This window comes from Rhinopithecus roxellana, chromosome 13 (genome assembly GCF_007565055.1).
Source record: "Rhinopithecus roxellana isolate Shanxi Qingling chromosome 13, ASM756505v1, whole genome shotgun sequence".
Classification (NCBI taxonomy): Eukaryota; Metazoa; Chordata; class Mammalia; order Primates; family Cercopithecidae; genus Rhinopithecus; species Rhinopithecus roxellana.
The window spans coordinates 11556158-11626102 of NC_044561.1; the positions used below are offsets into that span (position 1 = coordinate 11556158).

The 69945-nt window shown below is 55.6% G+C and overlaps 1 protein-coding gene and 1 long non-coding RNA gene across 2 annotated transcripts; one reads left to right on the forward strand and one right to left on the reverse strand.

Annotated features, from left to right (window-relative positions):
* Window positions 1-16147: 16147 nt before the first annotated feature.
* LOC115892648 lies at window positions 16148-19745 on the reverse strand. Its single transcript, XR_004052508.1, has 2 exons — window positions 19510-19745; window positions 16148-16578 (listed from the first exon to the last, which is right to left on the reverse strand). It is a non-coding gene; the product is annotated as an uncharacterized LOC115892648 (long non-coding RNA).
* Window positions 19746-27257: 7512 nt separating this feature from the next.
* LOC104673929 (glutathione hydrolase 1 proenzyme) lies at window positions 27258-45288 on the forward strand. The gene is given in 16 exon segments (XM_030913907.1): window positions 27258-27404; window positions 31155-31310; window positions 32321-32476; window positions 35271-35401; window positions 35523-35609; window positions 37869-38014; window positions 38016-38062; window positions 38456-38613; window positions 40255-40404; window positions 40912-41007; window positions 41010-41047; window positions 43801-43988; window positions 44221-44348; window positions 44450-44562; window positions 44644-44757; window positions 45061-45288. Coding segments are annotated over 16 exon segments (1974 nt in total). The 5' UTR covers window positions 27258-27285; the 3' UTR covers window positions 45208-45288.
* Window positions 45289-69945: the final 24657 nt, after the last annotated feature.

A 69945-nucleotide genomic window follows, 5' to 3' on the forward strand; every position in this document is an offset into this window, starting at 1 on the left:
GCGATTCTCCTGCCTCAGCCTCCTGAGTAGCTGAGACCACAGGCAAATGCCACCACGCCCAGCTAATTTTTGTATTTTTAGTAGAGATGGAGTTTCACCATGTTGGCCAGGCTGGTCTCGAACTCCTGACCTCAAGTGATCCACCCACCTTGGCCTCTCAAAGTGCTGGGATTACAGGCGTGAGCCACCGTGACTGACCAAAAATGATTGAGGATTTTAAGGCAGCCCCCACAGAGCATTAAACAAGTCCCTAGAGCTGGCCCCGTCCCTGAAGGCTCCAGGCCCATCTGTCTTGGGAATGCACAGGTTCCAGGGGCCCAAACCCACCCTTCACCACCCTCTTCCCCTCCCAGCACCACAGGGGCCCTCCTGGCCCCTGGGACCTCCCAAGGAGTAGGCTCTCTGTCCAGGATGGAGATGGGGACCCTCCTCACTGCCCTGTGCCCCTCATGGGCTGGACATGCCCACCACCCAGGAAAGAAGGCATAAAGGTCTGGGCACCGCCCTTGTGGAACCAGAGGCTTGGTGGCCCTAGATGGTTCTGGCTGAACCCGCCTTCGGAGGGCTGAGATGAGCCGGCCGGCTGCAGTTACTCAGCTGACACCCCCTCCCTGCAGGGCCTGGGGTAAGGAGCTTCCCAGACTGCACACCTAGCCTCTACCGCACTTCTATCATCTCCAGACATGTGCAGCAAGGGAAGAAACAGGAAGCAGCAGCTCTCCGTCCTCCAGTTCCCAGGAACCGTCTCAGCTGACCCCCTAGCACCCTTCCCCGGAGCCTCGCCTACAGGAGGACAGACACCTCGGACCCTCCCCTGCACCCAGTGCTGTAGGGAGCAACCTCAGCCCTGGGCCTGGGATGAGTGCCCTCGCCAGCCTGGGATCAGGAGACAGGCTCTCCCTGGCTCAGCACCTCACTGTCCACTCACAGGACACTCACCTGCAGAGGTGCCCTGAGCGCCATTGTGGGTTAAGGGACTTTCTCCCCTCTGGAAACAGTCCCTGAGAAGCTGAAGGTCTTGGGGGCCTCTCACAAAATGTCTTTGGGAGGTGGGAAGACATCAAATGCGGGTGTGGCTTCCCTGGAACAGCTGTGTGTGGGGACTCAGGAGCCAAGTCCCCCAGCACACGCCTCCAACACCTTCAGTAGGGGCCACCTCTCTAGAGCCACAGGTGGCTGCCAACACCCTGTGGTTCCCAGCAGGCACCACCCAGGCAAGAGAGAGAACAGGCCGGGGAATAATGGGCTGGCCTGGCCCCAAGTGCTGGGCAGATCAGAGACCAGATGGCCTAAGCTCATGCCCTGGGGCCAGCTCTGACTCCCTGCAAGTGTGGCAAGAGTCCCTTTTGGACACCTTGAGAAGCTGCAGCTGGGAGAGGACCACCCACCTGTCTGGACATCCAGCCCAGGTGGCAGGGCCCAAGTGACCAGTCCCAGGCCACAGCCCTTACCACCCACCCTGGCTGCAGGGGCTCCCAAAAGCCACCATGGGCCTGGCTTGGCCTTGCCTGTCCACATCTGAGATTCAGTTTCCTCATCTGCTTAAGAAGGGGAGCAGATTGATTAGATTATGCAAACTCTGAGTGGCAGGATTAGGTGTGGCTGGGAGAGCCAAGGGTCCCTAGTGTGGTGGCATCTCTGGAGCCCGGGGATGGGCCCTGTCTCCCTTCTGGGCCCCCAGCTGGGCTTGGGTACCTCCTCTCCCCTCCCTTCTTCCTCCCTCCAGAGGGGACTCCTGCAGAGCTGCCTCGGCCCCAGGGCTCAGCCTGTGTCTGACCCAAAAGCTCCCGCCTTCCCTGGAGGACGAGTTGGGAGCACCTCCTTCCTGCAGGAAGATGAGGGCTAGAGATGGAGGTCAATGTCAGGGATACAGAGGCTGGAATCCTGCCTGGGGCTAAAACAGCCCTGCCTTACCCACCCTGTGCATCCCATCCTCTACTGCAGCCCCGCCTGAAACGCCCTGCATGCAGGGTGGGGCTGGGACCCAGGGTCTGAGCTTTGGCTTCTGGACATCCGGCTCATCACCTGCCAAATGTCCTGCAGCTGGAGGCTCCAGCCTCCTTGCCCTCCCATAGGGTTCCAGGGCCAAGGTCCGGCCCCCTGCTCTGTGTCCCAGGCCTGCTGGCCAGGAATGTGCTAATGGGGCAGGTTGGGCCCTGCTTGTCCATGCAAGCACTTGTGGACTTTGAAAGGGGACTAGGTGGGGAAGGGCAGGGCAGGGTGGGGCAGTGCACAGAGTGCAGGGCAAGTGGGGCCAGGCTGGCGGGGAGTGAATTTGTCTGGCCACCTTGCGTCGGAGCCACTGCACTGCTGGCTCTAGACAGACTGCACCATGAAGCCAGCCCTCCTGCCCTGGGCCCTGCTGTTGCTGGCGACAGCCCCCGGCCCGGGCCTGGACCCACAACAGGTATGCCTCCATGCCCTTCTGTGCCCGTCTGTCTGTCCATCTGGCTGCAGCCAGGCCTGGGCAGACGCCCCTCTGGGCTCAGCCTCTGTCCATCTGTCAGGCCATCTGTGGCTGTGCTAGGGGTGGTGGGAAGAAATTCTGAGGGTCCATGTTGTGGGACAGCCCATGGGGATGGGAGATCTGAGCCAGGCCCACCCTAAACCCGCTGGGAGCTAGGAGGGAGGCGGGGGAGACCAGCAGAGGCCTCAGCCTGCGTCCCCAGTCCTGACAGGGTGGGATCGCAGAGGGGGAGCCAGGATTGTGGGTCTTCATCAGGGTGGGGCTGAATCCGGGAAAGTCTAGGGGAAGCCCCGAACTCCAGAACCAGGACACTGGCCACAGGCCACCCCCCACCCCACTTCCCATTCGCCCTCCTGCCACTTATCTCACTTGCAAGCATCTCTCGGCCTCGTTCCCCGACCCCTGTGCGCCACCACATCCTTGGCCAGTACATATTTATTGTTGCTCTTAAGTGCCAGGCACTGCACTTAGTGGAGTGGGGCCAGCAGGGTGGCTCCGGCCCAGGCCTGGCCCTTGACTGGCCTCTTTTGACGGGGGATGGGGAAGGGCCAGGGACGTACGATTCCAGCCTGGGTGCAGGTACCCGCCCCAGTCCCTCCCTGCAACCCTTCCTTCATGCCAGCCCCTGGAGATATGGCCCTGCCGCAGGTCTCATGGCCCATAGGAGATGCTTTGGGCCCAGCACTCACAGCCCCTCACGGTGTGCACCCCTACTTCCCTTTCCCCACTGCTGGGACCCCTGCTTGAAATGTCCCTCCTCTCCCCAGAAAGGAGGGGAGCAGCCCTGGCCTTCTGCCCTGAGGGCGGGGTTCTCTTTGGGGTCTCAATTGTAGTCCCTGGGAGAGCGAGAAGGGTCAAGTTCAGACCCTGCATCATTCCCTACCAGGCCTCGAATGGGACTCTTGGCAGCCATGTCCCCCACCCCAGTCCAGGCAAGCAAGAGGGGTTCTGCAGGCTTCAGGCCCCCAGAAGGTGTGCTGTCCACAGACACCCTGGGGAGCCAAGAGAGGTCAAGGGCTCTGGCTACCGTGGCCCTCTGAGGACCCCCACCTGTGGGATAGAGGACTTGGTGGCTGAAGGACAGTCGTGCCCAGGGGGCTTCTCCTGACCCTGCAGGGCTGAGCAAATTCAGCCTTTTGCCTCTTCTCACTGCAAAGGATATTTTATAGGCTACAAATAAACAGCCGCATGAAGAGATGCATAGGGTGAGATCTGGAAGGGTCCCAAGCACAAGAGCTTCTATCCCCATGGAGTTTCCTCCCAGCACATGGATGAGTTCTTGTTCACCTTCCTGTCAGGCTGCACGTGATCAGCTGTCCCAAAGCTCCCCTAACCCTGTCCTCTTGGGCCTTTTATGGAGACTTCATTGGATTGACATGGTTAAAGGATGGACAACCATGTGGAGATGCCATTAGACAAAAAGGGTGTGATCTAATACTAATAGATGGGGTGGGGAGACCCTGCAAGGCCTGTCCAGATACTTTTTGGCCTCTCTGTGCAGCATTTGTTCCTCCAGGGTATAGGGCAGGAACTTTCTCTGGGGTGAGGTCTTATGACCCATACTCAGATTAGGGTCCGGCCTTGGGCAGGTGAAAGGAGGGCAGGAGAAGTTTCAAGAGAGAGATTCTGTCTCCCGAGTCCTGCTTCTGAGGCCTAAAGTGCCCCAACATTATAACAAAAGATTATCACAAGGACTGTAGGAGTTATGAGCCGGGAACCATGGATGAAAGCTCGAGTTTAAGTTCGCTGTGGTCCTGTCAGCTGGCAGGTGAGCTCTCTCCCCTACCTCTTCAGGACAACTCCAAGCTGTGTATGAGCAGAGGGATGAGGCTCCAGTTAGTAGCCATCAGAATATTTCATCTGGGCTGGGTGTGGTAGGCTCGCGCTTGTAATCACAGCACTTTGGGAGGCCAAGGCGGGTGGATCATGAGGTCAGGAGTTCAAGACCAGCCTGGCCAACACAGTGAAACCCCGTCTCTACTAAAAATATAAAAATTAGCTGGGCATGGTGGCGGGTCTCTGTAATCCCAGCTACTTGGGAGGCTGAGGCAGGAGAATCGCTTGAACCCAGGAGATGGAGGTTACGGTGAGCTAAGATTATGCCAGTGCACTCCAGCCCATGCGACAGAGCTAGACTCCATCTCAAAAAAAAAAAAAAGAAGAAGAATATTTTATCTGTCCTTCAAAGCCTGTCTTCTCCTAGAACCCTGGGTTACAGAGGAGAACAGCAGTCTTATCATGCTGTTGATATGGACGAGTGTTTTCTTCCTGCTACTATGAAATAATAATAATATATATATATATTTTTGAGATTGAGTCTCCATTGCCAAGCTGGAGTGCAGTGGCTTGATCTCACTGCGACCTCCAGCTCCCAGGTTCAAGTGATTCTCTTGCCTCAGCCTCCCAAGTAACTGGGATTACAGGCGCATACCACCATGTTCAGCTGATTTTTTTTTTTGTTTTCAGTAGAGACAGGCTTTTGCTACATTAGCCAGTCTGGTCTTGAACTTCTGACCTCAAGTGAGCTGCCTGCCTTGGCCTCCTAAAGTGCTGGGATTACAGACATGAGCCACCACACCCAGCCTGAAATAATTCTTTTCTCAGAAAAAAAAACACAAAAAATAATATAACCCTTCTCCCAGATCTAACACATGTTAACACTTAACTGTATTTGTTTCAGAATTGAAAAAATGAATTCATTGCATCTATAATGTTTTCTTAGCTCACCAGTGGCCAGCCCCAGGGATTTCTCTTCTGTAGCTCTCAGACCACCTTCTTTGCCCTCAGCATGCTACCTGCCAGCCTCTTGTAGAGAGCAGTGTGGGACTGGAAGGCAAGAGTATGGTACTACCTCCTGCTCTGATGCCAGTCCCCAGCCCCTGCCCCTCTATCTCCATCCTCTCTGTGAAATGCAGTGGCTGTTGGCCAGGTACAGTGGCTCAGCATGTAATCCTAGCACTTTGAGAGGCCCAGGTGGGTGGATCACCTGAGGTCAGGAGTTCAAGACCAGCCTGGCTAAAACATGGTGAAACCCCGTCTCTACTAAAAATACAGAAACTTAGCCAGGCGCTGTGGTTCAAGCCTATAGTCCCAGCTATTTGGGAGGCTGAGACACAAGAATCACCTGATCCTGGGAGGTGGAGATTGCAGTGAGCCGAGATCACGCCACTACACTTCAGCCTGGGCAGGAGAGTGGGACTCTGTCTCAAAAAATAAAAGGTAGTGGGGGTGTGGGGGGAGGCGGGCAGCAGAAATGTGATGGCCAGGGTGGTGCTGGACCAGGTAACCCTTCAGAACCCTTCTAACTGGTGTCCTAGGGCCCTGGCTACTCTTTGTGCTATGAGCATTCACTGACCACACTGACCTGGCCTCCTAGTTTCTTTTCTTCCCTTTCAGTAGCTGCAAGAGGAAGAGGACGTGGAATGGGACGTAGAAACATCTTTCAAAAGCGAAGATAATTTTCTCCATTGAACAGAGCTTTGCCCTTTTTTCTTTCAGGTTATCTGAGTTCACTGGGGTGGGTGCTTGTGTATATGTCTTAGGTATCTTTTGACATCTTTCTCTTTAGATCAGGGGAAATGTTGAAGCTAAATAAATCTGGGGGGTTTTTTGTTCTGTTTTGTTTTGTTTTGTTTTTTTCCTTTGAGAAAATAAGGACTTTGTATTCATTTGGAGCTTGCTTTGGCTAAATTTTGACACCCTGGGGGGTGTCCTGGGAGAATGCCAGTACTTTGAAATAGCACAGCTATTGATGAGAGTTTAAGCTGCCCATTCCTGGCCAGTTGCAGGTTAAGCCCCAGAAGAGTTCACCTTGGAGAAGCTCCGAGAACACACAGATTGTGTCTCTTTCATCTTCAGACACGGGCACTTAGTGTGGCACTTTGTTCAGTTAACATTTGTGGAATTGTCAGTCAGCTTAGCTTTAACAATGCAGGTGACCCTGTCCCTTGATAAAGTCCAATGCTCTGACCCCTGTAGTCTGGATATCCTAGTGGTTCAGCATTTGGGAAAAGTAATCAAATATTAAAAAGTAATTCAGGGTGGGGCATGGTGGGTCACACAAGTAATCCCGGCACTTTGGGAGGCCAAGGTGGGCAGATCACAAAGTCAGGAGTTTGAGACCAGCCTGGCCAATATGGTGAAACCCCGTGTCTATAAAAAATACAAAAATTAGCCGGGCATGGTGGCATGCATCTGTAGTCCCAGCTACTCAGGAGGCTGAGGCAGAAGAATCGCTTGAACCCAGGAGGTGGTCATTGCAGTGAGCAGAGATTGCACCACTGCACTCCAGCCTGGGCGACAGAGTGAGACTGCATCTCAAACAAACAAAAAAAAGGTAATTCAGGGGATCCTAGTGGCCAACTTCCTTGGCTCCTATACTAGCTACACAAGCAGTTTTGTGGTGATTTGGGGAAACAGATTCTTGGGAGCATCTCGGCATTGATTGGCACATCCATAGTTTTTAGTGTAGAAAGGGTGACCAGCAGCTGGGCACAGTGGCTTGCTTGCTTCCAGCACTCTGGGAGGCTGAGGTAGAGGATTGTTTGAGAGGAGTTCAAAACTAGCCTGCAAGACATAGTGAGACCGTCTCTACAAAAAAGTTTAAAAATTAACTCAGCATGGTGGTGCACACCTGTAGTCCTCGCTACTTGGGAGGCTGAGGTGGGAGGATCACTTGAACCTGGGAGTGTGAGGCTGCAGTGAGCTATGACCTTGCCACTGTACTCCAGCCTGGGCAAAAGAGCAAGACTTTGTCTTTAAAGAAAGATAAGAAGTAGTATGGTGGCAGGCACCTAGAGTCCCAGCTACTCGGGAGGCTAAGGCAGGAGAATGGTGTGAACCCAGGAGGCGGAGCTTGCAGTGAGCCAAGATCGCACCACTGCACTCCAGCCTGGGCTACAGAGCGGGACTCTGTTTCAATTAAAAAAAAAAAAAAAAAAAAAAAAGAAGTAGTAAAGAGTATAAGATACACAGGGTGAATAATTGTGACAGAAACACAGAAATTGGAAAAGCAGCCTAAAAAGATCAAATAACCAAAAAGAGGTCTTGCCAGGGATTCAGTACGGTATGAGCTACAGTATAAGCATCAAGAGGAAAAGTGATCAATTACTGGCTCTTAGAATATTGCTCATTGAACAGATTGTTCAAGTAATGGAAGAGGAGGAAAAAAAAATCCAGCACGTTAGTTAACCTGGCGTCAGTTAATGAGTTTCTAATAAGCTTTGTCTTATGATACTACTTGGAGGTTACAGAACTGGTATTCTTCTGAGGAATAAGCATCAGTTAGTTGGTCAGATACAATAGGCATTTAAAATAGGGCTTCAGGCCAAACATGGTGCCCCACGCCTATAATACCATCACTTTGGGAGGTCGACGAGGGAAGATCACTTGAACCTAGCAGTTTGAGACTAGCTTGGGCAACAAAGCAAGACCCCATCTCTATAAAACATTGAAAAGTAGCCTAGTACAGCTGACGCCTGCAGTCCCAGCTACCCTGGAGTTTGAGGCAGGAGAACCACGTGAGACCAGGAGGTTAAGGCTGCAGTGAGCTATAATTGCACCACTGCACTCCAGCCTGGATGACAGCAAGACCCTGTCTCTTAAAAAAAACAAAACAAATGAAAGCAGTGGTTTTCAACAGCCCCTAAGGATCTTGCTAGAAATGAAGACTGCAAGCCCCACGCCTGGAGTGGGGCCCAGGAATCTGCATTTTAAACAATTCCCTTGTCCCCCAGATAAGTGATTCTTATCTTAAGTATTCTATCTTAAGTAGACCTGAAGCCATATTTTGAACCTGTACTAGAATATGTTATTTTATTGTAACAACTAATTTATCATACTTTTACAGTAAACAGTACTTTGAATAATAACACATTACACTTAATAGTAGTGAACTGCATCCTCGATCTCAAAAGTGACTTTTGATGTAGTTCACCCTGGACCTGTACAGGAGCACCAGCCTTGCAGATTCTCCACACAGTGGAAACTGGCTATAACCCTAACTAGATCCTGAAAAGTGAAGGAGGATCAACTTAAAATATGTAGCTTTGTAAACAGTTTTATATCCTGTATCTTAGGGGGAAAAATCAGCTAACACATATTGAAAACAAGTTGTTCTGTAAGGTTTATTATGAAAAACAGTAGCCCTCCTACCCTGCCTTCACCCCACTTTCCTTGCCTCAAGATAGTCCTTCCAACTCCTGGCTGATTTGTTTGTATTTACCTCCATGTCTCAATATGAATGTGTTTTCATGCTATTCCTTGCTGGTTTTTTGTTTGTTTGCTTGTTTTAAGACAGTCTCACTCTCCCCCAGGTGGGAGTGCAATGGCACTATCATGGCTTACTGAAACCTCGACCTCCCCGGGCTCAGGTGATTCTCCCACCTCAGCCTCCTGAGTAGCTAGAAATACTGGTGTGCACCACCATGCCTACCTAATTTCATATTTTTTTGTAGAGACAGGGTTTTGCCATGTTGCCCAGGCTGGTCTTGAACTCCTGGACTCAAGCGATCTGCCAGCCTCGGCCTGCTGGGATTATAGGTGTGAGCCACTGCACCAGGCCACCATTATCTTTTGATCCTCTCTTCCTCCTACCCACCATGAATATATTTCCTGTCACCCATCTCCCTGATATTGTAATCTGGTTAGATCATATTCAGTGTTAAATTATTAAGATGTGATTAAACTTTTGAAAAAATATGGCAGTGTCATAATAATCACAGCTGAGTCATATCATAGACTAGATTAGTATGGAACTTTTCCCTAAAAGTAATCCTCCTGCATTTTTATTTGCTTAGTTTTCTACTTGTCACTAATTCAACCCCAGTCATATCTAAAGATCATGACACATCATGTATCAGTTATTATTCTTGACCCACCCCAATCTGGACTGGTTTCCCCCTGTGCTTAGGTGTGTCGCTGTCACCCTGGGCACTCCCCACACTGCTCCTCTGTTGGATCTGTTTTCTGTGTAACCTTTTCTTTTATCACCTTATTTTGGGGGAGTACCTGCATGTCTAAAAATGTGCTCACACTTGGGCCAGGTGCGGTGGCTGAAGCCTGTAATCCTAGCACTTTGGGAGGCCGAGGCGGGTGGATCACGAGGTCAGGAGATCAAGACCATCCTGGCTAACACGGTGAAACCCCGTCTCTACTAAAAAATACAAAAAACTAGCCGGGCGAGGTGGCGGACGCCTGTAGTCCCAGCTACTCAGGAGGCTGAGGCAGGAGAATGGCGTAAACCCGGGAGGCGGAGCTTGCAGTGAGCTGAGATCTGGCCACTGCACTCCAGCCTGGGCGACAGAGCGAGACTCCGTCTCAAAAGAAAAAAAAAAAAATGTGCTCACACTTGATTTGATTGGGTATGAAATTCTATGTTGGAATCAGTATCCTTCAGAATTTTGAAGTGTAGTTACTGTGTCATCTAGCATTGCTATAGAGAAGTCTGAAGTGACGTTGAGTCCAGATTCTTTCTATATGACTGTTATTTTTCCCCTTCTGTCACCAGTGTTCCAAAATTTCACAATGATGTATTAATACCTGGCTTGGTGACCATCTGTTTCGATGCCAGGCCCTTTCCAAGTGGACTCTTGTCCTTAATTTCTGGGAAACCTTCTGAATTCTTTGTCAGTGATTTTCTTCCTTAGGTTGTCTGTGGTTTTTCTTTTCTTTTCTTTTTGACACAGAGTTTCACTCTTGTTGCCCAGGCTGGAGTGCAATGGTGCAATCTCGGCTCACTGCAACCTTTGCCTCCTGGCTTCAAGTGATTCTCCTGCCTCAGCCTCCCAAGTAACTGGGATTACAGGCATCCACCCCCACACCCAGCTAATTTTCTGTAATCCCAGCACTTTGGGAGGCAAGGCAGGTGGATCATCTGAGATCAGGAGTTTGAGACCAGCCTGACCAACATGGAGAAACCCCATCTCTACTGAAAATACAAAATTAGCCAGGCATGATGCACATGCCTGTAATCCCAGCTACTCAGGAAGACTGAGGCAGAAGAATCGCTTGAACCCAGGAGGCGGAGGTTGTGGTGAGCCGAGATCACCCCATTGCACTCCAGCCTGGGCAACAAGAGCGAAACTCTGTCTCAAAAAAAAAAAAAAAAAAAAAAAAAAAAAAAAAAATTCACAAAACTCAATAATAAAATAAAACATCCGGAAGAAATGTGAACAGACTTGAGAAGATACAGATGGCAAACACACACATGAAAAGATGTTCAACATCATTAGTCATTCGGGAAATGCCAAGTTAAAGCCACAGAGATACAGCTACACACCCAGAAAAATGGCGAACATTTAAAAAACTCACCATGCTATGTGCTGTTGAAGATGTAAAGCAACAAGAACTCCCAAACACTGCTGATGGGGATGTAAAACTGCACCACCAGTTTGGAAAACAGTTTGACAGTCTTAAAGCATTAAAAATACATCTACCTTATGATCCCTGCATTCCACTCCTAGGTATTTACCCAAGAGAAAAGGAAATATATGTCCATGCAAAAACTTATGCATGAATTTTCATAGCAGCTTTATTTGTAATAGCCAAAAACTGGAAACAACTCAAACGTCCATCAGCAGATGAATGGATAATTGTGGCACACCGTCCAGTGGAATACTCGGCAATAAATGGAACTGCTGGTACACATGAGTGAGTCTCAAAATAATTATGCTAAATGAAAAGCCTTATAGAAAAGAGTACTTCCGGCTGGGCATGGTGGCTCACACCTGTAATCCCAGCACTTTGGGAGGCTGAGGTGGGCAGATAACTTGAGGTCAGGAGTTCAAGACCAACCTGGCCAACATGGTGAAACCCCGTCTCTACTAAAGACACAAAAATTAGCTGGGCTTGGTGGCATGCTCCTGTAGCCCCAGATACCCGGGAGGCTGAGGCAGGAAAATTGCTTGAATCTGGGAGGTGGAGGTTGCAGTGAGCTGAGATTGCACTCCCGTGTGGGTAACAAAGTGAGATTTCACTTAAAAAAAAACAAAACTATATCCTATATGATTCCATATATCCCAAAAAACTATGGAAACAGAAAGCAGATCAACAGTTGCTTTTGGATGGCGGTGGGCAGGGAGAGGCAGGAGGGAGGGATTACCAAGAGGCATGAGGAAACTTTGGGGGTGACAGGTACATTTACTATCTTGATTGTGATAGTGGCTTCATGGATGTATACATGCACAAAATGTATCATATTGCACACTTAAATCTTGTAAGGCTTGGAATGTCTACTTTATCGTGTTTCAATTATACTTCAATGAAGGGTTATTTTAAAAAATAAAACACTATTTTTAAAAAACAGGCCATGCGAGGTGGCTCATGCCTGTAATCCCAGCACTTTGGCAAGCCGAGGCAGATGGAGCACAAGATCAGGAGTTCAAGACCAGCCTGGCCAATATGGTATAACCCCATCTCCACTAAAAATATAAAAATTAGCCAGACGTGGTGGCAGGTGCCTGTAAGCCCAGCTACTTGGGAGGCTGAGGCAGGAGAATCACTTGAACCTGGGAGGCAGAGGTTGTGGTGAGCCAAGATTGTGCCACTGCACTCCAGTCTGGGCAACAGAGCAAGACTCCGTCTCAACAACAACAACAAACCAAAAAAACCACATGCAGTGCACAGTTGGAAAAGAAAATACTAGTTTTCATGGGTGATTGGCAACTAGCTGTAAGTGGAAGAAGTGCATTTTCCTTTCCTTCCAGGTCCCAGAGAAAAACCTCCATGCTGGGTTGATAGCAGCAGCTAGGATCAGTTGCCCAAGACTGGATTCTCGAGATGAAGACCGTCTGCAGCGGCTGACCTTTCCTGCAGGCTCATGTCCTAAAGCACCTTATTTGGGCTCAAATATCCTCCCTTGTAGGACAGAAAAGAAGTTCCCGGGTCTTGGTCACATTGGGCCTGTGGAGTACAGTATCTTTTCTACATATTTGCTTTTGATGTTCTCAGCATCCCTGCAAGGCAGGCTGAGGTGTGAGGAGTCTCAGTCCCAGGGAGCTGAAGGCAGACTGCAAGAGCTGGCTATGGATGCTGTACTCCTGGGCCTGGGCCGGCTGGGTTTTGTTCAGCCTGGGAAGTACTTCCAAACTCACTCCTCGCTAGTCTCTTGCAATCCTGTGGGAGGGCAAAGGCCAGATCATCATGGCTCCTTCCACCAACTAGCTGCAGATCAGGAAAGTGAGGTCCAGGGAGGTCCTGACTGGCTTTGCTCCAGGGACAATGAGGCTAGAGGTCTGTTCCCCACAGGAGGACCATGATGGTTCTCCTGCTTCAAATGGCCTCTTTGGAAGGGGTTTGCTCATGTAGGTGAATCCTGGGGCTGAGCAGCCTCAGTGACAGTCCCTGAGATGGCTGCAGGTGAGGGAGCAGCATGCAGGCATTAACGTCACAGACTGACACCAGGCCACCTGGACTTATACCCTGGCTCCTCCAGTTCCTGGCTCTTTGAACTTGGACAAGTAGTCCCCGTTCTTTTTTTTCTTTTTAGAGACAGAGTCTCACTCCATCACCCAGGCTGTGGTGCAATGGTGCAATCTCAGCTCACTGCAACCTCTGCCCCCCAGGTTCAAGCAATTCTCCTGCCTCAGCCTCCCAAGTAGCTGGGATTACAGGTATTCACCACCATGCCTGTTTTTTTTTTTTTTTTTTTTTTTGTATTTCTTTTTTGTATTTTTTTTTTGAGACGGAGTCTCGCTCTGTCGCCCGGGCTGGAGTGCAGTGGCTGGATCTCAGCTCAATGCAAGCTCCGCCTCCCGGGTTTATGCCATTCTCCTGCCTCAGCCTCCCGAGCAGCTGGGACTACAGGCGCCTGCCACCTCGCCCGGCTAGTTTTTTGTATTTTTTAGTAGAGACGGGGTTTCACCATGTTAGTCAGGATGGTCTCGATCTCCTGACCTCGTGATCCGCCCGTCTCGGTCTCCCAAAGTGCTGGGATTACAGGCTTGAGCCACTGCGCCCGGCTCTTTTTTTGTATTTTTAGTTGAGACGGGGTTTTGCCATGTTGGCCAACCTGGTCTCGAACTCCTGACCTCAGGTAATCCACCCGCCTCAGCCTCCCAAAGTGCTGGGATTATAGGAGTGAGCCACAGTGCCCGACCGACAAGTCCCCTTTCTTAACCTCTTTCTACCTCAGTCGACTCACCTGGAAAACAGAGCACCTACCTTCTTCAAATGAGAAGAGAATTAAAGGAGTATAAGGCCATCAGAACAGTACCTAGCCCAAGGGAGGCTATGGAAGTGCTTGTTGAATTAAAAAATGGCTTCATCTCTGGCCTAGTCCCAAAGGTGTGGGTTCCTGCCATTGCTACCCAGAGAGCCCTGGGTGGAGGCCCTGCTGACATTGAAGAAGAGTGCCTGCCCTCCTCCCCCCAGTGTGGTAGACACTTTCCAAAACTTACGTCATCTTTACTCCAGTGGGATAATGGGAGGCTTGGTGTACCTCGTTCCCAAGATGAGGGAACAGGCTCTGAGAGGACCACATCACCAGCAAGTGACAGGCTGGGACCAAGGCCAGGCCTGTCTGCCTCCCAGACTAGGCCTGTGTGAGGACCCGCCTGAGTATGGCCCACCTGCTTCCTCCTCCGTTTAGAGCTTGGGCTGGAGCTGTCCTGGCCAGAGCTTTCTGCCTCACCAGGCTGCATGAGCCACAAGTTGCCACTTCCTGGAACTTGGTGGCCCTGCCCTGGACGGCCTTGCTGGTGGTCGTGAAGGCTCCATGAAAGCTGTGAACACCTGCATGGCAGTGAGGCCAACCTTCGCCACTTGATCCGTTTCAGGCTCTGGCTTCGCTACTGCATCATGTGCTTCTGTCCAAGAGGCAGAGACTGAAACTATCTACTGCTGCCTGGATTCCCACAGAGCTTGCCTGGGACACCAGCTCAGGTCCTCGCGCACCACCCTGGTAGGAATCTCTAAGTGACAGTGGAGGGTTTGTGGGCTGGCTTAGGGCCAGTGGTGGGCAGAAAGCAGGGCACAAGGGACCAGAGAGCTTGGCATTTCTCCAACAGGAGTTTCAGGGAGAGCTCAGATGTCTGCTTATGTGACAGGTTTATCAGCCTGCCTGGCCCAGGGCCGGCTCTCATAGTTTTGATTTAAATAATAGATTGCTCACAGAATAAGTGCATGTTGGTTTAAGTTTTCATTTTCTCATAATCCTCTCCACTGGCCCCTCCCACCATCTACCCCATTTTGCCTCACTCTGGGGAGCCTGAAGCCCCTGTTCCAGAGTAGGGGCATAGGGAAACGCCTCTATGGCTTCTGAACTGCTGGGCAGGGCCAGTCCCTAAAACAAAGCGAGCTGGGAGGGGGCTGGACCCCAGGAAGGAGTGCTGAGAGCTGAAAGTCCTATTTAACAGAGGGGAGGGAGCAGAAACCCCGAAAAGGGAAAGGCCTGGCCAGGCCCCACGCAAGTCAGGAGCAGAGCTGGGCTGAACTGCGACATCTCTAGTCTCTCCAAAGCCTTTGGGTAAGAAGTCCACCTAAAGCAGTGAGATCAGTGGGGCCTAAGGAAGATCCTTTTCCTCACTGCCTCCATCCCAGTCCCGGGACCCAACACCATCCCGTCCTCACCGTCTTTGGCCATCTCCTTCTTTCCTGAGAAACTGTTATGCATCCAGCCAGCCTGGGAATATGCTGGAATCTGTGCACCACGAGGGATGGATACGCCGCTCACAGTCCTCTGTGGGCCGTGGCTGTGAGGAAAAGTCAGAGCTGGTGGATTGGGGTGTGTAGGTCCAGGAGGACCCCTGCCTCCTCCTTAGCCTTGGAGCCTCCCTCTGCTGCTGAGTTTCTCCTCATCTAGCAGGGGCCCACTGCCCCCAGACCTTACCTCCTGGCTCAGCACATGATTTCCTTACTCTGGGCCTCAGTATCCCCCCGGACATCTCTAAATTCCTTTCCCGCCTGCCCTGCCTGTCTCCTGGTTGGGCTGAACTGTAACTCCTCACACAGGGCTGAGGGTGACTGTGGCATCAGGCTTCTGGTTGGGAGCCCACCCTGATGATGCTTGGGGAGGAATGGATACAGTTCCCCCTGCCAGGGACAGCCCTAGGACTAAGGCCCCCTGCTGCTGGCTATGCCCACCTCCAACCCCGCATGCTCTCCCACATGGGGACCCCCAAGGCCTGGAGAGAACACACAAGCACTTTGTCTGTGCTAACCCCACTGAGCTGCCCTTCACCAAGTACAACAAGCCTAGGGCTGGGTACTGGGGGTGGCAGGCAGCACTGTACCCTGTGGGAGGCAGGCATCAAATCCTCCCACTTAGTCGCTGTGGCCCCTGCCTCTGGTCTATGCAGCATTGTCCCCAGACCAGAGGGCCCTGGTGGCAAGGCTGGCAGCCGGGGCTCGACGTGAGCTTGCTGTGGGGCTCCATGTAAAGCTTTGCTCCTCCTGGGGCTCCCAACCCGCTCCTTCACAGCTCCCCTTCTCAAGGAGCCCAAGCCCTGCCCAGCTGTGAGGGCCTGCTCCCTGGAGGCCTCCTTTAACTCCCCAGCCCACAGGGATGGACCCAGGACCCCCACATCTTAGACTCCATGGGAGACTTCCCCAAGGAACACCTGGGAGAAGGTCAGTGTGACCTTTGTCCCTCCCTTTTGGACAGACACAGCCACCCTTTCTCCCCACCCCAGCAGCAGGGCTGTTGCTCAGTGACCCTGAGGTCGGTGATTCAGAAAAGCAGAGGCGGGTGTCACTCTTTATTTTGGGGTCCATACCCTATGGGTGTTGGGGCTCCTCCCACTGAGGGAAGGCTGAGCCTCTAGCCAGGGGCTGGCCTCCTGGCCTCCTATGAGTCCATTCTCCTTCTGTCCCCTTAATCTCAGGCTGAGCATTTGCACTGGATCTCTGGGGGCCTGTGAGTCCTCCTTGACCTTCATCGCCCACTACCATGTGCTTGAGAGCATCACAAGTCAGTAGCAATGAGCCAGGCGGGTGGTGGGTCACCTGGCGCAGCAGGCCTGGGGTTCGGGTCCCAGCCCAGCAGCTGTGGAGTCCCAGGTGGAGGCAGGGGTGGTGGCCCGGTTCACAAGCAGGTCATGGGAGATGGGGTCGACCAGGTTGAGGAAGGCCACATCTCTGTAGAGGATGTCAGTAAGGAGGGTCCCCTCAAGGTCCTGTGAGTGGTGAAGAGAGAGCTGAGTGAGCCCGTCAGGGTCTCCCATCTCCAGGCGCCACCCCAGCCAGCCAGATGCTGCTTATTGCTGTTCCTGTCTCTCCATCTCCTCCCTAAGGTTGGCTGTATTCTCCCCACAGGCGGCCATGGGCTAACCGTCCAGTGGTGGGTGGACCCTTTCTTTTTTTGCTTATTTATTTATTTTTTGAGACAGGGACTTGCTCTGTCATCCAGGCTAGAATCCAGTGGTGTGATCTCGGCTCATTGTAACCTCTGCCTCCTCAAGGGATCCTCCCACCTCAGCCTCCTGAGGAGCTGGGGCTACAGACAGGCACCACTACACTCAGCTAATTAAAAAAATTTTTTTGTAAAGCATGGGGTCTCACTATGTTACCCAGGCTGGTCTCAAACTCCTGGGCTCAAACGATCCTCCCAAAGTGCTGGGATTACAGGTGTGAGCCACTTTGCCCTTTGTGGACCCTTTGGATAAGTACAGGGAAGGGGCATGGGAGCCTATCAGGGAAGTGATAAGTGAATTCCAGAACCCTGAGACCAGTTCCCTCGAGGTGAAGTGTTGCGCTGTGACACTGCCTTCTCTGGGCTTAGGGCTTATCCGTGGGATTCTCCTCTTATGGAGGGGGGTTTGCTCCCTTTTGACCCCCTCAAATTCCCCTGTTCCCCAGCGTTCCCTTCAGACCCTTTGCCTTCCCACCTATCCCTTGGTTTTCCTGAGCTGCGGCCAGCATCTGTTGGTGGACAGGTCTGGATCCTTCCCTTGGGGGCGGACCTCTCTCTCAGATGTCTCAAAGGCATGCTACCCTGAAGCCGGCCTCACCACCCATGCCCCATGCCCCGGTTCAGTGTAGGGCACCTCCATGCCCATCTTCCCAGGCACTGGGGCCAGAAGCCCTGGAATCCCCCAACACTCTTCCGTCCTCCTCTCTCCCCCAGCTCACCTAGTCATCCCTTCTCTCTCCCCACCACTCCTGCCAGGATTCAGGCCTCCAGCCCCCTTTCCTACCCATCCCTCACCCTACCGCCTGCACAGACCTGCCCTGGCCTTCCTGCCTCACTCCTCCACTTTCTCCTCCTGTCTACTCCCACAGGACTGGTGTGGGGCTGAACACTCTTTCAGAGGGTCTCTCTCTCTCTCTCTCTCTCTTTTTTTTTTTGTGACAGAGTTTGGCTCTTGTTGCCCAGGCTAGAGTGCAATTGCTCACCGCAACCTCCGTCTCCCAGGTTCAAGCAATTCTCCTGCCTCAGCCTCCTGAGTAGCTGGGATTACAGGCATGTGCCACCATGCCCAGCTAATTTTGTATTTTTAGTAGAGACAGGGTTTCTCCATGTTGGTCAGGCTGGTCTCGAACTCCTAGCCTCAGATGATCTGCCTGCCTCGGTCTTCCAAAGTGCTGGGATTATAGGCATGAGCCACTGTGCCTGGCCCAGACGGTCTCTTTAGAGGACACGTTGACAGCTGATGGGGCAGTCCACAGCGAGGAGGGGCCTCTAGACCCCATGTGGGCCTTCTCCAATCCATAGGTGATATGCTGTGTGCGTGGGTCCCAAGCACAGGAAGTTGGGCCAGGCAGGGAAGTCCGTGGGTCACAGCTGCAGGGTCCCTGCAGGTTATGGAGCAGGACAAGCCCCTCCCTGGACCTCAAATCCCAACCTCTGAGACAGAAAGAGGTGACCTAGCTGGCCTCTGAGGATCCTTCTTTCCCTCCAGTTTCCCAGCTAAAATGCCCAACTGGTGTCTTGGGCTCCAGACAGCATCCCAGACTGAGATCCCTGCCTCTGGTTGCCTGGCTGATTCAGTGCTGCTCTGCTGTTTGCCACAGATGCCAGCTAGGGAAGATCCAGAAGGAAGGCTGGCTGATGAGCCTGGCAGACCCAGACAGGGCCCCAGACTGCAACCTGCCAGCCTGCCTTCTGAGGGCTAGCCAGCTCCTCTTAAAGGGACAGTTCCATTTTTCCAGCCTGCTGAACCCAGAGTTGGAGGAGATTGAGAAAGGAAGACAGGAAGAAGGGCTCTGGCCCTGGCTTGCCCCACATTTTCTCTGTGGGCCCTGGGATGACCACTTCGCCCATGCCTCAGTTTCCCCATTTCTAATTATCTACCTTCTGCAGGCCAAACACCTGCATGGCTGACTTTCCGCTCACAGGATGGGGCAGGTAGTGGTGGTAGCTGCTGCAAGGGGTGGGGACGGGCTGGTGAGGGAAGTGGCTTGCCCAGGTGATGGGGGGGACCAGCATCCCGGGACAACCCAGGGCTTGGGATCTGGGTTTAGTGTACCTGGTGTGTGTAGGAGCAGGGCCACCACCGGACGGAGTGTTGTGATGCACAGATGCTGGGGGTGTGTACTCTAAGAGCATTGAGCTGCCTGTTGGAGAACTGGTGATGCATGCGATGGCTCTGTGTGGGCTGCCATGGTGTCTTGGGGTGAGACACCCGCAGACCAGCCCTGGGTCCTCTCCAGGGTCCACCAGTGCCTCTCCCGATCCTGGAAGAAGGGGAAGCTACCCTCTTCCATTGTCTCTCAATACAAGATGATTCGCCCTCACTTGCCACTCCTCCCGGGCCCCTCCCATCTTGCCAGGGCCTGAATCTGGGCTCTTAGCTCCAGGCTGGGGCCACCCTCAACACACACAACCCCTCTCAAATCCCTGACACCCGGACACACTCAGCGGCCCCCTCCTCCCCACACGGTCCGCCGGCCTCACCCAGCCCTCACGCCAGCCGGCCGCCCTCTGGCCCACGCAAGACCCCGCGCGCAGCAGCCCGTCGCGCCCTCGGAACCCGCCCGCGCGCGCCCGAGACCAGCTCCGCCTCGCCTCCCGGCCGATACATGCCCACAACCCACAGCCCCGCGCCTCCCAGACCCCCAGACCCTCCCTGGCCGCCAGCCCTGGGGCTGCCGCCTCCTTCTCTCACCTGGCGCAGGAGCGGCAGCAGCTGCCGGGCGCGCTCTGGCCGCCGCTCGCGGAGCGTGGACTGGATCTCGTGGAGCCACCGCACTCAGAGCTCGAAGGGCGCGGGCGCAGCCGGCCGCCCCCCAAGCCAGCCGGCCCAGCCGCGCCCCCACGGCGGCAGCGGGTCGGGCGCCGAATCCACAGGAGGCCGGACGGTCTGCGCCCCTGCCCCCGGGGCCGCCCCTAGTCGCCCCGCCCCCATCCACCCCGGCCCTGCCACGTCCGGACCCGAAGGCTGAGCGCCCGCCCTATCCCGCGCCGGAGCTAGGGTCAGTGGGTTCCTAGGTTTGGCCGGGTCTCACTGGAGGAGGCCCTGCCTGCGTCACTCTTGGCGCTAGAGCTCTGTCCCGAGGGCCTGGAGCCGCCAAGGGAGACGCGAGCTCGGCCGGGACGAGGTGGCTTTTGGCAACTCTCTACCCTCTGGCCCCAGTGCTGACTGGGGAATAGTAGCTTTGACGGTGCAAAGAGCGTTCTAGGCGGGTGTGGGGGTTCCACTGCGTGTGCCAGCGTTAGGTATTGCCCCCACCTGCTTTTAGAAATATGCCCTGCGGCCGAGCGCGGTGGCTCAAGCCTGTAATCCCAGCACTTTGGGAGGCCGAGACGGGCGGATCACGAGGTCAGGAGATCGAGACCATCCTGGCTAACACGGTGAAACCCCCGTCTCTACTAAAAAATAAAAAAAAAACTAGCCGGGCGAGGTGGCGGGCGCCTGTAGTCCCAGCTACTCGGGAGGCTGAGGCAGGAGAATGGCCTAAACCTGGGAGGCGGAGCTTGCAGTGAGCTGAGATCTGGCCACTGCACTCCAGCCTGGGCGACAGAGCAAGACTCCGTCTCAAAAAAAAAAAAAAGAAAAAGAAATCTGCCCTGCATGGTGAATCTCCGTCTCTACTAAAATACAAAAATTAGGCCGGGCACCATGGCTCATGCCTGTAATCCCAGCACTTTAGGGGGCCGAGGCAGGCGGAACCCAAGGTCAGGAGTTCGACCAGCCTGGCTAACATGGTGAAACCCAGTTTTTACTGAAAATACAAGAAATTAGCCGGGCGTGGTGGCAGGCGCCTGTAATCCCAGCTACTGAGGAGGCTGAGGCTGGAGAATCGCTTGAACCTGGGAGGCGGAGGTTGCGGTGAGCCGAGATGGCACTACTGCACTCCAGCCTGGGTGACAGAGCAAGACTCCATCTCAAAAGAAAGAAAGAAAGAAAAAAGGAATCTTCCCTGCAGCTGGCAATTGTGGTGTAGGACCTGCTCACACTGCATGGACACTCCTGCACTGGCAAATATTTACTGCCACCTGCTTCTTGATTTGGGGCAGGCCCCCACCTCTGACTCCAGCCTGGGGAATAAACCAGATGAAGAGTGAGGTTAACCGTTAAGCCCAGCTCTGGGCAGGCTGGCAGCAGGCGGGCTGTATCTGCCACCACTGGCTTCAGTCTTCCTCCCTGACAAGGGGTGGGGTGGGGAGTGGGGGGCAGGCAGGGTGAGGTGGGGGCCCTGGTTCCTCTGAGGACCAGAGTGAGGTACCGACCCACCCAGCTCAAGGAGTATCCCACTTCCCAGGGTTCCCTCAGCAGAAATCTAGGTCTCTGTTGGAGGCCTGCTGGGCCCCTGCAGCCCCAATCCCAGCTCTGGAATCCTCACAATGTTTGAGGCACTGATCTGCAGTCCCCACTTCCCCAAGCAAGGAGCATGTGTCTAGCCTGTGAGGATGGGTACCTGTTGTGCAGGAAGGGCTGAGTACTGTCCAAGGGCATATAGTGAGGGATGACAGCCAAGCTCCCGTGTGTGTGTGTGTGTGTGTGTGTGTGTGTGTGTGTGTGTGTGTTAGTTACCCTATGAAGATTCAAGGTTCCTTCCTTTGGATTAAGCACTGCCTGCCCAGAGATGGCAGTGGGGAGAGGGTAGGGTGCCAGGATCTGTCATCCTGTGGGGCTAGGCCCCTGAGACAAGGCAGAGGACAGCAGGATGTCTTAGCTCTTGACCATCCACGGACCCCCAACCCCTGTTGGGCCTGTGCCTACATCCCCTTCTCTCCTGGCACCTGCCAGTTGGACATAACAGCCTCTCCTCCCACTTCAGTACAGCCAGTATTGTCCTGGGGCCACCTTGGCACCACAGGTTTCCTCCTTGGCAAACCTGCATGACGGCCTTGCCTGCCCTCCCCCAGGGCCAAGGTGCTGTTGCTGAAGTGAAGTGGTGACTGAAGTGGGTCAGAGCTTTAAGCAGCAGCCCCAGTGCCCCAGGGACCTCCTAGACCCCCTGCCCAGAGCAGGCGGCCAGTAAGCCCTCCTTCCCTTCCCCTGCAGCCTCAGGGCTGGAGCCAGAGCTGGGAGGGCTCCCAGATCCTGACCATATCCTCCCAGAGACTGAGCCAGGCCTGGACACTGTCCCCTCGAATGTGAGAAGACTGGGCAGGGGGAGGGGAGGGAGGAGGGGATGGAGGGCTGAACCTCAAGCCATGAAAGGGGCAACCTAGGCAGTGGTATGGGGGAGTGCCCAGAGCTCAGAGTCCTGTGGAAGGCAGAGAACTGCCCCAGCCCCTGCCTCTCATCCCCCACCCTCTGTGTCCCTGGCTGAGAGGTTCCTAGAGGACGTTTTTCCAGCAAAAGAGGGAGGGTGGTGGCTGGGCCTAGGTCCTTGGATGGGCTTTTCTCTGCCTGCTTGCAGGGCGCCTAGGGTAAATGGGCTCTTGGAGACAATTTCTGGCCTAACCTGACTTGAACAGGAACCCGCGGAGGCAGAGCTATCCCCTCAGGCATGGGGGCGTGATTCCACCTCGCCAGCCATGTGTTCCACACGGAAGGCTGCTGGCCCCTCTCCCTGGGGTTACCCTGAGCAGCAGAGCTGTGCTTGTGGAGACCCAGGGGGTGGAGGGATTGCGATATTGTCCTCTCAGCTCCCAGGGCTGATGTGGGAGCTCAAGGGCTTACCCTGGATCCTTTAGGGTAGCCCTGCCATCCCTAGGGAGTCAGTGAGGTCAGAGGTTGGGAGCTGGAGAATCAGGTAGTGAGGACACAGCTAGACCTCAGGCCCTAATGGGAATGTACTAGGCTCCAAGTGGGACCTGCTAGGAGACAGGAATTGATGACAGCCACACCTTTGGAGTCTCAAGCCCTCTGCCACCCATGCAGCGGCCCAGTTCAAATGACAGGAACACAAGGTCCCAGTTGGCTCAGTGGGCTGGTAGAGGGCTGTAGCCAGGGCTGGAACTGGCCTTGCACTGCCTCTGGGCCCTTCTCTACCCACCTGGTGGTATTCTTCAAGCCTAGGAGGAAAAAAGGCCAGCTCAGGGTTAATGTAACCTCAGCATGTAGCTGGGTGGCACTGAGCCTCCCGGCAGCCACTGTAAAGAAGGACACAGAATGATTTGGGGGCATTCACTGGGAGGAAGGAAGCAGATGGATACTCTAAGGAGACAGGATGTCCCCTGTGCTTGCTCTACAATTACGGATTGTCAACCTTCTGCAGGGCCAGGAATTGTCATGAGGCTATAGTAGGCAGCAGAACTTGGCGGGGTGAGGTGAGATCACAGGTATAGGCTCAGGGCCTGGATTCAAATCCCCTGGGCTGCCACTTGTTGGATGTGTAACCACAGACAGAGTAAGGACCTGCCATAGCAAATTACTCAACCCACTTCTGTGGCTTAAAGTAACAGAATAGTTCTGGAGGCTAGAAGTCTGAAATCCAAGTACAGGACAAGGCACGCTCCCTCTGAGGACTCCAGGGGAAGATCCTTCCTTGCCTCTTCAGCTTCTGGTGGCTCCTGGCAATCCTCGATCAAGGGGGCCAGCCCCTCTACACCTGTGGGTGGTTCTCGTCAGGTGAAATGAGAGACTTGAGAAAATAAAGAGACACAAAGTATAGAGAAAGAAAAGTGGGCCCAGGGGACCGGTGCTCAGCATACAGAGGACCCGCCCCGGCACTGGTCTCTGAGTTCCCTCAGTATTTATTGATCATTATCTTTACCATCTTGGAGAGGGGGATGTGGCAGGACAATAGGGTAATAGTGGGAAGAGGGTCAGCAGGAGAACATGTGAACAAATGTCTCTGTGTCATAAACAAGGTTAAGAAAAAGGTGCTGTGCTTTGATGTGCATCTACATAAACATCCGGGTGCGTTAAAGAGCAGTATTGCTGCCAGCACAGGCTAGCACGTCTCACCTCCAATCCTAAGGCGATTTTCTCCTATCTCAGTAAATAGAACATACAATCCGGTTTTACACCGAGACATTCCATTGTCCAGTGACGAGCAGGAGACAGATGCCTTCCTCTATCTCAACTGCAAGGAGGCCTTCCTCTTTTACTAATCCTCCTCAGCACAGACCCTTTACGGGTGCCGGGCTGGGAGATGGTCAGGTCTTTCCCTTCCCACCAGGCCATATTTCAGACTATCACATGGGGAGAAACCTTGGACAATACCTGGCTTTCCTTCCCCAGTGTTTGTGTCCCTGGGTACCTGAGATTAGAGAATGGTGATGACTTTTAACAAGCATACTGCCTTCAGGCACTTGTTTAACAAAGCACATCCTGCATAGCCCTAAATCCAATAAACCTTGAGTAAACACAGCACATGTCTCTGCAAGCACAGGGTTGGGGGTAGGGTTACAAATTAACAGCATCTCGGCCGGGCTCGGTGGCTCAAGCCTGTAATCCCAGCACTTTGGGAGGCCGAGACAGGCGGATCACGAGGTCAGGATATCGAGACCGTCCTGGCTAACATGGTGAAACCCCGTCTCTACTAAAAAATACAAAAAACTAGCTGGGCGCGGTGGTGGGCGCCTGTAGTCCCAGCTACTCCGGAGGCTGAGGCAGGAGAATGGCGTAAACCCGGGAGGCGGAGCTTGCAGTGAGCTGAGATCCGGCCACTGCACTCCAGCCTGGGCGACAGAGCAAGACTCCGTCTCAAAAAAAAAAAAAAAAAAAAAAACAGCATCTCAAGGCAGAAGAATTTTTCTTAGTACGGAACAAAATGGAGTCTCTTATGTCTACTTCTTTTTTTTTTTTTTTTTTTTTTTTTTGAGACAGAGTCTCGCTCTGCCGCCCAGGCTGGAGTGCAGTGGCCGGATCTCAGCTCACTGCAAGCTCTGCCTCCCAGGTTCACGCCATTCTCCTGCCTCAGCCTCCTGAGTAGCTGGGACTACAGGCGCCCGCCACGTCGCCCGGCTAGTTTTGTGTATTTTTTAGTAGAGACGGGGTTTCACCGTGTTAGCCAGGATGGTCTCGATCTCCTGACCTCGTGATCCGCCCGCCTTGGCCTCCCAAAGTGCTGGGATTATAGGCTTGAGCCACCGCGCCCGGCCTTTTTTTTTTTTTTTTTTGAGATGTCTCTTATGGTCTCGATCTCCTGACCTTGTGATCCGCCCGTCTCGGCCTCCCAAAGTGCTGGGATTGCTGAGATTACAGGCTTGAGCCACCGTGCCCGGCCCTGTCTACTTCTGTCTACATAGACACAGTAACAATCTGATCTCTCTTTCTTTTCCCCACACTTGGGCTTCCTTGGCTGTAGCTGCATCATTCCAGTCTCCGAAACCATCTACCCTGTGTGTCTGTGTGGCCTTCGCATGGCCTTCCTTATTTTTGCAATGGGGTCTCACTATGCTGCCCAGGCTGGTCAACTCCTGGGCCCAAGCAGTCCTCCTGCCTCAGCCTCTCAAGTAGCTGGGATTACGGGTGAGTGCCACCATGTCCAGCTCACACAGCCTCTTTGTAAGAAGTCTAGCTACTGGATTTAGTTCTCTTTCTAATCCCGAATGAGCTTAACTAATTATTTCTGTACAGACTCTATTTCCAAATAAGGTCATGTGAAGAAAAATCAATTTGAACTGTGTTTTTTGGCTGGACACGGTGGCTCACGCTTGTAATCCCAGGTCTTTCAGAGGCCAAGGTGGGCAGATCACCTGAGGCCAGGAGTTGGAGACCAACCTGGCCAACATAGCGAAACCCCATCTCTACTAAAAAATAATAATAATAATAATAATAATACAAAAATTAGCTGGGTATGGTGGCATGCGCCTGTAGTCCCAGCTACTCAGGAGGCTGAGGCAGGAGAATCGCTTGAACCCAGGAAGCAGAGGTTTCAGAGAGCTGAGATAGCACCACCGCACTCCAGCCTGGGTGACAGAGCGAGACTCCATCTCAAAACACACACACACACACACACACACACACACACACACACACAACTACTGTGTTTTCCTTCTGTTGTCACGAGACAACAATCATCACAGAAGACTTCTGTGACCAAATGTGTGGATTCTCCCCACACACCCAGCAAGAATGAATTCTGCAGCCGACGACAGCTGGTGTCTTCCAATTCAACTCAATTCTCATGCTGTCTACCTGGAGATGGCCTCAGAAACCACAGGTTGAGGGCTTGGTCCCACAAGACCACCCCTCATCCCACCAGTCACAAGTCTGGGCTTTGGGAACATCTGACTCACCGGCTTCTAGCTGGGGTTCCTACAGCCCCCTCTTTGGGTTCAATTAATTTGCTAGAGTAGCTCACACAACTCAGGGAGACCTGTTTGTTGGTTTATTTCAAAGGATGTTTTATTTTATTTTCTCCTCAGACATACTTTATCATCACTTAAAGTCAGTAGCTCAGAGGAAACTTTAAAAACTACAAATAGGCCAGGCACGGTGGCTCACACCTGTAATCCCAGCACTTTGGGAGGTCAAGGCTGGTGGATCACTTGAGGTCAGGAGCTGGAGACCAGCCTGGCCAACATGATGAAACCCGTCTCTACTAAAAATACAAAATTAGCTCGATGTGGTGGCAGGAGCCTATAATCCCAGCTACTCAGGAGGCTGAGTCAGGAGAATCACTTGAACCCCGGAGGCAGAAGTTGCAGTGAACCGAGATCATGCCTCTGCACTCCAGCCTGGGCAACAGAGAGAGACTCCATCTCAAAAAAAAAAAATAAAATAAATAAAGGCTACAGATAAACAGTCAGATGAAGAGATACATAAGGTGAGGACTGGAAGACTCCCAAGTACAGAAGTTTCTGTCCTGGTGGAGTTGGACACGTGGATTAGTTGGGCTTTTTTGTTGTTGCCCAGGCTGGAGTACAGTGGCACTATCTCACTGCAACCTCTGCCTCCCGTGCTCAAGTGATCCTCCCCTCTCAGCCTCCCAAGTAGCTAGGACCACAGGCATGTGCCACTATGCCCAGCTAATTTTTTTACTTTTGTACAGATGGGGTCTCTCTATGTTGCCCAGGCTGGTTGTGAACTCCTGGGCTCAATCCATCCACCCACCACGCACTCCCAAAGTGCTAGGATTATAGGCATGAGCCACACTGCGCCTGGCCGTGGATGAGTTCTTGTTCCCCTTCCTGTCAGCCTCCACATGAAGCTCCCCAAACCCTGTCATCTTGGGCCTTTAAAAAAAAATTAGTTAAAAAATTAAAGACAGGGTCTCACTATGTTGCCTAGACTGGTCTTGAACTCCTGGTCTCAAGTGATCCACCCACCTCGTCCTCCCACAGGGCTGGGATTACAAGATTAGAGATGCCAGCTGTCAGGTGGCTAGGTAGATTCAGTGTAAAGTCCTAGAAGATGCATTTTAGTAAAAACAGCCACCTGACAGCTGGCATCCATCCATTCAGTGAAGATTGTTGGGCACTGTGGATATTTGTGGAGGAGGCAGCAGTAGCAGCCGGCCTGCAGAGTGAGGTGCAGTGCCGGAGGGCTTCAGGACGAGGTGGCATTGTGATTGGTGTCTGAAGAGTGCCTCAGGCCATGACAATGGAGCCAGTGCAAAGTCCCAAAGACCGGGAAGGAGCAAGAGGAAAGGACGGTTCATATCCAGCTGCTCAATTCCAAAAAAAAAAAAAGAGGAAAGGACGGGTGCCAGCAAGGTAGGACAAAGGGGGACTTTGGTGTGCTTTTTTCCCCATTGGGGAAGTGGAATGCTCAGATTTGCCTACTGAGTCCCCAGGCTGCAGTAGGGAAACAGCAGGGGGGCTGGGACCTGTGATTGGGAGTCTCCAGGTGAGAGGGGTGGCCCCATGGGGACTGGGGATCAGGTGAGGCTGGGAGTGGGGTATAGAGGCGGGAGCAACTGGACAGGACCAGTGAGGATGCAGGGGCAGCCTCCCCAGGCTAGACACTGGCTGCCCTGGCGGTTGGAGGTCTGGGGAGGCAGCTGCTTAGCTCAGGCTTGGGCACGTCTGCCTGGCGCGTCTGAAACGTTAGCCAACGGGGGTGCAGACTCGTCAGTGAGAGCATTCCTGAGCCCAGCATCCAAGAAGCGAGGGAGGTCGGGAAGGTGCTGCTACAAGGCAGGGGGAGGTAAGGGGAGCCCCCAAAAGTCCAGGTGAGAGCATGGCATGTGTGGAAAGTGATGCACCGTTTTGCCATCAGTGAAGTCACATGGGGCTGTGGGCGAACAGGTGGGCTTGCATGTGCCACCAGGGAGTTGTTGAGACAGGAGCAGGTTGGCTCTCCTAGAGATCAGGCCATGGCATTGTGTTGGGACTGGGGCATGGACAGTCTTCCTCCACCCCAACCTCTCCTTGGAGCTTTGAGACACTGCAGATAATTAGGAGGTGATGTGATAAATACTACCTGTGGAGGGTGCCTTGGGCAGGGAGGACAGGGAGGCCAGGAGAGAAGCTCCTACACGCCCGGTGTCGGGGCCTGGCGAGACCCTGTGAGGCCTCAAAAGCAGCAAGTGCCTCCTACAGTCTGCGCGTGGCCATCTCCGGGAATCCACCCTAGCAACTGTTCTAGTTATCCCTGTTCTTCAGGTAGGAGACTGAGGCCAGGAAGGGAAAGGCTGCTGTGATACCCACACTATCAGTGGCTGGGGTTGAGTTTGAACCCAGGGACTCTAGGGCCCATGCCTCTGCCATCCTGCCTCTGAGTTTGGGAGTTGGACTTGGTCCATCAAGTGCCAGGCCAGCCCTGCTGCTGGGTGCTCCCAGGCATGCACAAGCTGACAATTCTGAAGGGCCCACGAACTTGGCCATGCTCCAGCCTGTGTCCTCACACCAAAGGTGGGTGCTGGAATAATAAATGCTGCAAATGGCACTGGGGGTGTTGGCCAGGCTCTGGGGGCACAGGAGCTCTGTCCATGCTCACAGTTGGGCTGTGCTCACCTCCCTCCATCACAACTAAGTGGCATCTGCCCTTTGATTGAGCTGAAGTCTTCCTTCCATCCCTTCAGTGTGGTCTTTGTGGCTCAGAGAGGCTGTGGCCAGGTACAGGATCTGGGGTAGTCCCTGCTTCTCTGCTCTGTGGCCTTAGACAGTGGGCAGGATCTGAGGTCAGGCCCACCCGCAGCAGGTGGACTATTGCAACCTGCAGCAGGTGCTACAAAGAGGCAAACTGGGGCTTAATGTTGGGAAGAACTTGCCAGCCAAACACAGTCCCACTGTCTTTGGAGGTAGTGAGCTCCCCACTGGGCAAGATATGTAAGCCGACCTTTCTGGGATGCTGGAATATCAGAGACCAAACATTTGAGATTCTGTGATCCAAATTTTTTTTTTTTTTTGAGACGGAGTCTCGCTCTGTCACCCAGGCTGGAGTGCAGTGGCGGGATCTCAGCTCACTGCAAGCTCTGCCTCCCGGGTTTACGCCATTCTCCTGCCTCAGCCTCCCGAATAGCTGGGACTACAGGCGCCGCCACCACGCCCGGCTAGTTTTTTGTATTTTTTAGTAGAGACGGGGTTTCACCATGTTCTCCAGGATGGTCTCGATCTCCTGACCTCGTGATCCACCCGTCTCGGCCTCCCAAAGTGCTGGGATTACAGGCTTGAGCCACTGCGCCCAGCCTGTGATCCTAATATTGACTCAAATGCTATGATGCTTGGATTTGAAATCAGTTCTATTTAGCCAGTTTACCAAGTGTCTCCTTGGTGCAGGACACCAGGGGATATAAAATGTCCTGGATAATATTGGATTTCTGGCTCCCAGGGGTCCCTGAGATGTTGTTCCAGCGGTTCTGGAGTATGGGCCAGGCACGGCTGGCATCTGGACCCATCCTGCATTACTCACTCATTGTGAGCTTCATGACTGCAGTTCGGGATGTCACGCCCCCATGCACTGCCCCCACCATTCCCCACAACATGGCCCTCACCATGGCCCACTCAGGGCACGAGGTTTTCTGGGTGATTCCTGGTACTCAGTGTGGTCAGTTTCCTGGACCTGACAGCGGGGTGGGGCTGCAATGAGACGCCAGTTGCAGGAAGTGGTTTGCACAGCCTTCCTGGTGTCATGGGTCACTGTCTTGCCAAGTGGCTTTGGGCAGGTCCCTTCCCCTCTCAGGTTACAGGTTCCTATGCCAAGAGCTCCCTTCTTGCCCCACCAGGAACTTGTTTTCCCAGATGCAGAGGTGGGGCAGATCCCAGCCCATTGAAACAGACAGGGCTTTGGAGGCCACAGTGGGCCCATTTCTCAGAGGGGCCGTGTGGCTGGGTGCTGAGCCAGGCACTGGACTGGCCCTTTGGCCAAGGCCCTCGAGGCACTGTGGGCTGCTGGTGCCAGTACACAGGGGTGATAAGGAGATGAAAGTCACTAGGATGGTGGGGTGGCACCCCCTGGGCTGTGTTGGCAGCTGTCCCTGGCTGGAGGCCAGCTTGGCCCTAGAACGCTCCTCAAGGAACAAGGACACAAGAGAGCCAGCTCAGCCAGCCTCCACCTAGCGCCCCAATCAGCACTCCCTTCTTCCCATGACCTCTGCCCTCTGCTCGGCTCCTGAAGCCGGCCAAGGTGCTAATAGGCACCCACCACGGTCTTAATGAGTGAGCCAGGCTTAATAGGTTACTGGGCCCGTGACACATTGACCAGCCTCCCAGGGATCTCAAAGTCCAGATTGACTTGGCTTTGAAGGTCTTAGCTCAGCCACCTCCTTTTCCAGCCTTGACACCTCGGGGATCAGGAAGGGCCTAAGGTGGTCAAGAGGTCCCCTGTAGCCCTCACTTCCTGGAAAACGTTCCAGTTCCCAGCCTTCAGGGTCAGGTGGTTCCTTCTGCCTGGCAGGTCCTCCCCAAATCCAATCCCAGCTTGGGCTACATTCCCAAGGCCCCTATTCTAGTGTCTGCCCCTCTCCTAGGGCTCTTCCCTCTGGGGTGACCGTACTGTCTCATGCCCAACCAGGTCAGGGCTCCTTGAGAGAAGAATCTGGAGGGGCCAGGATTTGATTGGAGAATGAATGATGGAATGAAAGAAGGAATTTAAGTGAGAGCCTTTCTAAGAGTGACAATTCTGGCAGGCTGCAGACCATGTGTGGGCCTCGATCTGAGGACTGAGAGGCTTGGGCCTGCCAGCCCTGTGGGGGCACCCACCCCATCTCATTTAATGGGGCAGAGCAGGTGAGGGCATGATGGATGGATAGGCCTCATCCCCCTGCTTCCACTGTCTGGGGTCCTCCGTCAGCCTGTCTGCTCAGATCCCTGAAATTCGGGGTTGAGGAAGGACCCTCCTGGATCATGTGACTCCCTTCAGCCCAGGTGACCAGGGTCCTTGGAGTGACAGTTCCTAGAACCCTGCCTGTAGCCCTGCAAGTTGGGGAGAGGGCCTGTTAGGAGAGACATCCCTGCCCTGGGGTTGTAGAGGTGATCTAGGCTCCTCAGACCTTGTGGGGCCTCAGATGCTTCCATCTCTAGCCCCTCCAGGTGTGGGCGTCTGGCTGCACCCCAGCTCTGGGGCCTCATCTCCCAGGGAACGTTTGTTCAAATCTGTCTCCTGCTGAAATCCAGCCTCATTCAGCTCAGCGAGGGGGTGAGACCGGTGTGGGCGCACCCTGCAGAAGGATCCCACAGGTGGGCAGAGCCCTGGGTTCTTTACCCGACTGGGTCTGGGCTGGGGGCGCCTCCGTTTCTTGACCGATGAGTGGGTTTGAGTGAGGTGTGCGGGTGGGTGGAGGAGGGCTGGGGGGAGTCACCTGACTTACGCGAAGAAGCCCTTGAGAGAGCTGTGGCTTCTTGGAATTAAGAGGGAAGAGTGCAGCATGGAGAAACTGAGGCCCGGGAGGACTTGGCAGCCCTGAGTGGGGGTGGGGGTGGGGGGTCCGCTCTGGAGTAGAGCCAGAGCTGTGATGGGGTTGGGGGACCCTGTGTCCTTGGGCCATGCTTGTCCCACTCCTGGGCTCTGTTTGTGGCTGTGGATTGGGGTGGGACAGGGCCGGTTGTGCGAGGGGTCATTGCCCAACTCCAGGGGGCCCCTGCCACCTCTCAGCTCTATATAGAGATACATATAGTTATTTTAACAGGTTTTCAGCAGGTAGGGGTTATTAAATCTTACTGAAGGGGTGTTTTTTCTAATTCTCAACTGTGCACTGCAAGGGTAGACAGTGTGGGAGATGGATTCCAACTCCAGGTCTGGGTGGTAAGCGTCCGGTCCAGGGGTGTAGACAGGCCTGGGGAAGCCCCAGACATCTGTGCGTTCTCATACCCAGGGGTAGTGACTCCATCCTGGGGGTTGGCAGCGTAAGGGGTGGGTGGGTCCTGGGCTTACCTGCAGGTCTGCAGACCTCCTGGGGCCAGCTGACCTCAGCAAATGCTTTTTGTCTAAGCTTCAGTTTTCTGCCTGTGAATGGGGTTGGGGCTGTGCTCTGGTTTCAGCCTTGTGGCTCCGGGGTTGTGGTGACAAAGCCATCAAGCTGGGTTGGAGGATTAACAGGGAAACTTCAGACTGGCTGCCGTGTCTACCTCTTCCTCATACTCCTCTCTCTGCTGCATCCTGGGAAGCTGCTCAGCTCAGCCTAGATTAGGCTCAGTTGTGGGTGTGTCTGAGGCTGGGCCTGACCCTGCTCCTTACCCCGTGGATGTAGCAGAGCCATGAAGAAATTAGTGGTGCTGGGCTTGCTGGCCGTGGACATTGTTGGCCTCTGTCTCTCGCTGCCCTTGGCCTCCAAGGAACCTGACAACAATGTGTACGCCAGGGCTGCCGTGGCTGCGGATGCCAAGCACTGCTCTGAGATTGGGAGGTGAGCAGGGCAGGGCATGGGGTCATGGGCCCTGGAAACCGGGCAAGTGGACCTGGACAATACCTTTGCCCCTCTAAGACTCAGTTTCCCCACATGTAAGCTTTGCTTGGACTCAGTAGCCTCTGGGAAGGGGACGGTGACCCCGAGAGCAGGGTGTGGGTCTCCTAGAACCCAACAGGGCCCCTTTTCTCAGTTCTAAGAGTCTCTGTCACTTTGGATAAACTCCTCTGTTTTGTTGTTTGGTTGTTATTTTTACTTATTTCTATTTTTTTTTTTATTGAGACGGAGTCTCGGTCTGTCACCAGGCTGGAGTGCAGTGGTGCAATCTCAGTTAACTGCAACCTCTGCCACCTGAGTTCAAGCAATTCTCATGCCTAAGTCTCCCAAGTAGCTGGGATTAGAGGCGTGCGCCACCACGCCCAGCTAATTTTTGTGTTTTTGTGTTTGTTTGTTTGTTTGTTTCTCCCCTGAGGTGGAATCTTGCTCTCTCACCCAGTATGAAGTGCAGTGGTGCAATCTCAGCTCACTGCAACCTCCACCTTCCAGGTTCAAGTGATTCTTCTGCCTCAGCCTCCCAAGTAGCTGGGACTACAGGCATGTGCCACCATGCCTGGCTAATTTTTGCATTTTTAGTAGAGACAGGGTTTCACTATTGGCCAGTCTGGTCTTGAACCTCTGACCTCGTGATTCATCCCCCTCTACCTCCCAAAGTGCTAGGATTACAGGCGCGAGCCACTGCGTCTGGCCTAATTTTTGTGTTTTTAGTAGAGACAGGGTTTCACCATGTTGGCCAGGCTGGTCTCGAACTCCTGACCTCAGGTGATCCACCTGCTTTGGCCTCCCAGAGTGTTGGGATTACAGGTGTGAGCTATCACACCCAGCTTATTTCTTTTTTTAAAGGTGGAGTCTTACTCTATTGCCCAGGCTGGATTGTAGGGGAGCAATCATAGTCCACTGCAGCCTCGAACTCTCGGGTTTAAGTGATCCTCCCGCCTCAGCTTCCTAAAGTACTAGGCTTACAGGTGTGAGCCACGGCACCTGGCCTCTACTGTTTAGACTCCTGTCTCATGTCATATACAAAGATCAGTTCCCTCCTAAAGACTTAAACAGAACAAATCTTAGGTTTTTGACTTTTTGAGACAGCGTCTTGTTCTGTCGCCCAGACTGGAGTGCAGTGGCATGATCATAGCTCACTGCAGCCTTGAACTCTTGGGCTTAAGCCATCTTCCCACCTCAGCCTCCTGAGTCACTAGGACTACAGGTGTGCATCATACTTGACTAATTAAAAAAGACTGTTTTGGAGAGATGAGGTCTCACTATATTGCCCAGGCTGGTCTTGAACTCCTGGCCTCAAGTGATCCTCCATCTTGGCCTCCCAAAGTGCTGAGATTACAGGTGCAAGCCACCGTCCCCAGCCAGAAAAAAAAAAGTTATTAATAAAATACAGCAATTTCCCTTTTTGTCCCACTTATAAAAGTCATGTACATTTGTTTGCTTGAAAAAGAGGAAACTGGCTGGGCGAGGTGATTCATACCTGTAATCCCAGCACTTTGGGAGGCTGTGGAGGGTGGATCACCTGAGGTCAGGAGTTCAAGACCAGCCTGGCCAACATGGTGAAACTTCTTCTCTACTAAAAATACAAAAAATTAGCCAGGCATGGTGGTGTGCGCCTTTATTCTCAGCTACTCAGGAGGTTGAGGCAGGAGAATCACTTGAACCCAGGAGGCAGAGGTTTTAGTGAGTTAAGATCACGCCACTGTACTCTAGCCTGGGTGACTGAGTGAAACTCCGTCTCAGAAAAAAAAGGAAAAAAAAAAAAAAAAAGAAAGAAAAAGAGGAACTGTAATCCCAGCACTTTGAGAGGTTGGGGTGATAGGATTGCTTTAAATCATGAGTTCGAGATCAGCCCGGGCAACATAGGGAGACCCTGTCTCTACAAAAAAGACAAAAAATTGCCAGGAACGGTGGTTTTTACCCGTAGTCCCAGCTACTCAGGAGGCTGAAGTGGGAGGATTGCTTGAGCCCAGGAGGTCAAGGCTGCATTGAGCCGTGACCATGCCACTGCACTTCATCCTGGGTGACAAAGTGAGACTCTGTCTCATAAAACAAAGGCCAGATGCAGTGACTCACACCTGTAATGCCAGCACTTTGAGGGGCTAAGGTGTGTGGATCACTTGAGCCCAGGAATTCTCGACCAGCCTCAGCAACATGGCAAAACCCCATCTCCACCAAAAGCAAAACAAACAGGAAAAATGAGCCGGGCGTGGCGGCGTGTGCCCATAGTCCCAGCTACCTGGGAGGCTGAGATGGGAGGGTCAACTGAGCTCAGGAGATTGAGGCTATAGTGATCTGAGATCACACCACTGCACTCCAATCTGAGCAACAAAGAGAAACTATGTCTCAAGAAAAAAAAAAAAAAAAAAAGAGGCCAAGGCAGGCTGATCATGAGGTCAAGTGATCGAGACCATCCTGGCCAACAAGGTGAAGCCCCGTCTCTACTAAAAAATACAAAAATTAGCTGGGTGTGGTGGCACGTGCCTGTAGTCCCAGCTACTCGGGAGGCTGAGGCAGGAGAATCACTTGAACCTGGGAGGTGGAGGTTGCAGTGAACCAAGATTGTGCCACTGCACTCCAGCCTGGCAACAGAGTGAGACTCTATCTCAAAAAAAAAAAAAAAACCAAACTCGAATGGACTTCTCTTCCATCCTCCTTTAGGCAGGTGGGCAGCAGGGTGTGAATGTGGGGCCAGGATGGAAGCCTGCAGGTTCTCACGTCTTTATGTGCCACATGGCAGGGATGCACTGCGGGACGGGGGCTCTGCGGTGGATGCAGCCATTGCAGCCCTGTTGTGTGTGGGGCTCATGAATGCCCACAGCATGGGCATCGGGGACGGCCTGTTCCTCACAATCTACAACAGCTCCACGCGTGAGTGACTTGGGAGAGGCGAGGGAGAGGGGCAGGGGGTGTGGGTTGGGCCAAGGTACAGCTGGGTGGTCCCTGGGCTGACGCGGCATGGGTCTGCCTGCCTACCTGCTTCTCCTTCTAGGAAAAGTTGAGGTCATCAACGCCCGCGAGGTGGCCCCCAGGCTGGCCTTTGCCAGCATGTTCAACAGCTCAGAGCAGTCCCAAGACGGTAAGCGGTCCTGCAGGTGGCTTGGGGCGTGGGTGCAGAGCCGGCTGGGCCACCGGGAAGGGGCCTTACCCACAGGAGCCTGGCCCCATCAGGGTCCAGGGGCAATTCTAGCACCCCCATCCCTTCCTGGCCCCATAGCACCCTCCCACAATGCGTGGTCAGGACCATCATCACCAGGGTAAAGGGCCGGGAGCTTCTGTTATTTCTACTGAGGCCTCTGGGGCCACCCTGTGCAGCACGTGGAGAGAATAATTATTACACTAGCAGACCTTATGGACCAGGGCTCACTGGGGCCCACGCTCTGCTCCGTGCTTTTCACCCGCGAGCCCCTCACACCCCTCCCTGCTCCTTTGCAGTAGGGGATGCTGTGTGGATTCCCATTTTACACGGTGGGGATGCCGAGGCTCAGAGAGGTCATGCAAATCAGCTGAGGTCACACAGCTGGGAAGTGGTAAAGCTAAAATTGACCCCAGGCTGTCTATACCCTGCCTTTTCTTTTTTTCTTTTCTTTTCTTTTTTTTTTTTTTGAGACGGAGTCTCGCTCTGTAGCCCGGGCTGGAGTGCAGTGGCTGGATCTCAGCTTACTGCAAGCTTCGCCTCCCAGGTTTACGCCATTCTCCTGCCTCAGCCTCCCGAGTAACTGGGACTACAGGCACCCGCCACATCGCCCGGCTAGTTTTTTTGTATTTTTTTAGTAGAGACGGGGTTTCACTGTGTTAGCCAGGGTGGTCTCGATCTCCTGACCTCGTGATCCACCCGTCTCGGCCTCCCAAAGTGCTGGGATTACAGGCTTGAGCCACTGCGCCCGGCCTATACCCTGCCTTTTCAACAGGCATCCCATTCACTCATTTGTTCATTTGTGGGGATGGCACTCTAGAGTGTGAGGTGGAGTCTCTCTTTTCTCATCTGGTCTTCAGTGGAGAGGAGGCCCCCAAATTCCCCAGGTACCTGAGGGGAAGTCACTGTCTATCCAGGGACACTGCTCAAAGGAGGCACAATAGATTGTGGGATAAAAGTTGGAGGATGGGAGCGTCTCAACGTCTCACGCCTATAATCCTAGCACTTTGGGAGGCCAAGTCAGGAGGACTGCATGAGCCTGGGAGTTTGAGACCAGCCTGGGCAACGTAGCAAGACTTTGTCTCTACAAAAAACGGAAAAAAAAATTAACCAGGTGTGGTGGTATGTGTTTATGGCCCCAGCTACTCGGGAGGCTGAGGTGGGAGAATCACTTGAGCACAGGAGGTTGAGGCTGCAGTGAGCCATGATTATACCACCGCACTCTAGTTTAAGCAACAAAGCGAGACCCTGTCAAAAAAAAAAAAAAAAGACTGGGCGCAGTGGCTCACTCCTGTAATGCCAGCACCTCAGGAGGCTGAGGCGGGTGGATCACCTATGTCAGGAGTTCAAGACCAGGCTGGCCAATATGGTGAAACCCTGTCTCTACTAAAAATACAAAAATTAGCCAGGTGTGGTGGCATACGCCTGTAGTCCCAGGTACTCATGAGGCTAAGGCAGGAGAATCACTTGAGCCTGGGAGGTGGAGGTTGCAGTGAGCCGAGATTGTGCCACTGCACTGCAGCCTGGGCAACAAGCATGAAACACTGTCTCAAAAAAAAAAAAAAAAAAAAAGTTGGAGGATGGAGGGGCAGGGCACACTCACCATAGCAAGTCTTATACCTCAGGTGGGGATCCTGGGTGGTACCCTTTGGAGTCTTCTGCAACATACTCAATCTTTGATTTTTTTTTTTTTTTTTTTTTTTTGAGACGGTCTCTCGCTCTTGTTGCCCAGGCTGGAGTGCAGTGGCGCAATCTCCTGTCACTGCAACCACCGCCTCCTGGGTTCAAGCGATTCTCCTGCCTCAGCCTCCCAAGTAGCTGGGATTACAGGCACCCACCACCATGCCCAGCTAATTTTTTGTATTTTTAGTAGAGACGGGGTTTCACTATGTTGCCCAGGCTGGTCTCAAACTCCTGACCTCGTGATCCACCTGCCTCGGCCTCCCAAAGTGTTGGGATTACGGGCATGAGCCACCATGCCTGGTGAATCTTTGATTTTTTTTTTTTTTTAAATACTCATTGAGAAACTCAGCATCTGTAGATGTGAAGTTGCTCAGGGTAAGAGAATGCAGGAATCATATGCAATGACATAAGCCCCTGCCCCATCTGTAAAATGAGTCAGGGAATGTGCCGGGGATGCTGCCTGCGAGAGATTCCGATGTTCCCCACTCCCGGTCGCTAACTGTGGCTCTCTCTCCCCAGGGGGGCTGTCGGTGGCAGTGCCTGGAGAGATCCGAGGCTTTGAGCTGGCGCACCAGCGGCATGGGCAGCTGCCCTGGGCTCGCCTCTTCCAGCCCAGCATCCAGCTGGCCCGCCAGGGCTTCCCCATGGGCAAGAGGTTGGCAGCATGCCCTGGAAAACAAGTGGACCGTCGTCGAGCAGCAGCCTGTCTTGTGGTATGTCTGTGGGTGCGGCCCCCGGACACAGGCAGTGCAGGCACAGCCCAAGGACCCTGCAGGCCCCTAGCAGCAGTGGAGTGGCCCTCTGCCTTCAGGACCCCGCACTGATAATGGGCTGAGGAGATGCAGACCCTTCCCACCACGTGTGGGGACACATTCTCAGCCTGGGTTCCCAGTGGCCACTGTGGCTGGCCGTGTGTCCTGAGTGGTAAAGGACACTAGGAGGCTCCTGGAAGGGACACTGGGAGGATGAGCGCTGAGTGACGGGGCCACCCACCTGTGACAGGTGCTGCCCCTGCTGTGCTCCATTCTCCTGTGTGGGCAGGTGTGGGGGGTGGTCTAGCTGAGTCCACCCCACCTGCTTCCTCACGTGAGCCCCCTCTGCCCCAGTGAGGTGTTCTGCCGGGATGGAAAGGTGCTTCGGGAGGGGGAGAGACTGACCCTGCCACGGCTGGCTGACACCTACGAGACGCTGGCCATCGAGGGTGCCCAGGCCTTCTACAACGGCAGCCTCACGGCCCAGATTGTGAAGGACATCCAGGCAGCTGGTGAGTCAGTAACCTCAGGGGCCTGGTGAGGAACCCTGCAGTGGAAACCCTGAGCCGTGGCCCAGAGCCCTGGGGTCCTCCCGTCCTGCCTGAGCCTGCAGGAAGCTCCTGGTGGAGGAGGGTCAGTGACTGGCCATGTGGGTCCACAGCTCCTGCTTATGTCAAAACTGAGAGAGACCATACAGTCCAGGAGAGCAAGTCCCTGGTGGGGTAAATGCAGGTGCAAGCAAGAGCCAGGGCTAGGGAAGCACTAGAATACAACCTGAAGATCCAGGAGGACTTCTTGGAGGAGGTAGTGACTGGGCTGCAGATAATTTTGTTAGGCAGAGAGAGGAAGGGATTCCTGGCAGAGGAGCAGCTGGGCTAAGGCCCAGGGAGGGGGGCTTTGATTCACCAGGAGGGTTATGTGGGACGAGGGTCACCTTGAGGGAGGCGTGGGGAAGGGGCTTTGTGGGGCAGGGGCCTGGAGCCTGGCTGTCACTTTCTTCAGGTAATTTTTGTCACTGTTTCATGGAGGAGGGTGATTAGCATGTTGACCTTTACCACTGAGGCTGGAAATTAGATGCCAATACCCTGTGTGTCTGGAGCTGACTCCTGGAGAATTAAGAACCTCCCTCCCTCTATCCATTCATCATGAGAAGAGGCCGAATGGCAGGGACACTGGCAGGAATTCTCCACTTAGAAAAGGCCCTCTGAGCCAGGCGCGGTGGCTCACATCTCTAATCCCAGCACTTTGGGAGGCCGAGGCAGGTGGATCACCTGAGGTCAGGAGTTCAAGACCAGCCTGGCCAACATGGTGAAACCTGTCTCTACTAAAAATCTCTCTTGAGCCAAGATCAAGCCACTGCACTCCAGCCTGGGCGACAGAGCGAGACACCATCTCAAAAAAATAAAAATAAAAATAGAAAAGGCCCTCTGAGGCCAAGCTTGGTGTCTCATGCCTGTAATCCCAGCACTTTGGGAGGCTGAGGTAGAAGTTGAGGCCAGGAGTCCAAGACAAGCCTGGGCAACATAGTGAGACTACAAAAAAAAAAATTGAGACTCTACATAAATGTAGTGGAGGTGGGGGTGGGGAACCAGAAAACAAAAAATTCAAAGCATACTGAAAAGTAATATAGCAAGATCCTACAAAAAAATTAAAATTTGCTGGGCATGGTGGTGCCACCTTAGGTCTCAGCTACTGGGGAGGAGCTGCTGGAGGATCACTTGAGCCCAGGAGTTCAAGGCTATGATTAAGCCACTGCACTCCAGCCTGGGTGACAGAGCAAGATCCTATCTCTAAAAAGGAAAAAGGAAAACAGTCTTTGGCCACAGAGGAGAGAAGGCAGACCGGAAGCCAGTAAGCCAAGCAGGCAGAGGGCAGGTGGCCCCAGCCCAGCTGTGGGGGTGGTGAGCAGTGTCAGGGAGACAGGAGTTCAAGAGCGAGTGAGGTTCCCAAGGGGGTGAGGTTGCCTGTGGCCCCCTCCCAGGGCACAGTCCCACCCCTCCAGTAGTGCATTCTGTCCTCCCTGGTAGGTACAGGCTTTTCCCCACCACCATGGTGCAGCCATGCCTGCCCACAACACCACTGGTGCAGCTCCATCCTCCACACAAGGGTGCAGCCCCTTCCCAGCACCCATTCGAGCTGCTGTCCCATTGCAGGGGGCATTGTGACAGCCGAGGACCTGAACAACTACCGCGCTGAGCTGATTGAGCACCCACTGAACATCAGCCTGGGAGACGCGGTGCTGTACATGCCCAGCGCGCCACTCAGCGGGCCCGTACTGGCCCTCATCCTCAACATCCTTAAAGGTGAGTGGTTGCACCACAGCCCTGTGGTAGGACCCATGACACGCCCCACCCCTGCTGCAGCTCTGCTGGCCCCCATGCCACGTCTTTACATCACTGAGCTCCCAGGGAGTGCTCCTGCGTCACAGCTCACCATGTCCTGAAGGAGGCAGTGCAGAGTGACAGTGCTGAAGTAGGCAATGCTCAAGGGTTGGAGGAGGAACAGGAGTCATCAGGACGGAGAGAGGTACAGGAGCTCAGGGCTGCAGGGCTTGGTCCAGAGGGCATCCCTGGTCCAGTGGGTGGCCTTGCCACTTGGTCATTGCATGGCCAGAGCTGATGCGTGACGTGAGGTCCAGGCTGGGGAGCCTTCACCTTACTTCACTCTCACCACAGCCTTCTGAACCAGCTGGCGCTATTGGTTATTAAACGCTCCTTGAGGTGGGCAAAGTGGCTCAGAAAGGTGTTAACCCTCTGAGTCCCTCAGATCCTCTGGGACTCAGCAACGTGCACCTGGCTCTGATCAACCAGGGTACAACTTCTCCCGGGCGAGCGTGCAGACCCCCGAGCAGAAGGGCCTGACGTACCACCGCATCGTGGAGGCTTTCCGGTTTGCCTATGCCAAGAGGCCCTGCTTGGGGACCCCAAGTTTGTGGATGTGACTGAGGTAAGGGGCAGAGGCTGTCCCACTCTAGGCATGGGGCCTGCTGTAGAGGCATCAGGTGGGCTCCCCAGGGCGGCTGCAGCCTCACATATGCTTTATGAATCCATTCCTGCCACAAACTGATTGCGGGCCTACTGTGTGCTCAGATGGACTGGTGGGTGACCCCGAGTCTTGGCCTCTGCCCCACAGAACTGACAATGTGGGGAATTAGTGGCCACACTCCTACCTCAGGTCCTTTGCACATGCTGTGGTTCTCGAGTGCTCAGTGCTGAGAGGAGGAACGCATGGGGCATTGCAGCCCTCAGGCATGATGAGAAGGACAGGTGAAAGGGAGAGCTCCATGCTGGGTCCCTGTGAGACCCTGTCATATCCCTTCCCACTGAGGATCCTCGCATCCCTCCTTACATACTTGGGTCCTTGGCATGCCCAGGCAGACCTGCAGACCCCTCCACACTGACCAGTGACGTCCCAGGAGGGGCCTCAGCTGTCCGGATGGTGTCTTCTCTTTCCCCATGAGCATTCTGCACCTCTGACTGCTGCTGCAGCCAGTGACCTGGTGTCTTGTCTCTCTGAGGGGACAGGGCCACTACAGCGTGTCCCTCTGCCCTCCCTTTTGGCTAAGGCCAGCTCTTCCATCCACTTACTGGCTCAGGGCACTGATCCTACAATGCTCCTCTCTGCCTCTGACCATTTACTTCTTTATAACGGATTATTCCCGAAAGAAAGGCAGCTCTTGTAGCTCCAGAAACTTCCATCTGCTGCCTCCTTCTGTCCTCTGCTCCCCTTAGAGCAAACATGGCTGGGCTATGTCCTCTCTCCTTCAGGGTGTCCCCTCCCCTGCTCTATCCCCATGCCACCAGATCGCCACATCCAGCCTCAGTTTCCCCATCAGGCCCCACTCAACAGCATCTCACACAGCTCACCACACTCTCCTCGAGTTTTCATTTTACAAATTTTCACACCTACGAAAATGTTAAAAAAAAAAAACCCAAACCTTCCAAGCGTCAATGTTCCCTTTCCCTGGAGTCCGCAGTGTGGACGTTTCTGCCGGATTTCCTCTCTCCATCTCCACCCACGTCTATTGGGATTCGTGTTTTTCTGAGGGATTTGACAGTAGGTTGCTGATGTCACACCTCAGGGTGTGTCTCAGGTGTGAGACTTGAACATACCACAGCAGGATGTTGGGGTGACACAACCTGCTGTCCCTTCTCTTTACCTATAGTAGGCTCCCTTGGCTGTTCTGTTTTTGTTGTGTTTTTGTTTGGACACAGAGGCTCTGTCATCCAGGTTGGAGTTCAGTGGTGTGATCTCGGCTCACTGTAGCCTCAACTTCCAGGGCTCAAGCAATCCTCCCACTTCAGCCCCTCCAAGCAGCTGGGACCACAGGCACATGCCACCAAACCTGGCTAATTTTTGTATTTTTTTTTAGAGACAGGATATTGCCATGTTGCCCAGACTGGTCTCAAACTCCTGGGCTCAAATGATCCTCCCACCTCAGCCTCCCAAAGCGCTGGGCTTACAGGTGTCAACCACCGTGCTCGACCTGTTTTGTTGATTTTTAAAGCCCGGGGCAGTGGTCTTGGAAGATGTCCCACATCCTGGATTTGCCTTTCTGTTTCCTTGGGGGCAGATTCAGACAGAGCACCTTGCCCTGTGATTGCTAATCCGTGGGGTGTTGCTGAAACTCTCCTGAGGCATTTTCTTCAGCCTCCAGAGCCCATCCTCTCTGTCTCCTCCTTCACCTCCTCATCTCCTCCTCACCACGGCCTTGGGGACCTTGGCCAGGCTTGTGGCATCCAGCAGCCTCTCAATGTCAATACCTCCATATTCATCCCTCAGCCCACCCTTGCCGGTGCACCCATGCTTCTACATGCACCCATGCTCTTCAGGTCTGATGAAGTATCCAAAGGCAAGCTCCTGACCGTCCCCAAACCTGCCCCTTCTGCAGGGTTTACCTCCCTAGTTGGCACCATCCTCAATTCTTCTCTTTCTCCCACCCAGGCCATCATCTCTCGCCTGGTTGATACCCGCAGCCTCCCCTTTGGGCTTTATCCTTATCCCCCTCACAGCTGCCAGAGGGACCCTGTGAAAACACTCCCCAGCCTGCTCATTCCTCTGCCCAAAGCCTGCGTGGCACAGAGCAAAAGCCAGTCATTATGGGACCTAGGAGGTCCTGTGGGATGGGCCCCAGCCTGCATCTTCATCTTCTTCTCCCCCGACCCCATTCACTCTCTGCCTATCGCTTACCAGCCTATACCACCTGCGTCAGGGCCTTTGCACTGACCATTAAGGCCACATTCCAGGCTCTTTTCACATGTTGCCTCCTCCGAGAAGTGCTCCCTGACCACTCTGCCCGTACCTCATGCCTCTTGATTCCCCTTACCTGGCTTGTGGTTTCGTTTTTCTTGGCATGAGAGCAGGGACCTAAGTGTCTGTTCCCTGTTGATTTTCCAGTGCCAGGCATGCAGTGCAAACTCTAGAAATATTTTTTGTGTGAGTGAATGAGTGATTGAATGTGGCAAGGGTCTGGAGGCTGAGGGCCAGGCAGACATTCAGAGTTGCTGGAAGGCGACCAAGACAGAGAGTCAGACTGGTCATGCAAGGTGCTGGGCCTGCCCTTGGGCCCTGGGGAGCCACGGAAGGCTGTGAGTGCCGGAGGGTTGTGGTCAGAGCCACAGTTAGGGGCCTTCTGAGACCTGTGCTCCCTCCCCACCCTCCCTCCCCACCTCCTCAGGCCAACTCTTTGGTCTCGGCAGGTGGTCCGCAACATGACCTCCGAGTTCTTCGCTGCCCAGCTCCGGGCCCTGATCTCTGACGATACCACTCATCCAATCTCTTACTACAAGCCCGAGTTCTACACGCCGGATGACGGGGGCACTTCCCACCTGTCTGTCGTTGCAGAGGACGGCAGTGCTGTGTCCGCCACCAGCACCATCAACCTCTAGTAGGGGCTGCTGGGCCGCCTGGGTGGGACAGGGCCAGGGGCATGTGGCCCAGGGACTGCCCACTTATCCAGTAAGGTGGCTCCATCACCTCTTTTCCTGGTGGGAAACTGAGGCCCGGCCTTGGTAGCTTATCCTGGGCCTCTCAGGGAGTAAGTTTGAGCCTCAGTGGGTGGATAGGGACCAGGCTGGGTCGGGCTAGGTCAGGCGCTGTCTGACCTGGCTGGGCGGTAGCTTTGGCTCCAAGGTCCGCTCCCCAGTCAGCGGGATCCTGTTCAATGATGAAATGGATGACTTCAGCTCTCCCAACATCACCAATCAGTTTGGGGTGCCCCCCTCACCTGCCAATTTCATCCAGCCAGGTATGGGGTGGAGGTCCGGGGGTGGGGGGCTGTGGTGGAGAGGGGCGGGTGTCCTGGGCAGGCAGCTGACCGGCATCCCCGCCTTCTCCCGTCGGCCACAGGGAAGCAGCCGCTCTCGTCCATGTGCCCAACGATCATGGTGGGCCAGAACGGCCAGGTTCGGATGGTGGTGGGAGCTTCTGGGGGCACGCAGATCACCACGGCCACTGCACTGGTATGTGTCACCCCTTTTCTCCCTGGCCCTGCCCACCCTGCACAGCCCCCAGGCCATGCTGATCACACTCCCATGCCCCAGGCCATCATCTACAACCTCTGGTTCGGCTATGACGTGAAGCGGGCCGTGGAGGAGCCCCGGCTGCACAACCAGCTTCTACCCAACGTCACAACAGTGGAGAGAACCATTGACCAGGTGGGCTGGGGGTTGGAGAAACTGAGTCACGGTGTGGGGTCCCAGGGCATCCTGGACTGGAGGCCTGGATCATCACTGGAGTGGACAATGGTTGGTGTCCTCTCTCTGGTGCCTGGGCCATCTGGAGCCCTGTGCCATGAGGGCCAAGCCCCTGCTCCAATGAGACCAAACAGGCCCCAACCTGCTCTTCCTGATGATCTAGCCTGAAATGGCACCACCTGGGCTAAGGCCTGTGAACACACAGGCATGGTTCAGGTGGCATCTGGAGCCCTGCTCAGGCTTCCCCTCTCTTCCCACCCCTAGGCAGTGACTGCAGCCCTGGAAACCCGGCACCATGACACCGAGGTCGCATCCACCTTCATCGCTGTGGTGCAAGCTGTTGTCTGCACAGCTGGTGGCTGGGCAGCTGCCTCCGACTCCAGGAAAGGCGGGGAGCCTGCCGGCTACTGAGTGCTCAGGGCGGACAAAGCTGACCAGCAATCCAGGAACAAGATACTCACCAGGACTGGGACTGGGAAGAGGACTTTGGGGTCGTGCTTCCCTTGTGTTCCAGCTTCCTGGGTCTGCAAGTCCAGCTGTGTGGCAACCTCCTTGTACCCAGAGGAGATTCCGGCCAGACATCCGCCCCCCTGTCCTGGCTAAGGAGCTGCTTCCTGTTGCCAGCATGGACTACTCTCGCCTCTGACTCCCCTCACTGCCACACTGTTTTGCTCCTGGACCTTTTTGCCTCCCTGCCCTTCCACTCTCTGACCCCCACAGGTCTGCTTCTCATTACTTGGGGGAGGAAAGAAACTCCTGATCATTGGCCAAAGGGATTTACCCCTGGAGAGGCCAAGTGTCTTCTAGGAAGGTAGAAACTTGAGGCACAGCCTGTGCAGAGAGGCCGGGTCACCCCCAGATCCGAGGGGAAACTGCAGGTTAAGGGCTGACAACGATGCAGGATGCTCAATGCTGCCTCCCCACTGTGCTCTGCTTGCCACCCCTCACTCCCCCATTTTGTGTAATAACGTTCCCTGCGTATTCCCATGTGCTGACTGTCTTATACTCACTAAGGGGGCAGGGCTGACGAGGATGGAAAGGCTGGGTCAGTGACCAGCACATTCTCACACCACAGAGCATACTGTGGCCTCTGGGTTCAGGCAGTCTGACCTGTCTCATGGCCTTTGCAGTGTAAAACTCCAGGACATAAGCTCTGTGATGGCCTAAGTCAGGGCACACACAATGGGTGGGGTTCAGGTTTCCTTTTCCAGAATGTCTTCGATATCCTACCCTCACCATGACTAGCCAAATATAAACTTCTGTGCCCTGACTGTGCACCCACTGAGGGCAAGATCCACCTCAAGGGCATGGGTAGGTGGATGGATGAAGGGATATATTAGTGGATGAAGGGGCAGAGGAAGGGAGGGAGGAATATAGAGAGGGATGAGTGAGTGGATGGGTAGGAGGGTGGGTGGGTGGGTGGATGGATGGATAAATGAAGGGATGGGTAGGTGGTTGGATGGATAGGTGGTTGGATGGATGGATGGATGAATGAAAGGATGGATGCATGCATGGGTAGATGAATGGATGGATGAAAGGATGGATGGATAGGTGAGTGAGTGAATGGATAGGTGGATGGATGAATGGAGGGAGGGATGAGGGGATGGGTAAATGGGTGGGTGGATGAATGGGTGAGGGAATGGATGAATGTATGGACATAGGGAGAGAGGGATGGTTGGAGGGAGTGATGAATGAGTCCAGGGGTAGGTGGGTGGGTGGATGGATGAGTGGATGTGTGGATGGATGGATGGATGGATGGATTATGGAGGGAGAGAGGGATGGATGGATATGTGGATGGGTGGATGGACTGATGAAGAGATGGATAGATAGATGGATGTATAGGTGGGTGGATGGAGGGATTAATGAATGGATGGATGGATGGCAGGAGGGATAGATGAAATGGAGGGATAAATGACTAGATGTTTAGGTGATTGGGCAGATGGAGGGATGGACAGATGGCAGGATGGATGATAGAAGAGAAGGAGGGAAGAGAAGGAGGGAAGAAGGAGTGAAAGTGCGAGTGAATGCATGGAAATGAATAGATGGGTGGATGAAATGACAACTGCGAAATAGCAGACAGCCTGGGGACATCCTCCCTCTTCTCCCTCCTCTCCCAGTCTCCCAGGTCCTGCACTGGGGCCTGACAGCCCTGCAGCCCTCGGTGTCTGGGAAGCCAGTTTGAGGAGCAGGCCCTCCAATCTCTGATGTTCTGGCCTTCACTTTCTCATTCTCTCAGCTCCTCAGAGGCACTATTTTCTGAATGTTTTATGTCAAACCCTGCTTGCCTCGTGAATTACCCACAGTTCAGAAAAGTGAAACCTCAACAGAGCCACCACCCACACAAGGGAGGTGACATGCCCCTATCCTTTCTCAGATGCCCCAGCCACTGAGAGAGCATCCCGACCACCCTGCCTGACTAGAACCACCCAGTGACAGCACTCACTAGTGACCAAGGGCAGCTGGCAGAGGTAGGCCCAAAGGCCACAGCTGGGCATTCAACACTGGGGTGCAGAGAGGACAGCACCAGGGGCAGGGGGTAGTTAGGGTCAGCAGTGCTGAGGACGCAGCCACTGCCCCCCTGCCCCTGACCAGCCCTGACCCCTCATCAGATCCTCTGCACCCCTTGGCTCAACCCCAGGGCCTGTCCCTCTGAGCTCTGCCCAGCCACAGCTCTGCTGTTTCTGATGCAGCCTCCCATTCATGGCCACAGCAACCCCATGGCCCTGCTCCTGAAAATTTGGATGGAGGCCAGGCCATGCCCAACGCAGAGGTCAGGAAGTTCAAAGGGGCTGCAGCCTACCAGGCCCCTGGGCAGGGATGGCAGACGAAGCCCCTACCCTCTGTCCTACCTGCCTGGGCCTGAGCTACTGCATTACTCAAGCCTTGGAGAGTCCCCTGGACAAGAAGGGACATGCTAGGAGGGGGATGGGGCTACAGCCATGCAGGGAGAAAGTGTCCAGGAGATGGCCTGTGGGGGTGACAGGGCCACCAGGTCACTCTGGGAGCAGCACTGAGGCCAGTGGACAGACAGCGGGGGGGGGGGGGGAGGTGGACAGGAGCAGAGGAGGCAGGGCCACCAGGAGAGCTTTGCCGCTCGGCTGTGCGGTTGGTCCTCCAAGCACTCAGCTTTCCACCTGACCTCGTCCTCCTCCCTGGCTGGCCTTCCCACCCCGAGGGGCTCCTCCTCAGCCAGGTGCTGCATCCAGCAAAACCCCTAAGTCACAGAGGCCGGGGTCGATAGCCCATTCATCGTCCTTACCACGCTGCTCCTTCCAGGCCCTGGGCCAGGCTGCGGCACTCAGGATGTCCCACTGCTCACTCCCCGTGCACACGCACCCTTCAAGGTATCTGGAATGGGTGATCTCAGGCCCACTGGCAAAACCAAGAGCACTGGTGGGCTCTCTGTGGGATGCAGGGGGCTCCCGAGGGGTCTGCCAGTGAGGAGGGCTCGAGGGCCAGTGCATCCCTGGCAGGGCGCTGTCAAGGCAGGACCCCCACCCCCATGCCCAGACCCAGGCCTGCTGGCCTCAGCCAAGTGCAGAAGATGGCGCTGGGTCAGACTCAGAGGGCTGAGGGCATCGCGTGTCAACGGCCTTGCTGCCACCTAAGGCCCAGAGCAGGGACTAAAGGGACAGAGTGGGCAGGTGCCTCTAAGCCAGAGGCAGACCACCCTCCTAGGCCCCAGCCAGGCCAGGACAGCCAGGTCCACCCCAGGGTCCAGGAGCTGTGTGTATCCTAAAGGAAGTCACCCGTTATGAGGGTGGCCAGGGCAGGCTAGGCAGGCCCTAGAGGTAGCCAGGGAGAGGTAGCAGAGGGGTCCATCCCAGTCTCAGGAGAGCAGCCATGTGACAGAGGGCAGGTCCCGGAGAGGTCAGGGGTGAGCTCGCCTGGGCTCCTCACCTGTGGATGGGGCCTGTGGTGGGCATTCTGGACTCAGGTAGCAGCTCCTGGGGCTGAGACTAGCAAGGAATTAGACATCACGCTGCCAGGGGAGGCTCCTGAGGCCTGAGGGCTGTAGTCATTCCACGACCTGCTAGTTCCACCCAGTAACACAGACTTCAAAGGCAGGGGTCAGGCTGCGGAAAGCACCAAGCGAAGGGGCTGCACTCACCCTGGCTGCAACTCCCTCTTGGTGGGGAGGGTCTCAGATTCCAAGGTTGGCCCAGCCAGACCCAAGAGAACAGACCAGGGGGACAGATGAGACCCAGTGCCCTTAGCCCCCCACCTTGCCCTGCGAGGTCCCCGTGTCCCTCCTATTCTCCACCAGGTCTTGAGGGCAGGGGCCCCACTGGGCAACCAGTCCCTTCCACCCCCTCCCCAGGCATCGATCGGCCCCAGGTTGGGGCACTTGTAGGCCCCATAGGCACACCCTGGGGAAGAAGGTCGAGTGAGAGGGGTGGGCCGCTTGCCTGCAGCTCCGCCGCAGCCACGCTGGTTTTTCTCTTTCACGTGTGCTTGTGCTTTTTGCCACCTCAAAGACACCGCAGAAGAGGACGTGGAAGGTAAAAGCCCGACCATGCCGCCGGAGGTGCAGGACCCTGGCTCTGGCTGACGCGAGGCAAAGAGCACTGGCTGGGGTCTCTCGCTGCCCTGCCTCTCTCTCGCTCTGTCCTCTTTCTCTTCCCCTGTCATGGGGGCCTCGGACGGCCAGGCCTTGCTGCTCCACAAAGTGCCGCAGGGGTCGGGCTGCCCGGGCCTTGCAGGTGCCACACAGCGGAAGGGGAGTAAGCAGGACCAGCCAGCACTGCCAGAGACCGGGCAGTATGCACCCCCTCCCTTTTCCCCCGAGCCCCTTCCTTCCCTATCTTCTTTCTGAGCCCCTGGCCTCTTTCCTCCCTCTCCTCCCTTCCTAGCCTTCAAGGACACTGCCTGTCTCGCTCCTATTTCTTCCCTTCCTCCTCCTCACCCTTCCTCCTCCTCACCCTTCCTCCTCCTCACCCTTCCTACCAGCCCCAGGCCCTGAGCTCTTCCTCTCCGACCCCACCAGGGGCTTTTGAAGCCCTGGAGCAGAAGCAGGACCCTCTTGTTTCTGGGGTTTGGGGATACACTCAGCTGATTTTGCCTAAGCAGGTATGATGAGGACAAGCTCCTCCAAATTCTGCCCCAAAGGGGAACGGGGGCCCCTGCACAGCAAGCTATTTTGGACATAGTCAAGGTGTCATTCTGAAGTGGGTCTCTGGGCTGAGTCCCCCACCTTTCTCCCACTTCCTGACTCACTTTCCTGTCGATTTTCACATCTAGGGCTCTGGGAGTCCTCGAAGTATGGCGGGGCATGGTGTGGTCCCCCGAAGGCCGTGGGGTGATGCAGTCCCTGACTCCCTGCACCCCACCTTCCTTCCTCAACGGTCTCCCACCACCCTCTCCTCCTTCCTTCCTCGTGGGTAGCCCCCTCCTGTAGGAAGCCCTCCTTGTCTGCACCAGATGACCTTGGGCAAAATCACACCCTGCTGGGCCTCCCATTTGCATCTCCCAGGTGACCCTTGTCCCTCCCACCCTGTGCTCTGAGCATCCCTCCGAGCATCCCTCCCAGTGCAGGCTCCAGGCATCTGGCCCTGGCCCGCTCCTCCGCCCCCACCCAGAACACACTCAGCACCAGGCCTGCCAGGACCCCACACTCACTTGGGTCTTCGCTTCTCCTCTGGTCAGCACACCAGCAGCGTGGGGGAGAGGGAGGGAGACAGCTCCGGTGAGACTGGGTGGCCTGGGGCCCTGGGTTCCCCCCTCGCTGAAGGTTGCCCTCCTTTTCAGCTGAGTGTATCCCCAAACCCCAGAAACAAGAGGGTCCTGCTTCTGCTCCAGGCCTTCAAAAGCCCCTGGTGGGGTCGGAGAGGAAGAGCTCAGGGCCTGGGGCTGGGAGGAAGGGTGAGGAGGAGGAAAGGAAGAAATAGGAGTGAGACAGGCAGTGTCCTTGAAGGCTAGGAAGGGAGGAGAGGGAGGAAAGAGGCCAGGGGCTCGGAAAGAAGATAGGGAAGGAAGGGGCTCGGGGGAAAGGGGAGGGGGTGCGCACTGCCCGGTCTCTGGCAGTGCTGGCTGGTCCTGCTTACTCCCCTTCCGCTATGTGGCAGAAACTCGGAGTGGTGGCACCCGCGAGGCCTGAGCAGCCCGACCCCTGCGGCACTTTGTGGAGCAGCAAGGCCTGGCCCTCCGAGGCCCCCGTGCCAGGGGAAGAGAAAGAGGACAGAGGGAGCGAGAGGCAGGGCAGCGAGAGACCCCAGCCAGTGCTCTTTTCCTTGCGTCAGCCAGAGCCAGGGTCCTGCACCTCCGGCGGCAGGGGTGGGCCCTTACCTTCCACGTCCTCTTCTGCGGTGTCTTTGAGGGGGCAAAAAGCACAAGCACACGTGAAAGAGAAAAGCCAGCGTAGCTGCAGGGGAGCAGCGGGCAAGGGGCCCACCCCTCTCACTCCGACCTTCTTCCCCAGGGTGTGCCTATGGGGGCCTACAAGTGCCCCGACCTGGGGCCGGTGAATCGATGCCTGGGGAGTGGGTGGAAGGGACTGGTTGCCCAGTGGAGCCCCTGCCCTCAAGACCTGGTGGAGAATAGGAGGGACACGGGGACCTCGCAGGGCAAGGTGGGGGGCTAAGGGCACTGGGTCTCATCTGTCCCCCTGGTCTGTCCTCTTGGGTCTGGCAGGGCCAACCTTGGAATCTGAGACCCTCCCCACCAAGAAGGCGTTGCAGCCAGGGTGGGTGCAGCCCCTTTGTTCGGTGCTTTCCGCAGCCTGACCCCTGCCTTTGAAGTCTGTGTTACTGGGTGGAACTAGCAGGTCATGGAATGACTACAGCCCTCAGGCCTCAGGAGCCTCCCCCGCAGCGTGATGTCTAATTCCTTGCTGGTCTCAGCCCCAGGAGCTGCTACCTGAGTCCAGAATGCCCACCACAGCCCCCATCCACAGGCCAGGAGCCCAGGCGAGCTCACTCCTGACCTCTCCGAGGCCTGCCCTCTGACGGTCACATGGCTGATCTCCTGAGACGGGAAAGGACCCCTCTGCTACCTCTCCCTGGCCACCTCGGGCCTGCCTGGCCTGCCCTGGCCACCCTCATAACGGGTGGCTTCCTTTAGGATACACACAGCTCCTGGACCCTGGGGTGGACCTGGCTGTCCTGGCCCGGCTGGGGCCCAGGCGGGTGGTCTGCCTCTGGCTTAGAGGCACCTGCCCACTCTGTCCCTTTAGTCCCTACTCTGGGCCTTAGGTGGCTCTGGGCTTTAGGTGGCAGCAAGGCTGTTGACACGCGATGCTCTCAGCCCTCTGAGTCTGACCCAGCGCCATCTTCTGCACTTGGCTGAGGCCAGCAGGCCTGGGTCCGGGCATGGGGGTGGGGGTCCTGCCTTGACAGCGCCCTGCCAGGGGTGCACTGGCCCTTGAGCCCTCCCCACTGGCAGATCCCTCGGGAGCCCCCTGCATCCCACAGAGAGCCCACCAGTGCTCTTGGTTTTGCCGGTGGGCCTGAGATCACCCATTCCAGATACCTTGAAGGGTGCGTGTGCACGGGGAGTGAGCAGTGGGACATCCTGAGTGCCGCAGCCTGGCCCAGGGCCTGGAAAGAACAGCGTGGTAAGGACGATGAATGGGCTATCGACCCCGGCCTCTGTGACTTAGGGGTTTTGCTGGATGTAGCACCTGGCTGAGGAGGAGCCCCTCGGGGTGGGAAGGCCAGCCAGGGAGGAGGATGAGGTCGGGTGGAAAGCTGAGTGCTTGGGGGACCAACCGCACAGCCAAGTGGCAAAGCTCTCCTGGTGGCCTTGCCTCCTCTGCTCCTGCCCCCTGTCCCCTGCTGTCTGTCTGCTGGCCTCAGCGCTGCTCCCAGAGTGACCTGGTGGCCCTGTCACCCCCACAGGCCATCTCCTGGACACCTTCTCCCTGCATGGCTGTAGCCCCATCCCCCTCCTAGCATGTCCCTTCTTGTCCAGGGGACTCTCCAAGGCTTGAGTAATGCAGTAGCTCAGGCCCAGGCAGGTAGGACAGAGGGTAGGGGCTTCGTCTGCCATCCCTGCCCAGGGGCCTCGTAGGCTGCAGCCCCTTTGAGTTTCCTGACCTCTGCGTTGGGCATGGACTGGCCTCCATCCAGATGGGTTGCTGTGGCCATGAACGGGAGGCTGCATCAGAAACAGCAGAGCTGTGGCTGGGCAGAGCTCAGAGAGACAGGCTCTGGGGCTGAGCTAAGGGGTGCGCAGGATCTGATGAGGGGTCAGGGCTGGTCAGGGGCAGGGGGCAGTGGCTGCGTCCTCAGCACTGCTGACCCCAACTACCTCCTGTCCCTGGTGCTGTCCTCTCTGCACCCCAGTGTTGAATGCCCAGCTGTGGCCTTTGAGCCTACCTCTGCCAGCTGCCCTTGGTCACTAGTGAGTGCTGTCACTGGGTGGTTCTAGTCGGGCAGGGTGGCCGGGATGCTCTCTCAGTGGCTGGGGCATCTGAGAAAGGATAGGGGCATGTCACCTCCCTTGTGTGGGTGGTGGTTCTGTTGAGGTTTCACTTTTCTAAACTGTGGGTATTCACGAGGCAAGCAGGGTTTGACATAAAACATTCAGAAAATAGTGCCTCTGAGGAGCCGAGAGAATGAGAAAGTGAAGGCCAGAACATCAGAGATTGGAGGGCCTGCTCCTCAAACTGGCTTCCCAGACACCGAGGGCTGCAGGGCTGTCAGGCCCCAGTGCAGGACCTGGGAGAGGAGGGAGAAGAGGGAGGATGTCCCCAGGCTGTCTGCTATTTCGCAGTTGTCATTTCATCCACCCATCTATTCATTTCCATGCATTCACTCGCACTTTCACTACTTCCACCTTCCCTCCTTCTCTTCCATCATCCATCCCTCCATCTGTCCATCCCTCCATCTGCCCAATCACCTAAACATCTAGTCATTTATCCCTCCATTTCATCTATCCCTCCTGCCATCCATCCATCCATTCATTAATCCCTCCATCCACCCACCTATACGTCCATCTATCTATCCATCTCTTCATCAATCCATCTACCCATCCACATATCCATCCATCCCTCCCTCCCTCCATAATCAATCCATCCATCCATCCACACATCCATTCATCCATCCATCCATCCACCCACCCACCTACCCCTGGACTCATTCATCACTCCCTCCAACCATCCCTCCTATGTTCATACATTCATCCATTCCCTCACGCATTCATCCACCCACCCATTTATCCATCCTCTCATCCCACCCTCCATTCATCCATCCACCTATCCACGTGGATGTGCCTGGTGGCCACAAACGTATACCTCTTCTCAGATGGGGTGCTCTGCTGGGGAAGGAGACCAAGAATGAAGGTGAGAGCAGCAGAAAGGAGATGCTGCTGCCTCCACCTCTGGGAAGCCCTCCCAGATGCACAGAGGACAGCCCTGTCTTTGCCCTCCCCTGCTGCACCCACCCTGCTTGCACCAAACACATTTAATTGTTGATGAGGTCTTGGAGCCTCCCTTCCGCTCGCAGAGGCTTTTCTTGCTCATGTCTCCAGCCACAGTATCCCGGCAGCAGCAGTAGCATATGTCACAAATGCAGACCCCTGCATCTTGGGGAGTAGAAGCCCTGGGTCCTTCTCTCTTCCCTTGCCTTACCTGGCCAGGGGGCCTGGGACCTGCCTGCCTAACCTTTTTCTGTACAATCCCAGTGGAAGAGGCAAGGAAAGGGATAAAGATACCATCCACCTCCACTCGGCCAACACAGCCTTCGACACCAGCAAAGGTGAACCCAACCCTACTGCAATACCTCAGTGTTCTGTCTGCACACATTCATCCCGGACAGTCCCACACTTGTCTTAATAAGGAAACCTGGCCCGCTGCTAAACTCCCAGGTGCTAGCTCTGCAGCCCAGCCTTTGTCCCTGGAAGGGACCTTACCTTGCAGGACGAGAATATTGGCCTCAGACTGAGCCTGCACCTCATCCATCTCCCACCGACTCTTGGTACTGGCCACGGCCATGCTGTGCAGCTCTATGGAGGCCTGGCAGGCTAGCTTGGGGGTCCAGCCAGATGCAGAGGAGGCAAAGCATCAGGATTATCTTAGTGGACGGCCACCGTGGGCACATCGGAGGGACACACGGGGCAACCCTCTGCTTTGTCTTTGTATCTTCCCTGGGAGCGTTTCCCAGTGCAGCCCTGGAGTGGGGATCACTGAAAAGATGTGCCTGCCTTCATTCAATGCAATTGTCAGACACCTCCATAGAGAAGAGGTCTGTCTGTCTGTCTGCCTGATTTCTGGGCTCAGATCTCGAAGTGAGTGGCATGCCCCCGGCCAGCTGCCGGCCGCTCCCAGGGCTGGAAGAGCGGCTGGCTGCAGACATGTGAGGGGTGCCCCGCCGTTGCCTGCCCGACCACAGTTGCGTCTACTGTGAGCCAGCGGTGAAGGGTGGTGGCCAAGAGGCTCGAGAAAGCTGAGGCTGCATCATCACAGGCAGATTGGCCGGAAGGTGGGAGCAGTTTTCACTGAGCTATGCTACACGGGATATTCCTGCAGACCTCCTGGCTGGGGTGGTTCGGCCAAGCTGCCCTACCCTGGTTTGTGGGCACCACATGTTTGCAAGGACATTGACAAATGGCATGTCTGAGCCAGAGGCTGTCTGGTTTGGGGAAGAAGGGACGACTAGGGGCTGTTGCTAGTGGGGGCTGGCTCTGCCAAGGCAAGAACAGAGCTGCTGGAGGGGTGGGGATGGAAGGAGCCTGCCCAGGACTCGCTCTCAGCTGCTGGCCTCCTCTGGACATCGGGACTGCAGGAACCATGAGAACCCCAGTTCTAGCTCCCGGGGTGGGCAGGCTGATTGGCAGGCAGGCTGCCTTCCCTCCACTTGGAGTCAGGTCTCCAGCCAGAGTTCCAGACCCAGAGAACAAGTGCTCACACTAGAAAGCAGGCCTCTGAGGCAGGGTGTCTTGTCCCGTGGTGAAGAGAGGGTGTGGGCAGGGCAGGGAGGCCAGCAGAGAAAGGCATAGGGAGCAGACTCAGTGGGCTTGTAGGAGGCAGGTCTGCGGCCCCTCCCTGAACCACAGCCTAATGCCCCCTGCACCCCATGCCTATGTTCCAGCTTCCTGGGTCTGCAAGTCCTGCCGTGTGGCAACCTCCACGTACCCAGAAGAGATTACAGTCAGACACCCGCCCCACTGTCCTGGCTAAGGAGCTGCTTCCTGTTGCCAGCATGGCCTACTCTTGCCTCTTTGACGCCCCTAGCTGCCACACTGTTTTGGCTCCTGGATCCTTTCGCCTCCCTGCCCTTCCACTCTCTGACCCCCATAGCTCTGCTTCTCATTACTTGAGGAGGGAAGAAACTCCTGATCATTGGCCAAAGGGACTTACCCCTGGAGAGGCCAAGTGCCTTCTAGGAAGGTAGGAGGTTGAGGCACAGCGGGTGCAGAGAGACCGGGTCACTCCCCCGGATACAAAGGGAAACTGAAGGTCAAGGGCTGACAACGATGCAGGATGCTCGATGCTGCCTCCCCCGAGCTCTGCTAGCCACCCCTCACTCCCCCATTTTGTGTAATAAAGCTCCCTGTGTATTCCCGTTTGCTGACTGTCTTATACTCACTAAGGGGGCAGGGCTGACCAGGATGGAAAGGCTGGGCCAGTGACCGGCCCATTCTCACACTGCAGAGCATTCTGTGGCCTCTGGATTCAGGCTGTCTGACCTGTCTCATGGCCTTTGCAGTGTAAGACTCCAGGACATAAGCTCTGTGGTGGCCTAAGTCAGGGCGCACACAATGGGTGGGGTCCAGGTTTCCTTTTCCAGAATGTCTGCAATATCCTACCCTCACCATGACTAGCCCAATATAAACTTCTGTGCCCTGACTGTGCACCCAGTAAGGGCAAGAACCACCTTGGGGTCTCCCCCAACACCACCCAGGAGGTGCTCAGTGAAGGTTTGGTAAGCAAATGAGTGGATTGGTGGGTGGGTGGACTGATGAATGGATGAGTAGGTGGGTGGATGAATGGATAGATGAATGGATGGATGAGTGGAAGGATAGGTGGGTGAATGGATGGGTACGTGGGTGAATGGATGAACAGTTGGGTGGGTAGTGGAGGGATGGGGGAGTGGATGAATAGGGGATGGATGAATGGATAGAGGAATGTATAGATGAATGGGTAAGCAGGTGGGTGGATGGATTGATGGATGGATGAGTGGGTGAATGAATGGGTGGATGGGAGGATGACTGGATGGATGGCTGGGTTAGTGAATGGATAGGTGGATGGAGAATGGAGGGATATATGAGTGGATGGTTGGACGGATGAAGGGATGGCTGGATGAATGGACAGAGGGAGGGAGGAATAGAGAGAGGGATGAGTGAGTGGATGGGTAGGAGGGTGGGTCAATGGATTGATAGGAGGAGGAGGGATAAATGAAGGGATGGGTAGGTGGTTGGATGGACGGATAGGTGGATGAATGAATGGATGAATGAAAGGATGGATGCATGCATGGGCAGATGGATGGCTGGATGAAGGGATGGATTAGTGGATGGACAGGTGGGTGGATGGATCAACAGGTGGATGGATGAATGGAGGCATGGATGTGTGGATAGGTAGATGAATGGATAGATGAAAGTACGGATGGATAGATAGGTGAGTGAGTGAATGGATAGGTGCACAGATGAATGGAGGAATGGATAAGTGGATGGGTAAATGGGTGGGTGGGGTGCAGAGAGGACAGCACCGGGGCAGGGGATAGTTGGGGTCAGCAGTGCTGAGGAGGCAGCCACTGCCCCCCTGCCCCTGACCAGCCCTGACCCCTCATCAGATCCTCCACACCCCTCGGCTCAGCCTCAGGTCAGGGCCTGTTCCTCTGAGCTCTGCCCAGCCACAGCTCTGCTGTGTTTCTGATACAGCCTCCCCTCTATGGTCACGGCAACCCCATGGTTCTGCTCCTGGAAATCTGGATGGAGGCCAGGCCATGCCCAGCGCAGAGGTTAGGAGGCTCAAAGGGGCTGCAGCCTACGAAGCCCCTGGCCAGGGATGGCAGACGAAGCACCTACCCTCTGTCCTGCCTGCCCGAGCAGCCACCTGACACCCTGTGACCCCTGCTACAGGCCCCTAGGCCAGCCCCACACAGAAGATGCCCATCATATCTGCAGAATGACTCAATGAATCTGTAAAATCAGGACTAGGCATGTGGGGAGGCAGGTACCTGGGGCTGCAGCAGCTCAGTCCCCAAGTGCTGTGTTAGCTGCTCCTGTCCTGGGCCTGGCAGAGTCTGAGCCCACAGCTGCGCCGAGCAGCCTCACGCTGGATCCAGCTTGGGTGCTCAGGTCAGCTCAGGGCACTAGTAGAGGCTCAGGACCCTCTTGGTCTCCACCACCCCCAACCATGTGCAGTGGGTGCTGGGACCTAGATTGAGGGGCCCCGGCCACCATCTGGGGGTCACCCAGGCAGGGAGCTGGAGCCAAGACACTCAGAAGGCTGTCCTCCCTCCCATAGCCTGCTCCCCATTCCCTGGGCTCAGCTCAGCATTCTCAATATACAGAACCCCCTTACCCCACCAACTGCCCTGGAGCCAAGGCCCCATGGTCCATCCTCAGACTCCTCCTGGGTGGAAGTACGTCCCCAGTGCAGGCTGGTCCTCCCTTGTGCCAAGCCCCTACCCAGGTCTACAGTCCCCCACAGGCCCCTGCCCTGCCTCCTCTCCTCAGACCACCCTGGTCAGGCCAGATGGTAGCAGGGCGCAGGGTATCTGGTGCAGGCCCTCGAGGTCGTGGTGCCTGCTCTGTGCAGTCCCTGCTACACCTCAGGCATAGCGCACTGAGCAGGAGGTCACTGATACCCAAAATAAAACCTGCCCTGCCCCTCTGACCTCAGCTGGCTGGGCAGAGAGCGCCTGCCCAAGCCCGAGGAGCCAGGCGGGCAGCACCCTCCCCTGCTGGCCACATGGGGCCAGTGCAGGGCCATGGCATGCCCACTTACAGGTGTGCCCCTCAGGACTGCTGGCCTGGGTGAGGGCTTGGGTGGGCACAGACTTCCCAGGCCTGCAGACTCAGCCATGGGAGAGGACAGGATTGGCCCGCCAACCCCCGAGGGCCTGCTCAAGTGCCTCTGAGGGAGCAGCGCTGCAGATGTCCCCAGTAGGCAGAAAGCTGGTCACAGATATCCAGGGGCCAGGGCTGTACATGGCCCCTAATGCCTTGCCCATCAAGGACATGGATGGGAAGGGGAAGGCGTGCAGTGTGGAGGAAGCCACAGACCTAGAGCAGGAGGACAGGGACGTTCCCAGCAACTCCAGCTCCAAAAGCCTTCCCAGTGCCCAGCACTCAGGGGAAGGCAGGCAGGCGAAGGGGCCTGTCCTTTGAGCTGGCAGCCTGGGACCAGCCCACCTTGCTGTGCGACCTCAGGCACACCCTGCTTTTCCCTGGGCTCTGAAGCCTCGCTCTTCCATGGAGGAGTTAAATGAGGTGCCAATGAAAGCTTTCTGGAAGGCCCCCGACCCAGCCCCAGGGCACTGCGAGCTCCTGCCGGGTTGTCCTGATGTCCCTGACTCTAAGCCTGGGGAGGACAGGGACCTCATCTGCGCCTCTCGGGACTCACCCCTGACCTGGGTGCTGGCCAAGAAGGAATCAACCGGAGAGTTCCACAGACACCACTGCCCACGCTCAGCCTGTGGGGTCTGAGTGGAGTGAGGGGACGAGTCAGGGTGCCAGACTGCTCTCCCCAACTTGGTGCCTCAGTTTCCTTGATCCAAGAGGCAGGGCCATCCAAGCCAGTGGACTCACTGGCCAGCATAGGGGCCATCGGAGGCCAGGAAGAGTATCTGCTACTCAGACTGTGCCATCTGGAGTCTCGAGGAAAGGAACTGAGAAAAGAAACCCAGTCTCCACACGCCACACAGCCTGTGGGAGGTGGTGGCACAGACAGAAACAGCCACTGTGAGTGCCCCGGGGGTGAGAGAGGGCCTGCAGGGAGAACCCAGACCCTCACCCAGCAAGCACAAAATGTAGCCCCCTCCGATGGCACCAGCCCAGGGATGTACGGCAGGCTGAAACGCAGCCAGTCTGGCCGTGTCTCTCACCCGCTTATTGTGTGGGCCCCAACTGGCATCCTCCCAGGAAAGAAGAGCTGACCTCTAAGGGGGTCTCAGATGGGATGGGGGCCTGGCCTCAGCACCATGGGGGTTCTCCCAGGCCTCAGGCTGCTTCCTCCCCTGGGGGAGACAGTGAAGGGCCTGAGGCACTGGGCCAGGTAGCAGGAGGGAACCCTGGCTGTGCAGACCCTTCTCCTGAACCAAATGTTTACTCCCGCAGAACATCTCCAGAGGGAAGGGGCGGGGGGGCTGGGAAGCTTGGCAGCCCGGCTCTGGTGACCCGCACACCAGTTTGGCCCATTGACAGCCCTCGGCTTTATGCCCCAGGGCCACCCAATACCTTCCTTGTCCCCTCCTCAGCTCAACCATAATGTACCCACCGCTTGGAGCAAAACTAGAAGCTGACACCTCCTGGAGACAGAGGGAGGACCTTGCCTCCTTCTCCAAGCACGTCCTCTGCATCCTGGTCTCCTTCAGCCTCCTCCTCTGGCCAATCCTATACTTGGTAAACGGCCTGCACTGGCACAGCCCCCCAGCCCGACTCCCCACACACCCCACTCACCCGGCCACTGGCCAATGGGCTGCTGGGAAGATCAAATGTCACTAAACACGAGGGTGTGAGCCGGGCGCCAGTGCCTGCAGCCGGTCCTGTCCACAGGGAGCTCCAGCCCTTCTTGCATTCAACCCACAGGTGGGTGTGGGCAGGAGCAGGCACCCAGGGCTGTGCTGACGGGGCCTCCTGTGTGCAGGTGGATGACCCCTTGTTTCAGGGACACTCTGGGGTCCTGGGGCGCCGAGGTCCCAGGCCCATATGGTACTGAACATCTCAACTTGAAGCATCATGGCTCAGAGCCTCCAGGCGTCTGCTCCAGGGTCTGGAGAGTCTGGGATGCAGACACAGTGTTGTGATGGTCTCAGCACCAGGAGGATGCAGAAGAACTCGGAGTGTGGGAGGCCAGGAGGGAGGAAGCTGGGGCTAAGGGAAGCCCAGTTCTAGGGAGTGGCCTGAAGGCAGGAGGCAGAGAGGCGCGGGCTGTGAGAGGCGGGGAGGAGGCCGCACGGGGGCACTGCCAGGGCTTCAGTTGCCAGTTTGCGGCTGTCATGCAGACATTTGCCCGGGCCCATCCTGGCCTTGCCCTGCTGCTCTTGCACCTGGGCCTCCAACATCGCCATTTCGTAGAGACGAAAACTAGGACAGGAAGGCAGGGGCTCATGTATGGCCAGCCCAGGAGTGCGCTGGGGTGGAGGCGTCTAAAGCCCATGCAGCCTTGGGAGCTAGCATCTGGAGGTGCAGGAGTGAGGGGCTGGACTTCATTGCGTCCCCCTGGCTGGAGGCTAGAGGAGCTGGTGCTCGTAAGAGTCCCCACTCACCCTCCCTGCCCTGGACATGGTCCCCCTGACTTGTGCTGTCTGATCAGCGCTTGGCCACCCCTCCTGAAGTCCATGGGGAACATGGGGTAAGGCAAAGGTTGGCTGGGTGGACAACAGTTCTAGAAGCGTGGCCAGGGCCACAGCAAGTGACGGGCAGCAGCTCCTGCCTCCCCATCCTGCCCTTGCCCCGTCACCTCCCAAAGAAGGAAGGGTGATGCGTGTGCCCAAGGAACCTGACTGCATCCCCTCTGAGGTAGGCACTTACTGGACACCTGCTTTTCTCCTCAGCTACTGAAATGCCATCCCCTGCCCCCAGCACACCCCTGCCACCAGCCCCTCCCCACAATAGGGGTGATGACACAGGCCGCACTGAGGGGAACAGAGCAGCCTTGTGTTGCTTCCAGGCACTCAGCAGAAAAGCAGGTGCCTCAGTTTCCCCACGTGGAGAGCGGGCCTTTTCTGCCTCATGTTGGGGGGCCTTGAGGTCACCCTGCCTGGAGGTGCCAGGGCACCCATGTGACTCTGGGCTGGGGGCACAGGAGGGAAATATGAGGAGCTGTGGAAGAGCTGGGTGCCCGAGGGTGAGGGGGCAGCTGCGGGCCAAGAAGGGCTGGGCTGTCACACCTGCCTCACCCACATCTTGGGTTTCTAGGCAGAAATGTCTTGTCTATTTCTGGACACCTCAGCTGCCACTGACTCCTTATAAACAACCCACCCGAAGCGAGGGCCACGCCGCCCCCATCTTGTGGCCGCGGAAAGGTGGCAGCCCGGCCAGAGTCAGGGGTAGGCACAGCAGGGCGGGGCCAGGCTCCGCTCCCTTTCTTCACTGACCCTCCTCTCTACAGAGGATGGCCCTAGAGGAGGCTGTGGGGTTTGGGGCCTGAACCAGCTGGGAGGACAGCACCAAGGGCGAAGAGAAGCCCAAGGGGCCAGTGGGCAGGCCGGAGCTGGGTCACGCCGGGGGCCTGGGTAATGCTGGCTGGTGGGGTGGAGGACTGAGGAGAGCCTGGCCCAGCTGCGGCAGTTATAAGAGGCTTCACCTGAGAGGCAGCAGAGTCTCAGGAAGAGATTCCAGGATGGGAAAAACCTGCCCCCCTTGCCTGGAAGACAGCTATCTGCTGGTTAATTTTGCATGGAGCTTAAGTTGCTCTGGGAAAATTAACATTCTTGACAGGGTTTGGAAAACGGTTCCCACCCCAGGGATGCAACGTAGATGCATTTTTAGCTGATGAATGTGTGTTTTCCTTATACAATACTCTCAGTGGGGGCCATAACTATTATCTTCCAGTGATGTATACCATGTTGTAACAAGCTTTGTTTTCTAAAACCCCAGCCAGCATGCCGGTGTAGCTGCTTGGAGCCTCCCCAGGCCCAGCCGCCCTGGTGTGCATGGTGGCCAGCTCACAGAGAGACAGTCCCACGCATGCAGGCCTGGCACCACCGCCACACAGGGACAGGGCAGCCAGTCCCGGGCATGGATCTTAGACAGGGACGGATCCAGAGCATCCCCAGGGCTGGGGAAAGCACATCAGCTTCACTTCCCGTGTCCTCGGCTGGGTGAGCTGGACGCCTGCGGGTCTGAGAAGGCACCCGGGTTCCCGGCATCAGCTGGCCACCCTCTGCCTAAGAAAGCGCCAGGGTTGCGGCACCCCCTGGTGGCTGGTCCTAGGTAGTGTCCCTGCCCTGCCCAGGGAAGAAGGGCCTGGCCCCAAGTCTGAGGGTTCAGGACGGGGAAGGGCAGGGCTTGGCATGGACCTTCCCTGGGCCCCCAGCCACCCGCCTGGCTCTCCCCATGCTGAAGATGCTGAGGCTAGTTCCAGCGACCGCAGTGTGAAGATCTCTGAATCCCACCTCTCCATTCCTCCCCAGCCAGATGGCTCCATTTCACACAAAATACACTGAGGCCCAGAGAGTGGGGAGCCAGGCCAGGGAGGCCACCTGGAGCCTGACACAGTGGCCTCATTTATTGTGATGCTCTGCCACTCACAAGGGAAGGCAGAGGTTGCAGTGAGCTGAGACTGTGCCATTGCACTCCAACCTGGGCAACAATAGCAAAACTCCGTCTCAAATAATAATAATAAATGCAATAAAATATATACACAGGATCTTGTTCTGTCATATATTATGGCTGATGCAAAAGTAACCAAGGTTTTTGCCATTAATTTTTTTTTTTTTTTTTTTTTGAGATGAAGTCTCGTTCTTTCACCCAGGCTGGAGTGCAGTGGTGCGATCTCGGCTCACTGCAAGCTCTGCCTCTCGGGTTCACGCCATTCTCCTGCCTCAGCCTCCCGAATGGCTGGGACTACAGGCGCCCACCACCACACCCGGCTAATATTTTGTGTTTTTAGTAGAGATGGGGTTTCACCATGTTAGCCAGGATGATCTTGATCTCCTGACCTCATGATCCACCCGCCTCAGCCTCCCAAAGTGCTGGGATTACAGGTGTGAGCCACCGCGCCCGGCCTCCCTAGTTTTGTGGGGGTTTTTTTGTTTTTTTTTTTTTTGAGACGGAGCCTTGCTCTGCCGCCCAGGCTGGAGTGCAGTGGCACGATCTTGGCTCACTGCAAGCTCCGCTTCCCGGGTTCACGCCATTCTCCTGCCTCAGCCTCCCGAACAGCTGGGACTACAGGCGCCCACCACCACGCCCAGTTAATTTTTTGTATTTTTAGTAGAGACAGGGTTTCACTGTGTTAGCCAGGATGGTCTCGATCTCCTGACCTTGTGATCCGCCCGCCTCAGCATCCCAAAATGCTGGGATTACAGGCGTGAGCCACCGCGCCCGGCCACCATTACTTTTAATGGCAAAAACCACGATTATATTTGGACCAATGTAATACATATGAAGAAACCTGAACCAAGATCCCTGACTTCTGTCTGGGGTGGGGCCACAGTGGGGCAAGGGACAGCTTCACAGAGTCGGACAGGTCAAGGAGAAGGTCGTAGGCACAGATGGGACTCCAGGTATATGGAGCAGTACCTGTGCCAGCACACAGGCCTCTCCCCCAGCCCGCTCCTTGCCCCTCCCCCCACAGGAGAACTGCCTAGCCCAGCCCACCCCCCAGGCCCTGCAGAGCGAGCTGGACAGTCTGCCTGTCGACAACATCAAGCTCTTTGAGAAGATCGAGTTCCTGCAGAGCTACCCTGGCCGAGTGAGGGCCCTCCCCTGGCCTCAGCTCCAGGTGGGCCAGGCAGGGAGAGAGGCGGCTCAGGGTTCTGGAGGTGGGAGGGTCAGGGACCGAGACCTGCTGGGCAGTACTGGGCCCCAGGGGCTCCCTGAGGCCTTCCAACATCTCCCCACACACCGACCTACCTGCCTGGTAGCTGCCCTCCCTAAGCCGGGAGAAGCCCACAGAGTGGAGCCCCAGTCGAGATTCATTCATAAAAACTGACCAGAAGGACAGGGTGTGGTGGCTCATGCCTGTCATCCCAGCACTGTGGCAGGCCGAGGCGAGAGGATCACTTGAGCTCAGAAGTCCGAGACCAGCCTGGCCAACATGGTGAAACCCTGTCTCTACTAAAAATACAAAAATTATCCGGGCATGGTGGCACATGCCTGTAGTCCCAGCTACTCAGGAGGCTGAGGCAGGAGGATCGCTTGAACCTGGGAGGCGGAGGTTGCATTGAGCCACGATCGAGCCACTGCACTCCAGCCCAGGTCACAGAGCAAGACCTTGTTTCCAAAAAATAAAAATAAATAGGCTGGTCGTGGTGGCTCACACCTGTAATCCTAGCAGTTTGGAAGGGTGAGGTGGGCAGATCACTTGAGGTCAGGAGTTCCAGACCAGCCTGGCCAACATAGTGAAACCCTATCTCTACTAAAAATACAAAAATTAGCTGGGTGTGACCAGGCACGGTGGGTCACGCCTGTAATCTCAGCACTTCGGGAGGCCAAGGCGGGCGGATCACGCGGTCAGGAGATTGAGACCATCCTGGCCAACATGGTAAACCCCATCTCTACTAAAAATACAAAAAATTAGCCAGGCATGGTGGCAGGAGCCTGTAGTCCCAGCTACTCAGGAGCTGAGGCAGGAGAATGGCATGAACCCGGGAGGCAGAGCTTGCAGTGAGCCAAGATCATGCCACTGCACTCCAGCTTGGGCGACAGAGAGAGACTCTGTCTCAAAAAAAAAAAAAAAAAAAAAAAAAAAAAAAAAAAAATTAGCCAAGTGTGGTGGCCGACGCCTATAATCTCAGCTACTCAGTAGGGTGAGGCAGGAGAATCACTTGAACCTGGGAGGTAAAGGTTGCAGTGAGCCAAGATCACGCTATTGCACTCCAGCCTGGGTGACAGAGTAAAACTCTTTCTCAAATAAATAAATAAGCAATAATAAAAAATATAAACAGAATTTGGTCCACACTCCAAAAATTAACCAAGAGAGTGGATCAGAAACTCACCTGCTGAGTTCTTCTGGGCTTGGGAGGCCTGTGCATGGCTTCTCTCAGCCCCCAGGTCTCCCAAGGACCATGTCGTGCCAGGAAACCCTTTCTATGAGGGGAGAGTGTGGGCCATAGTGGGGCAGGGATTCATCTCTCCCTCTCTGTTTAGGGGCCCAGCAGCCACCAGCCCAGTCCCCACCCATCAGAATCACTCCTCGGTCACTAGAGGGCACTTAGACCCTGCAAACCAGCTGGCTCCAGGTGGCCAGCTGGGGGGCATCTCCTCTCCCAGGTACCTGCCCGCCCCCATGACCACCCCCACACTCCCAGCAAACCCACCTTCTTGGCACCTGTGCCTGGCCCTGCCTGGGCCTCGGTTGCCCATCTGTGCCCAGAGGCACTGTGGCCCTGATCCCGTGGGTAACTCCATGCCCCTGTGGCACGAGGCACCAGCCACATTCACGTTGTCACCCAACACCTTCTCCTCCCACCTCTGGGATCTGGGGCTCCCTCCTTCACTTCCCTTTTTGCAGATGAGGAAACTGAGGCTCCCCTGGGATCCTGCCCTTCCCACTGGGCCCCAGGGCACTGACCAGGTCCCTCTCACACACACACCCCATGCAGGGCAGCAGCACTGATGACACAAAGCTGCGGTACTCGTCTCAGTACGAGGAGCACCTGGACCCCCTTCTCCTCCTTCAGCAAGCGGGTTTGTGAGCCTGTCCTGGGCAGAGTAGGGGAGAGGCATCAGCCCAGGGGTCTTCCCATCACCTGGCCCCCATCCCTGATCACCCAGCCTTCCCTGGCTCCCCTCGACCTGCCCTCGTCTGGGTCCTCTCAGCCAGCTTTGCCACGCCAGCCCTGAACACCCTGGCCCCCCAGGCCAGGAACCTGCCCCAAGACAGCCTCCCCACCGCTTTGGTGCAGTGCAGGCCCAGGGCCCTTTCAGGAATGCCTGCCGATGGCTACCTGAGGGTGTGTGGCAGTGACCGGGTTAACTTGGAGTGCATTTGTGGGGCAGGCAGACAAGAGCCAGTTACAGCTCCCAGAGTCAGGCGATCCATGGTGGGACCCAGCCCCGGCAACTCCCCTCCCACACCCAGGCTGCAGAAGCTTTGCCCGTGGAGAACTTTCCCATGGGCAGAATGGGCACCTGCAGAGGCGGGGAAGGGGCTGTCACAGATGTCGGGAGTCTAGAATGTCACACTGATTAGATTCTGCACCCAGGGAAGCCCCTGGCAGCACTCCGGCCGTCCCCCGGGGGTCTGCAAGAACAGTGAGACAGGGTGGCCTGTGGCTGGCCAGGCCCCGCTCTCTGCCATGATCCAGGGCCCATGAGGTCCTTTGGGTTCCTTTCCTGATTGTCCCTCCCTGTGCAGGAGCGGCAGAGGAAGTACCTGAGCCTGAGTCCCTGGGACAAGGCCACCCTCGGCAAGGTGAGTCCCTGCCCCTACCTGCCCCCTCCCCGGACAGGCCTGAGCCTCTGTCTCCAGGCTTCACCTGCCCTGCAGCCCAGGTTGGGGTAGCCGCCTGCCCTGCCAAGAGTGGCTGTGTGATCTGGGACAGGGTCTCTCCCCTTCCCGGGCAGATCCTCTGAGAGCATGATTCACAGCAGTAGGTTCTGAACCGGGCTGCAGGGGCTCCATTCCTCAGAATTCCTGCAGCCTAGAGTCAGGCAAGGTGGGTCACACCTGCCATCCTAGCACTTTGGGAGGTGGGAAGATTGCTTGAGCTCAGGGGTTCAAGACCAGCCTGAGCAACACGGTAAAACAATGTCTCTACAAAAAATAGAATTAGCCAGGCACGGTGGTGTGCACCTGCAGTAACATCTACTCAGGAGGCTGAGGCAGGAGGATCACTTGAACCTAGGAAGTCAAGGCTGCAGTGAGTTATGACCACTACATCCAACCTGGGAAACCTTGTCTCAAAAAAATTTTTTAAAGAATTCCAGTGGCCGGCCGGTCACGGTGGCTCACACCTGTAATCCCAGCGGGAGGCCAAGGCGGGCAGATCACCTGAGGCCTGGAGTTCAAGACCAGCCTGGCCAACATGGTGAAACCCCATCTCTACTAAAACTACAAAAATTAGCTGGGTGTGGTGGCAGACACCTGTAATCTCAGCTACTTGGGAGGCTGATGCAGGAGAATCGCTTGAACCCAGGAGGTGGAGGTTGCAGTGAGCCAAGATTGCGCCACTGCACTCCAGCCTGGGCGACAAGAGCGAAACTCCTTCTCTAAAAAAAGAAAGAGAGAAAGGAAAAGAAATGGGCCAGGTGGGCTGTGTGCCATGGCTCACGCTTGTAATCTCAGCACCTTGGGAGGCTGAGGTGGGCGGATCACAAAGTCAGGAGTTTGAGACCAGCCTGGCCAACATGGTGAAACTCCGTCTCTACTAAAAAATAGAAAAATTGGCTGGGCGTGGTGGTGGATGCCTATAATCCCAGCTACTTGGCAGGCCGAGGCAGAATTGCTAGAACCCAAGAGGTGGAGGTTGCAATGAGCTGAAATTGTGCCACTGCACTTCAGCCTGGGTAACAGAGCGAGACTCTATAAAAAAAATAAAATAAAATAGAAGAAGAAGGAGGAGGAAGAGGAGGAAAAAGAAGAAGAAATAGCCAGGTGTGGGCGGGGCACACTGGCTCACACCTGTAATCCCAGCACTTTGTGAGGCCGAGGCAGGTGGATCACGAGGTCAAGAGATTGAGACCATCCTGGCTAACGAGGTAAAACCCCGTCTCTACTAAACAAAATACAAAAAATTAGCCGGGTGTGGTGGCAGGTGCCTATAGTCCCAGCTACTTGGGAGGCTGAGGCAGGAGAATGGCTTGAACCCAGGAGGCGGAGCTTGCAGTGAGCCAAGATTGCGCCACTGCACTCCAGCCTGGGCGACAGAGCGAGACTCCATCTCAAAAAAAAAAAAAAAAAAAAATAGAAACAGCTAGGTGTGGTGGCTCTCACGCCTGTAATCCCAGCAATTTGGAAAGCGGAGGACGAGGAGGAGAGGAGGACAAGTAGGGGAGGAGGAGGGGAGGGGGGAGGAGGAGGGGAGGGGGGAGGAGGAGGGGAGGGGGGAGGAGGAGGGGAGGGGGGAGGAGGAGGGGAGGGGAGGAGGAGGGGAGGAGGAGGCAAGGAGGAGGAGGAAAAAGAAACTGAGGACGAGGAGGAGGAGAAAGAAACAGCCAGGCCGGGTGCAGTTGCTCATGCCTTCAAGGAGGAAGGAAGAGGAGGAGGAAAAAGAAAAAGAAAAAGAAATGGAGGAGTTGGAGGAGGAGAAAGAAACAGCCAGGCCGGGTGCAGTTGCTCATGCCTGTGAGGAGGAGGAGGAGAAGGAGAAGGAGAAGGAGGAAAAACAAATGGAGGAGGAGGGAGAAAGAAATGGCCAGGCCGAGCACTGTGGCTCACACCTGTAGTCCCAGCTACTCGGCAAGCTGAGGCAGAAGAATGCTTCAGCCCGGCAGGCAGAGGTTGCAGTGAGCTGAGATCGCACCACTGCACTCCAGCCTGGGTGACAGAGCGAGACTCTTCTCTCAAAAATAAAAAAAAATAAAAAGAAGAAAGAAAGAAAACTCACCCTTTGCGGATTTGAGGGCAGGAAGCTAAGGCACTAGCTTGGCTGTGCCTGGAGCAGCCAGAGTTGCTCCCAATCCTGCTCCCTCTCTTCATTTGGGAGGGAGCAGGATCGTGCGGTGGCACGATCTCGGCTCACTGCAACCTCCACCTCCTGGCTTCAAGCGATTCTCCTGCCTCAGCCTCCTGAGTAGCTGGGATTACAGGCGTGCACCACCACGCCCGGCTAATTTTTATATTTTGTAGTAGAGACGGGCTTTCAACATGTTGGCCAGGCTGGTCTCGATATCTTGACCTCGTGATCCGCTTGCCTCGGCCTCCCAAAGTGCTGGGATTACAGGCTTGAGCCATCGCGCCCGGCCCCACCAGCTCCATTTTTAAGATGAAGAAACTGAGGCAGGGGGAAAGTCAGGAGTTTTGCTCAGCCCTGGAACACCCCACTTCCCCAGCAGCCTTGGGTCACCACCCCTGCCTGGCTTACCCACCTCTGTTGGGGAGCCTCTGTCATTCTGGCAGGTGGGGGTGGGGGACTGGGGAACAGAATGCATTCCCCAGGGCCCTTTGAGTCATGCTGAGTCCTGCAGAAGTCCCAGCACCACCCATGGAGCTCCCGGGAAGCTTCAGCTGGCCTCTGGGAACCACACTGGGCCTCTAAACAGAGAATGGCGCCCCTGCTCCATGAGTCTCTTTCCTCCTTTCCTCTCTGGACCCTCTTGCCCTTTTCTGTGCCTGATGGCAGGATCTAGGAGCCCATCTCTGTCCCCGATACGTACTGTGGCCTTGGGCAAGTCATTGCCCTTCTCTGGGCCTCACTGGCCCAGCTGGAGCCCATCCAG